At 44.3% G+C, this 72,089-nt stretch overlaps 1 protein-coding gene and 1 long non-coding RNA gene across 2 annotated transcripts; both read right to left on the bottom strand.

Annotated features, from left to right (window-relative positions):
* Nucleotides 1–15,513: 15,513 nt before the first annotated feature.
* Nucleotides 15,514–22,323, bottom strand: LOC134614671 (uncharacterized). The gene is made up of 2 exons (XR_010091262.1): nt 22,019–22,323; nt 15,514–15,705 (listed from the first exon to the last, which is right to left on the bottom strand). It is a non-coding gene; the product is annotated as an uncharacterized LOC134614671 (long non-coding RNA).
* Nucleotides 22,324–22,378: 55 nt separating this feature from the next.
* On the bottom strand, nt 22,379–52,280 carry CCNI (cyclin I). The gene is made up of 7 exons (XM_063458698.1): nt 51,957–52,280; nt 47,706–47,862; nt 29,112–29,246; nt 27,371–27,445; nt 25,165–25,305; nt 24,580–24,810; nt 22,379–24,009 (listed from the first exon to the last, which is right to left on the bottom strand). Exons 2-7 carry the CDS (start codon nt 47,817–47,819, stop codon nt 23,560–23,562), a joined length of 1,146 nt encoding a protein of 381 aa, XP_063314768.1. The 5' UTR covers nt 47,820–47,862; nt 51,957–52,280; the 3' UTR covers nt 22,379–23,559.
* Nucleotides 52,281–72,089: the final 19,809 nt, after the last annotated feature.

Here is a 72,089-nt window from a genome sequence, read left to right on the forward strand (position 1 = left end):
CTAGAGCATGGAAGGCGGCAACCCCCCCCCCCCCAAACCACTCACTAAAGCTACAAATACAGACTAACTGGGAGTATGAACTGATGGCTGCCCGACACATCAGGCAACCGGGGGTGACACGGGATGCGGGGCAGATATGGGAAACGTATTGGCAAACACTGGGAGAGGAGTGAGCAATTGACCCACGAGAATTCAGGCAGTAAACCATGTCTTAGTTAGGATACCAGAAAGTCCCACGGAATTAAAATCAAACTAGGGACAAGCTTGCAGCACTGTCACATAATACCACACCGTAGCATACTAAGGAGGAATAACCCACCGGAAAACCAGGGCAAGCCGCCCATGAACTACGAGTGTACCAGGTCCTACAAATAAAATAAACTGAGTTGCTCCCCACAATCCTCATCATCATCATCATCATAATACTCCTTATGGAGACCCCCACCTGAGGATAGGCACCACCTGAGTCAAACAACGACACCGAGTAAGGTAAAGCCCACACTGTAGTATGACCCACCAGATGATTCCACTACTAATTATAGGAATCCACTTGTACATAAGTTAACGTTTAACCGTTTCCCCCCCCCACGCAATGACCCACAAAGCTCACTGGATGCATCCCACAATAAACCAATGAAAGTATGATTGTGGCTAATGTACAGAGAAATGTTGTGCCAGCTCCAACAACAAAGTGCACCAAACAACATGGCAGAGAATTTGACACCAACCTCGCAATTACTCCCTGCAGAGAGCCAACAGTCTAAGCTAGCATTAAAAAATATGTAACAAGATAATGGGCCTGTGTAATATGATTAGACTATGCTATTATACAATGCTGCAATGTGTATTTAATGTGACGTCTTCAGTGAGATGTTTCCAATGTCTCTAATGTGTTACCTTTGCAAACCCTTCCCCCCACTCCCCCTTTTCCTTTCTGTAACCCTAACCCCGATCCCACCTATTTGAAAAAAAATAAAAATTGTCAAATTTAAAAAAAAAATTATCTTACCCCAGCACTGCCCTGCCACAAAATATCTTACCCCAGCACTGCCCTGCCACAAAATATCTTACCCCAGCACTGCCCTGCCACAAAATATCTTACCCCAGCACTGCCCTGCCACAAAATATCTTATCCCAGCACTGCCCTGCCACAAATTATCTTACCCCAGCACTGCCCTGCCACAAAATATCTTATCTCATTGACAGCCGCTAGAGGCGCTTCCGTGCTTCTCACTGTGATTTTCACAGTGAGAAGACGCTAGCGTCAATAGGAAAGCATTGAGAATGCTTTCCTATGGACTGACTGAATGGGTGTGCGGCTCTTGTCGCACATTCAGCCGATGACGTCGTAAGGAGAAGGAGAGTCCCCAGCCCTGAGGGAGTCCGGCGCTGAAAAAAAGGTAAATGTTTCTGTTTTGAAGTGTTTAACCCCTTCCTACCCCTAGAGCCCGGCAGGAGGGGGACCCTGAGGATGGGGGGGACCTAAAGACCCTATAGTACCAGGAAAACAAGTTTGTTTTCCTGGCACTATAGTGGTCCTTTAACCATGGGATTGATATCTTATATATCTTTATTTATATATTGATATTTATATTTATCTACTTATATATATTTATAATATTTGTCTTATAGTTGGTAATAGTTCTTTTGTCTTTGGTTTAATTTTCGTTTATTGATTATATGTTATGATTAGTATTTTGTATAAATACATTTAAATGGTATTTTCCCCTCCCGGCTTCCTTTAGTCCATTTTAGGGGCACCGGGAGGATTATCATTGTCTCCGGTTCTATGCTTTCAGTTTTTCTACCTACGGTTGTTTTACTGCGTTCTGCGTTTATTTAGTGTATTACCGTAAATAAATATACATGTAGACTTCAAATATATAAATATGCATATATATTTAAATTCTACGTGTGTATTTATGTAATATTTTTACATAATTAAGTAATTTTATTGATTGCAATTTGAGGGACCTGCCTGCAAACCCAGGTCGAAAGTCCAGAGAATTTAATTTGCTAGCACTGTATTTTACCCTGTAACGTTCTACGACACCCTAAAACCTGTTCATGGGGGGTACTGTTTTACTCTGGAGACTTTGCTGAATACAAATATTAGTGATTCAAAACAGTAAAACATATCACAGCGATGATATTGTCAGTGAAAGTGACTTTTTTTTTGCATTTTTCACACTTTTACTGATGATATAATTGTTGTGATACATTTTCCAGTTTTGAAACACTAATATTTGTGTTCAGCAAAGTCTCCTGAGTACAACAGTACCCCCCATGTATAGGTTTTATAGCGTTTTTGAAAGTTGCAGGGTCAAATATTTTTACATTGAAAACGGCCAGGTTGGTTACGTTGCCTTTGAGAGCGTATGGTAGCCCAGGAATGAGAATTACCCCCATGATGGCATACCATTTGCAAAAGAAGACAACCCAAGGTATTGCAAATGGGGTATATCCAGTCTTTTTTTTTTTTTTTTTGACAATCTTTATTTTTCAATTGAACAGCACTTCGTTACAGGACAGCATAGTTTTACCTTCTGAACCTCTAAGTCCTTAGATGCAAGGATTGTGCATTAACAACATATTATATAACAATATAAACTGTGCCACATTTATCGTTTCACTTTCTCCCTCAACTCGGCATGTTACTTGACCTTAACGCCTAATGTCAATATCTGATCTTGCTTTATCACCCATGTTACCGAAAGTTAAATTTTTTGCTAGAGTTCGAAAGGCTGTTATTCTCATTGCGCTTTGAGTGGTTTCCCCTAGCTGTTCGGTGACCAGGTAAGCATTAATGGCATGTATTCAGGGGTCAGTGGTGTCCCAGTGTCCGGTCCGGTAGGCCTAGGGGCGATTACCCGTTCCCCTGTGGGGTGCTATTTCTCTGGAGGCCCCTAGTGGACAACTCTTTGTTAGCTGTTGGGTTTTGTGGTCTCATATTGTGTCAACGCGGTCGAGAAATCTCGTCTGTCGCCCTCGTGTCCTCCCCCCCCTAGTTGCGTAATGTCACGTCCAGGTCATTTGTCGGTCGAGTGTCGGCCGAGCATGCAACGGGACTCATTGTGCCTCCTACAACTCTGTCTGAGCTCCGGGTGTGTGTCCTCTGTGATTCCCCTGTATGCCTTGTTGTCTTCTATTAGGGAGTCAACCCTTAGTTCGGGCCTATCTATGGCCCTAGGATTCCCTCATCTACGCAGGTGCAGCTGGCAGAGGCCGGGTTCCGCACCGAACGATTTAAGGTTAGTGTCTGGGCAGGGGGTGAATTGGTTGTGTCTTTGTACTAAGGCCTGCACTGGGATCGGACGAATGGGTAGGGGTTAAGCAAGGTGCTTTGACCAATAGATGTGCGTGGGGTGCGTCATTCCCCCCCTTGGTGCCCACCCAGGTCAAGGAGCCCACCTCCATGCGCCGCCCACGACCTTCTGCTTTTCAGCACGTCACTTGCCTCTTTCATCCCCTTCAGGCCCCGAGGGTGGGTTGGTCTCCCTGTGATCCGTTTATCTAGTGCCCAAGGTCTTGTCTCTAGTTCCCTCTTCTGAAGATGAAGTCAATCCACGGTGCCCATGTCTGGAGGCATCGTTCGGTGGTCCCCTTCAGGGTCGCTGTGAGTGTTTCCATCCCGTGGATCTCTTCCACCTTATCCATCCATTGTTGGAGGTCAGGGATCTGCGGAGTGCGCCATCTGGCCGGGATGAGTAATTTAGCTGCGTTTAGTAGGTGTTTCGTGAGTGACCTTTTATATCTTGAAATGGGCATCTCCGTATGGTGGAGGAGCATCTGAAGCGGTTGTAGTTGGAGGTCAGTGTCTAGGATTACTTTGATCTGCGTATGGATCTGGGTCCAGTACTGAGTTATTTTCCTACAGGACCACCAAATGTGTAGGTCCGACCCAACTGCTTCTCCACACCTCCAACATAGGTCAGTGGCGTCTTGGTGCATCCTGTGTAACCGCATAGGGGTTCTATACCAGTTAGTCAACAATTTGTAGTTGATCTCTTGATGTTTGGAACACATAGAGCTTTGGTGCGTGAGTATATGGATTTTCGTCCACTGTTGTTCCGTGAGCACGACTCCCGTGGCTTCCTCCCAGCGTGCAATATATCTCGCAGGTTCTGGGCGGGTCGCCGTTTGGAGTAGAGCGTATAGTGTGGAGACCCCCTTGCTCAGGTGCGTGCGTGCCCTGCAGAGTACTTCGAACTCCGTCAAGCTCCTGTGGAACAGGCGTCTTCCACTATGCGAGGTGTAGCATGTTTTTATTTGAAAATAGCGGAATCTTTCCAGACTCGTTGGAGGTCTATCTGGTATGAGGATATTGAACTCTTTGGACTGTTTCTTGTTTTTATTTGTTTTATTATCATTTATTGTTCCTGTACTCTGCTGCTCCAATTGGATCTGTGTCCGGTATTTCTACTTTGCCTTCCAGTTCCACTGAGAGTGGAGACATGCTTACCACTACTTTATGTCTGTAAGTGTAACCAATAAATTCCCTTTTGATATTTTTATACATACTTCACCATGTATGGCTCTTTTTTTTTCCATTTCTTTGAAGACACTTTTATGTTTGGATCTACTATCAAGTCCAATACTGCATATACCCCAGGGGGGTGAGAGGCCTGATTTACACTTCTGTTTGTGAGTGCATTACTTACTCCATATTCTACCAGTATATTTTTACTGTGTTACGCTATGATATACACTTTTTATCATTTCAGATTTTATTACATTCTTATATAGAATATTCAAATTTTGGATATATTCCTCATGTTGTATTTCAACTCTATGTCTATTTGAATGTGGTTTCCACCTTGTAGCTACTTGTTTTCTACTTTGGGTGTTAGTGAAGTTCACCTGGAACCATTTTCAATTCAGCAGACTTATTGCTTGTGGTTAGTGGGTATACTACTGTTTTGTCACTATCTGGTATGAGGTCTGGGAGTTGTTTGAGGGTGTCTGTCTCACACCATTGATGCATGTACGTGAAATCCGTAGCTCCAAACGTCCTGATTTCTTGTGGTTTGAGGCCCCCAGCCACATTGGGATTGTGGGTGATTGGGGTCAGCGGTCCTGGGGTCGTGGTGAGCGAGAGTCTGGTTCGTATGGAGTACCAGGTCTGCAGGGTCGCTCCTATAAGAGGGTGAGTCCGCGTCTGTTCGCTCCTCTCGTGTTCGTCCAGCCATACAGCCGCCAAGAGTGTTCCCTCTGCCAGAGGGCAAACAGAAGGGGGGAGAGCGGGCATCCCTGCCTCGTCCCGTTCCGAATCGATACAGGGGCGGATAAGGCGCCATTGACTCGCACCCTTGCGGTTGGGGTCGTGTATAAGGATAGAATCCAGGTCATCAGATGCGGCCCAAATCCCATGGCCCGTAATGTGGCCTCCATGTACCTCCAGTCCACTCGATCAAAGGCCTTCTCCGCGTCAGTGGAAAGGAGTACAAGTTTGTGCGCGGAGTGTCCGGCCGCAAGCATGATGTTTAATGCCCTTATGGTGTTGTCCCTGGTCTCTCGGCCCGGGATGAAGCCGACTTGGTCAGGGTCCACTAGTTCTGGAAGCGCATTACTGATGCGGGTGGCCAGTATCTTAGTGAAGAGCTTTAGGTCTGCGTTTAGAAGGGAGATCGGCCTATAACTGGAGCAGCTAGCTGGATCTTTGCCGTCCTTCGGGATGATAGCTATCGTCGCTGTTAGGGAGTCTCGTGGGAGCGTCCCTCCTTCTAGTAGTGAGTTAATGCCTGTCAGGAATTTGGGCATTAGCACATCCCCGAATTCCTTTAGGTACCTGACCGGCAGTCCGTCCGGGCCTGGGGCTTTATTGAGCTTCGATCCTTTCAGCGCTGCCTGTAGTTCCTCGAGTGAGATGGGTGTTTCCAGTTCCTCCGCTGCTTCCAGGTTCAGCGTCTTGGAGACATGTTCCCGTAGGTACTCGGGGAGGTCAGAGCAATGTGAACAGGGGGAGCTTGGACTTGGTTGTGGGTTGTAGGTGTAGACCCGTGGGTGGTTCTACTTAGACTTGACACCTGTGGCAGGATGTCGTGCGGAGTCCCGTCCAGGGGCTAGTCCGCACTCTCTCTACCAATGTAAGGAGGGTGTCCGTCAGTGGGTGCCTGACCCAGACTGCACCTGCGCAGGAGCTATTGTGTGCTGTGGATATTTGGTTGTCTGTTGTAAAGTAGGTGTAAGATGTGTCCTCAGTGAGAGGAAGTCTACCGTTTTCGTGTGGGATGTGTGGTTGAGCATCTCGCCCCCCCGACCGAGAAACGGTTATGGCGTAGGAGGCAAAAGGTGTCCGGCAGCTAAGCATCGTTATGGGTTGTCAGTGTTCCTATGAGGTGCATCAGCGGAGTGGGGGGCTGGGAGTCTTTAGTGTGGGTTCTATGGTCATTCCTGTGAACCTCCCTGAGTCACCCTGGTTGGGGATCCTCTATTCCCCTGGGGTAGTCAGCATGGGCTGGGTGAGCGTGGGTCCAAGTTCAAGGGCGTAGGGGTGCAGTGCAGCTGCTGGGGTCAGGGTCTTCTTTGCGGGGTGACCCCTGGGTGGGAGCGGTCACCTAGTGCGTAATGTGTTTATGAAGTTTGGGTCCTACTGTATCAGCTATCTAATGGTTATGCTGCCCATTGTGTCCTTAGCCGCCCCTCCCCACTTTTAGTTGCCGTGTCTATTTCTCTGCGGTCGGCAGGGCTCCCCCAGGTGTCTCTCCCCCCTCGTGGGCCCCCTGATTCCCTGCTTGGCGGATAGCCCGCATGAATGCCTATGGGCCACTTATTCCCGGAGGTGACCGCAACCCCCCACCCCGTTCGTGATTACCCCCCAACCCCCCCCACCCCCCAGCGCCCCCCTGCCACCACTTCCCCCCCCAGCAGAACCCAGCAGTCCCAGACAGGGCAGAACAGACAATGCAAACATAGTAGTCTTCAGCCTCTGTTGTCGGCCTGCCGCTCGTGACCCCCGTTCCCCGCAGGGGGGGGGGGACCCCCTAGACAGCTGTGCTGAGCATCAACCTCCATCTGGCCGATGTCTCCACCCTCCCGAGACCCCATATCCCTCCCCAACGTGGTACATTTTCCCAGGGCTGGATTAAGAGCCCAGTGGGCCTGGTGCTGACAATTATGATGGGCCTAATTACGGAATCTTATCGACCAAAAACACTAAACCAGTCATACCTCCCAAGCGTCATGTATCTGATGGAGATGGTGCTGGAGGGAAAATCATAGGATGCAGCTATAAGAAAACACATACTCTATGCTAATCTCTCTCTAATTTATGCTTTCATCTTTCAAGTAAATCCATAACCACTAACAGCAGTGTCCAGTGAAGCAGGAATTCAAAGGGTGGGGTAAAAGGGTGTGCCACTGGTGCGAATCATGTGACCAGACCTGCCAAAAGGGGGTGAACATGCCCAAAAAGGGGGCATGTTTATCCAAAGAATTGGAAGGTCAGCCTGGCATGAATGCATGTCAGGCTGCCTACCAATCCTGCAGGCTGTCCAACTAACGGCATACTCAGGCAGCACCCTGAGCTTGACATAAATGCGTCTAATGATGCACTCACTCCATGCTTTCTAAGGACTTTACCCTAGCTCTCGCTGGTCCACTTGTCTCCTTACCTTCTTACTAGCAGGCAGAAGTTCCTGGTATATAGTCTGAGACAGAGAAAAGGTGTATGTAGTGAGTATAGAAGAAAGGGAACATGCCACAGTGTTAGAGAGACCAACGTCTGCATTACCTAAACTAATTTTATTGTCAGCCAGTCCACACAAGTTTGTTCCCATACATCCCTCTTAAGCTTCCAAACTTAAAGGGACACTATAGTCACCAGAACAACTACAGCTTATTGTATTTGTTCTGGTAAGTAGAATCATTCCATTCAGGCTTTTTGCAGTAAACACTGTCTTTTCAGAGAAAATAACTCCTTTGGCCGCTCCTTAAATGGCTGCTAGAGGTTCTTCCTGGGGCAGTACTGCCTAGTGTGCAGCACTGCCATTCAGTGTCTCTACCCTCTGCATGCAGACACTGAACTTTCCTCATAGAGATGCATTGATTCAATTTATCTTTATGAGGAGATGCTGATTGGCCAGGGCTATGTTGGACGTGTGCTGGCTCTGCCCCTGATCTGCCTAGTTGACAGTCCCAGCCAATCCTATGGGGAAGTATTGTAATTTGCTCAGACCACCACTTCTGATGATGTCAGCAGACAGTCAGTTCAGAGGCAGAGCCAGGAGCTGCAGACTTGAATACAAGTAAGATTTTACTATATTTAGGGAGGCAAGAAGGGGCCAGGGTGATGGTTTTAACATAATAGGGTCATAAATACATGATTGTGGTCCTGACCCTATAGTGCTCCTTTAAGAACGAGTATGTGAAGAGTAGTTAAGGTTGCCACCTTTCTTGGAAAAAAATACCAGCCTTAATCATTTGTATAATTAATTAGTTAAGCGTGACATCACATGATGTAAATCACAAGGAGTGACATCAGAGAAAATTCTGTAAAATCACCAACAAACTACTCAGTTTGATTCTGCTGTATAGATGGATTGCTCCCAGTGTCTCCCTGTCTCACAGTGTCTCAGTCTCGCAAGTCACCCAGTGTCTCAGTGTCCCTATGTATCACAGTGTCAGTGTCCCCATGTCGCCCAGTCCCCTAGTCTCCCACTGTCTCAGTTTCCCCATTTCTCCCAGTGTCTCAATGTGTCCCCATGTCACAAGGATACTGGGGACACTGAGAGACATGGGGACACTGAGACATTTAGGGAAACTGGGAGAAATGGGGACACTGAGACACTAGGGACACAGACACTGGGAGACATGGGGACACTGAAACATTTGAGGACACTAGGGACACAGAGACATGGGAACACAGTCTCTGTGTCCCTAGCCAGTAGGGTAGGGGACACTGGCTGGGAGACAGACACTTGGGGACACTGGGAGACATGGGGAAAGTTGTGGACATAGACATGGGGACACTGGGACATATAGGGACACTGGAAGACATGGGGACACTAGGCACACAGAGAGACATGGGACACATACACTGGGAGACTTGGGCACACTAGGGACACTGGCTGGGGGACATGGGGACACTGGGAGACAATGTCTCAGTGTCTCCCAATGTCCCTATGTCTCACAGCATCCCCATGTGTCTCAGCATTCCCATGTGTCTCAGCATCCCCATGTTTTCCAGTGTCTCAGTGTTCCCAGATCTCCCTGTGTCTGTGTCCCCATGTGTCTCAGTTTTCCCTAGTGTCTCAGTTTCCCCTAGTGTCTGTGTCCTCTAGTGTCTGAGTGTCCCCATGTGTCCCTGCTGCCTCCCCCCCCCCCATCCCTCACTTACCTGAGCTGTAGAGCTGCTGTCTGGACTCTGTGCTGTGTTGCTGCTCCCCCACAGATCAGTAAGTAGTAGAGAGAGGCAGGGATATGCTGTAACTTCCTATCCCTGCCTCTCTCCACAGACAGTGACCCCTACTGGCTGGTGCTGGTATTACAGAGTAATCTCCATTTATTCTGAGAAAAATACCTGCATTTGTACTATAGCCGGTATTACTGCAATACCAGCACGGCCAGGCAGCCTCAAATACCGGCTGTGCCAGTAAAATACCAGTCAGGTGGCAAACCTAAGAGTAGTGTGTGTAAAAAAAAAAAAAAAAAATTTTTTTTTTTTAAATGGGCCTATTCCATGGGCCTGGGCCTGGGCCTGGAGCTGCAGCTCCATCAGCCCCTATGTTAATCCGGCCCTGCATTTTCCCCACCCTATGAGATGTCCAGTCTTTTTTAGTAACCACTTAGTCACAAACACTGGCCAAAATTAGCGTTCAATTTAGTTTTTTACTTTTTTCACACACAAACAAATATGAACGCTAACTTTGGCCAGTGTTTGCGACTAAGTGGCTACTTAAAAAGTCTGTACATAGCCCATATTGAATACCCTGTGTTGTCTACTATAAAAAAAAATATGTACATGTGGGGTGTTATTCAGAGATTTATGACAGATAATAATGTTACAATGTCACTATTGATACATTTTAAAAATGTATGTTTTGAAACCGCAATATCCTACTTGTACTTATAGCCCTATAACATGCAAAAAGCATGTAAACACTGGGTATTTTTAAACTCAGGACAACATTTTGAATCTATTTAGCAGTTTTTTTCATTCGCTTTTGTAGATGAGTAAAAGATTTTTCACATAAAAGTCAAAAAACATTTTTCATCATATTTTTTCATTTTTTTAAATTAAATTACATGAGATTATATAAATAATGGTATGTAAAGAAAGCCCCTTTTGTCCTGAAAAAAACAATATATAAATTGTATGGGAACAGTAAATGAGAGAGCGGAAAATTACAGCTAAACACAAACACCACAAAAGTGTAAAAAGAGGCCTGGTCGCAAATGTACAACATCGCAAAAACAGTCCGGTCCTTAAGGGGTTAAAGAGTTGGCAATTTGCATAACAATCGAGTTTAGTCCAGACCTAGCCAGGATACAAAGTCAGATGGGGACAAATAGAAACATTACTTTATTTCACTCTTCTACATTTTCTACATTGACTGCCAGGCGCAAAGGACAGAGCTCATAACAATAAATGACAGAGAGCTGAGATGGGGGCACCAAGTCGCTAATAAAGAAGTGTGGTTTTCTGCATTTAATTTGTTAACTATAGGGATAAGTCAATTAACATAATATAAAACATGCTGAGTAAGGGAGTTAGGGATTTAGCAGCCGGGGTTCTTCAGAGACCTGTAGAACTCTTCCCATGGACGTTCCTGCTTAGTGCTTTCACACCCGATAGAGGGCCTCCCAAACAAATCACTATCAGGTTTCTGATCAGGTCACATAAGAGAGACTTATACCAGGGTTAACTATAGGTTCTTTATTGGTAATCTTTGACATGGTTTTTCTGGGAACAATAAGTACAGCAGGACTTAAAGGGAAGTGGAAAAAATACAGAGGAATGAGAGTAAAAAGAGAATATTAAATAGAGGGTTAGGAAATGTGCCCAAAACAAGATACTTAGGAAATAACGCCTGCAAAGGAAAATATAGGACAAAGAGAGAAGCAGAACCTATAAGCGAGATTATATGCCCCAGACAGGTTATTAGGTAGAAGGAAAACCTATAAGTGAGATTATAGGTAATTAAAGTGAAGGAAAACCTATAAATGAAAATATAGGTTACAGCAGGGCTCGAGTCCTGCAGGAACGCTTGGAAACGGCGTTCCTGTACTTTTTCCAAAGCAGGAATGCTGTTCCCGCTAGTAGTCCTGCAGGACCTGCCCTGCTACCTGCACACAGGGGCCCAGCACACTCTGTGTTCCCTCTCCTGCTGCTCTGTGTCTCACATTCGCGAGTCCCGCGGCCGTCAGAACGTTGCCGCGAGTTACTATGGCAACGCTCCAAACAGCACGCAGGCGAGTCTCGCGAGAGTTAGACAGAGCTGGAGAGGGAACACAGAGTATGCTGGGCACCCGTGGGCAGCGGCTGGCTCCCTCCACCATACCACCAGACCACCAGGGACTCCGATTTCCCTCCTCCCTGACAAGGTAAGAAGCAGGGAGGAGGGAATAAAATTAAAAATATACACACACAAAATGAAAAAAAACAATTATTTCCCCCCTAACACACACACATCATCCAGCACACACACACACATCATCCAGACACACACATCATCATCATTAAGCACACACACTACATTCATTATACACACACTGCACTCACTACAAAACCTACATACACTATGAACAATCTGCACTTACTACCAACACACTACATACATTATACACACTCTGCACTTACTACAAACACACTACATTCAGTATACACAGTCTGCACTCACTACACACACACTACATTCACTATACTTACTCTGCACTCACTACACACACTGCATTCATTATACACACTCTGCACTTACTACAAACACACTACATTCACTATACACACTCTGCACTCACTTCACCCACACTTCATTCACTATACTTAGTCTGCACTCACTACAAACACTGTATTCATTATACACACTCTGCACTCACTACAAATACTACATACACTATACACAAGCTGCACTTACTACAAACACACTACATTCATTATACACACTCTGCACTTACTACAAACACACTACATTCACTATACACACTCTGCACTCACTACACACACTGCATTCATTATACACACGCTGCACTCATTACAAACACTACATACACTATACACAATCTGCACTTACTACAAACACAATACATTCATTATACACAGTCTGCACCCACTACAAACACTACATACACTATACACAATCTGCACTTACTACAAACACAATACATTGACTATACATACTCTGTACTCACTACACACACTACATTCATTATACAAACACTGCACCTACTACAAATACACTACATTTATCATACACACTACATTCATTATACACACTCTGCATTCACTACAAACACACCATATTCATTATACACACTCTGAACATACTACAAACACACTACATTCTTTATACACACTCTGCATTCACTACAAACACACTACATTCTTTATACACACTTTGCATTCACAACAAACACACTACATTCATTATCCATACGCTGCATTCACTACACACACACTACATTCATTATACACACCCTGCATTATGTGCATAGGAGTGTACATTTTTTGGGGGGGAGGAGTGAATCTTGGGTGAGTTCCCACACTTTTTTCCACAGGACTTGACCCCTGGGTTACAAGTAAACAAAATATAACTAGACAGAACTAAACAGAATATAGAGGTTTAAGAAATACAGGTTATTCAGACGTTTAGGGGATCAGCCTCTTTGGTTTTGGATGAAGTACTGCAGATTTCAGAATGTTATAACAGGGTCGTTCTGGATAGTTGCAAATACCTGGAATGTATTATCCAGTTTGGTTGCGTAGATTTCGATAGGTGTAAAGTGGGTTTGAAATAAAGCAAGAAGGTATTAAAGGTATTCAGAAAATAGCAGGTTTTCTCTGTAGGAGCAAGGATCAGAAGATCAGTCAGGTTGAACATCAAGTTCAGTCATTCATTCAATGTAAACATCTTGAGATGGTCTTCGTTAACAATGTTACTAATATCTCTGTCTTGATACACGAGAATTAAAAATAAAGAATAAAAAAAACATGCGGAGTAGTGACAGTTCTCCTGAAAGCTCTGTTGCTCTGTCTCTTGCCCCACCTACATTTTTCAGTCAGTCTGAGCCGTACTGTGCAACAGGCCTAGAAAACCACACAATGAATCCTGCAGCCTTTTCCCATCCATTAGGATGACCAAACTACCTACTAATGCAGTCAAGTGTAGACAACCGTCTGCAGTCTTCATTATCTTTCAATGCAGGTCACACACTTATTCAAATAGATAAATGTGGTATCTGAATACTAGTAGTGTTGGAGCTATAATGCCCAATATAAAGAGAAACATTTCTAGACGCAGTACAGAAATAGTCTTGATTTTACAAAATAGTACTAGTAATGTAGTATGTAGTGCTATGTGTTTTCATGTACTGTTAACAATTGAATGCAGTGGTTTACTAGTGTGTTGTGTTTGCTTTTGAATGTAGGGGTGTGTCTGTATGTATTGTTGATGTTTGAATGCAGGGGTATATTTGTGTTTAGTGTTGGCATTTAAATTCCAAGATGTATGCACATTACACATAAACTGCCAAACACACTGTGATACACATACACACATGCAGATACAGACGCATATCCAGAGAGACACACACACACACACACTGAAACACATACAGATACTCACATACACATGTACAAACATACAGATTCACAGACACACATGCAGATACACACAATGATACAGACACAATGACACAAATGCAGATACACAGGGGCACACACAGGTACACATATAGCTACACAGACACACAGATTCAGAAACAGACTGTTATGCTTTTCCATTTTCTGCAGGTTCAACTCTTTATTTAGTCACTAAATTAAATATTTCAACAAACTTTAGCTGAAACATAATAGATTTTGTGTCTCTTTAGTAAAGTTGTCTCTTTATTGTCTCTTTAGTAAATTTGAAGCAGTAGATATAGACAGAGTCTTTACAGAGGAGATGAGTGACCTTAATCAATGTGTAGTATCACAGGAGAAAAAGATATACACAATTTCATAGTAATACTGCCAAAAAGTTTTTTGTAGCATTTAGAGAAAAATATCAAAAGAAAGCCAGTTAATTCCTCTAGGGGAATATTCACTAAAGTCAGCTTTCAGAGGAGACGGTTTCTTTGGATAATTTATTTCACCTTGAAGCAAAAGTAATCTTTTAGCAGTAGAATAGTCTCGAGTTCCAAGGTCAGGAGTAGGGAGGATCGGCAGAAACAAAGTCACAAACGGAGGTTCAGTACACAAAGAATTCAGGTAAGTGGGAGCTCAAACGGCAGTATTGAATCACTTAAACAATTTGAGTGAGCAATTCAACACTGCCTTGAGTCTGATTAAATAAGCTGGTATCTGATGTCGGAAGCGGGGCGATCGGTGAAACCCCGAAGTGGAACAAGGAGATCACCGATTCTGGTATGACAGACACACAGATAGATACAAAGACAGAGACAGATACACAATGGTAGATAGACAGACACAAATACATTTGCAAAATTAAAAAAAAAAAAAAATTGCCGCCCTCCTGTTTTGGCCTGTTTAAATATTTTGGGTCCATTTTGGTTGCTGGCCACCTTAGGATCCCACAGGAGGTGGCCTGAACAGCACCTGCCGAAATACAGTGTCTGGAAGAAGGGATGAGCATGGGCGGCAAGGGAGCGTTGATCCTCCTGCTCTTCCTCACTGCTCTGCACTTACACACCCTCTATGAAGATGCATTGTCAGGAGCTGGTATATTACATCACTAAACAGCGCATGAGGAAGGACAAGAAGGCTAAAGCTACCCCACACTAGAGCCCATGGAGAGGACCCACGCCAGCTCTCCAAAAGATAAGGAAGCTGGGTGGGCCTCAAATTATTATTTTTAAAAGACAATGAATAACAACATTTATTTCTGAGTGTGTGTGAGAGAATGTGTATGGGTGAGCAGGTGAAATAATAGAGTGTGAGAAGGAATCTAAACCACCTGCAGATAACAGCAGTGCATCTTGCAGCATTAAGATCCCCTGAAGCGGTCAATCACATTCACCTCGCTCAGTCTGTTGGATGCAGTCTGAAATTGTGAACAGGAGAGTGATCAGCTGACACTCCTGGAGCTCTAGTGGCGATTATAAGCAGTGCATGGGAGATCCCAGGTAAAAAGTCAAACCATTCCAAAACAGTTTACAATAAGGGTCACCAAGGCACTCTTGACACAATAACGCTACAGAGCACTGTCGTGGTTATGGTGCTTGGAGTGTCTCTTAAATCAACAAAGCCGGTCTTAAAGCACAGTATATACACACACGTTTCCAATAAATACCAGATCAGGGAGGGGATGAAAATACTAAATTGTGAATTGTAAATAAAGGAAAAGCAGATTGTAGTGAAAGGAGGACAGACATGATAAATACATTTTATTTATCAGGATGCTTACAATTTAATTACTTATTTTCTTCCACTCCCAGTATAACGGTATTCTCTTTTAATCATTCTCTCCCTGCCCATTCAGGAATTCTAAAGCTATCGGAAACCATCCTGTGGAAAGATGGTATATTTTCCAGCAACCAGGTGTTAGTGCACTCTAACGTCCATAATGTAGCCCATGGATCAGCGCAGCTAAGAGGAATAGGCCTTGACAGAGCCAGGAGGTAGGCATAGCAAGCACAGGAAGTTAGTGACAGCTAGCATGCTGGGTAGGGCGGAGCCATAAGGGGAATATTTACACAAGCCGTTATATGAAGTGGCCATTTTAACTGAACCTAAGCTTACCTGTCAGTTGTGAAAGCTGCCTGCCCTGGAGGGAGAAGGCAGCAGCATGGAGGCAGCATGGAAGAACAGAGCAGTATTCAGGCAGAAGGCAGCATAGAAGAACATTTTTAATCAGAGCTTCACTTACCTGTTAATTGTGACAGGTCTGGGAAGTTCTTCTTTTTTCTTTTTCTGCAGGTCCATGGCGTCCCTGGAAGAGATCCTGGCTGGAGTGAGGGCAGCAGTGAAGGACCGTGGGCTGGCCTGGCTGCATGAGCAACTGGGGGCTGCAGTTCCCCCTCCGGCACCAGCAGAGCGCAGGACGGCGCGAAGAGCACGGGCGCCCCAGCGTTGAGCCCGGGCATGGCGCCTGCACCACGGCGTCGGAGGAGGCTGTCGGCGCCCAGCCAGGAGGCAGGAGGGTCGGAGGTTGCTGGAGGACGGCCGGCGTCGTATGTTCGACGCGGCGCCGTTCGGGCGAGGACGGCCGCAAAGCGCGGGCCTGCAGCGGCAAGCGCCCCACTTAAGATGGCGGCTGGCGGCAAGATACCGCGGGAGGAAGGCTCCAGCACGGCAGGAATGGCGGCCGGGATGGCGGAAGAGCACATGGAAAGAGGCAGTTCGCTGAGGCGTCCCGGTGAGTCTATACTTGTCACTGTGGGGCAGGGGACTGGTGGGACAGGTGACAACTCCGCACAGGCGGCCCCCCAGCCGCTCAGGGGTGGCCCGGTCTGCAGGATCAATTCGGAGACGGCCTGGGAGGTGGCCAGGACGGGAGCGGCAGGGGTACCCTCAGGTTGCCAGGGGGGGCAGGGTGCCCCAGAGCCAGGCGCAGCGGCTAACGTTGGGCCAGGCCCAGCGGACAGGGGAGAGGCACGGGGTGCTGCACTGGACAGGGATGACAGGAGCTGCTGCAGCGGGAGGATGGGCCCCTCAGGCTGCTCTCACGGGGGGCACCGCAGCAGGGACACGGATAGGAGGGATTACAGAAGGGAGCGGCGCAGCGTTAGCGCCAGGCCCAGCAGCGGAAGGAGGTCAGCGGGTCGGCAGTGGAGTAGGGACAGGAGCCCGTCACACAGCAGGCGCAGTGGTTCCAAGACCAGCTGCAGGGGGAGGAGAAGGAGGTCCAGTTCCACGGACAGTCGGGGGAGGAGCCGGCGCAGCGCAGTGCTGCAGTGCGCAGGGACGGCAGAGGCCGCCAGGAGCAAGGAAGTTAGGCCGGTGCGGAGGTGCAAAGCTTGGAACAGTGAAAAGGAGCGTAGGGAGGAAGGACGGGTAGGGTCCCAGCGGTACAGTCTACCCAGGTTGTCTTCTCCTTACAGGTCACGGAGCAATACCCCTACGGTCCTGAGGAGGGATCAGGCGAATAGGAGTCGGCGTCATCTGGACACTCCGGGGCCTGAAAAGGTGGACGGAAGGGCGGCATCCCCGGGGCCTGGCATGGCCGGGGTCTCCAGTGGTCGAGGAGTGTTACTCCTACGAGCTTGAGGCGGGACCAGCGCGGACAGGAGTCGGCGTCCACCAGATACTCCAGAGCCTGGCAAGGTGGACAGAAGGACAGCACAGACGGGGGTTCGGGCGGTGAGTCAATAAACACACCACACTTTTTAAATTGCAAAAATCATTTTAGAGTCATGATCAAGGAAAAAAGGGGCCGTCCCCACGGTGCGGAAGGGTGGGGTCACCGAAGGGCGGTCGGGAGGCAGAAGTTAGGGCGGTGGTGATGGCGTGCCGGGAAGGGGAATAGGGTGTACCGGTACCGGGGACATTCGACGGGGCAGGAGAACAGTTAGATGTGTGGCAATATTCCAGGCGCGGCGTGACGAAATGGGCATGTGTCCATCGCGGGGACATTGGGGGGGGTCACTTGAAGGCGGAGGATACGTTTTGATTAAGGGATTTAAAAAAAAAAAAATAATAATAATAATAATTTTCCTGTCTTCCGCTCGAGGAGTTCCTTGATTTTAAAAGGGGATGATAAGGAGGCCGGAAAAGAAGAGGAGGGGAAAGGCGGAAGTATCGCAAGATACTGAAGACTTTGGGAATTGGCTTAGGGCTTTTGTATCCTAGTAGGCGTAATCGGGGTAAGGTCCCCGTTTCCTAATGATGGTGCAGGAAATTTGCTCTTTTCGGGGGCTGCCGTCGCGCCCCCAGGAGCAGGCAAGTTCAGTCTGATAAAAAACTTATCGCACCCGAAAGGGGCATCGGTAAATGAGGACATCGACACGGACCTGTTCTGTATCTTTGGCATCATTTGGCCTTGCCGTCGAGTTGGTTCGGGGGATCGGGACGTGTTCGATTATTAACGACCCTTCCATCTTTTGGGTTGCATGTTTGCAGGTGCCTATTGGTAACCTCTGCTTGCCAAGGGGCTGTTCCATTTCATGTTCCTACTTCGGGAAGTTGGTTCCGTCTGGGAGTGGGTGGTGAAAGAGGAATCAGGAAGGGGTTCCTTAGTACATTATCTGTAAGATAGCTTGCTGTGTGGGCTCGGCTGGGCCGGGCCTTTGTGGACATACCTTACGGTCGCGGGAATCCTACCGCGCGTCTTAGCTTAGGCTGGAAATTGTTTCGGTGGTAGGAGAGTGTCAATTGCCTGGGGATCAGTTGACTGCACTTCGGGAATTAGGGTGAAGGTTCACAGGCCCGAGAAGGTCACGCTGAGAAATCGCTGTTGTTCATAAGGCAGTTTCAGGTTAGTCACGAGGAATGGGTCTGTAGCGGTTTCATGGCGAAGGCTACTTGTGGTGCCATTGCGGGTGGTATCGAGTTGTTCACGGATGCCTCTGGGAACATAGATTCCGGAGCATACCTGGAAGGCAGGTGGTGTGCGGAGCGGTGGCAGGAGGCATGAAAGGTAAGTCCTCTAATTCGAAGTTGGCATCTTTTGAGTTATTTCCATTGGGAGTGGCCGTGGCTCTAAAAGGTGAAGGATTAAGGGACGAAAAGTCGTAATTCACAGACAATACGGCGGGGTTCATGCGGTTTACCATCCAGCCGGGTCCTCGGTACAGGAGGTACGCCAATGGCGGCGATTCGTATTATGGTGCAGGCATGCCACGTGCCTGGTTGGCGGAAGGTAGGGGCTGGTTACTTGGCTCGCGCACAAGGGGACAAGCTGCGAATGGCGGCCCCAAGGGGCGCGGGAGGAGGGACAGGCCGGTTTGGTGGAAGTGTGGCAGCTTGAGACGCCATGCATGGAGGATTGATACGGAATCCTATGGCACCGGCCACGGGGACCGCCTATGTGGCGGCATTGGGATATATGGGACGAGGCGGTTGGTTTCACTGGGGGTCCCAGTCAAAGGAGGGGCGAATGGATACCTTGCTGTGGTTCCTAAGCCACTTGTTCTTTTAGCTCCATCGGCAAGGGACAAGAGCATGGCGGCATTGGCGTTAGGGTTCAAACTGACTGGGAGGAAGTGACGGAATGTTGACACGTCCGTCAGGCATCGCGGGTCTTACGAAGAGGTATGAAATATGTCGGTGCCGGGCGGCTGGTTTCCTTGGGTAATGCAACGCCCGGTGGTGTGTTACTCTACTTTTGAGGTGAGTATGTTTGCGGTGGCCTTCTCGGGGGCTTGGAGCCATTCGGATTGGGGAGCTGGTGAGTGCCTTTCAGGCGGGTGTTGGGGGGGTTCTACACTCGGTTGTTGAACCTCAGTCGGTTAAGGTAATGATTCGGTGGGGTTGTACAAGAACGGATGTGTATGGTAAAGGAGGTTTGGTAAAGCTATATTCCTTGCCGAGGTCAGGGGTACGCCCGGCGCCAAGCGCATCATGTTACTTGGAGCTTCGCCCGGACATCCCGGGTGGCTTACTGGTAAAAGGGGACGGATCGGCACAGTCACGATTCAATTCATGCAGGGGTTTGTTCGGAGGGGCTTGACAATGTTGGGTTTGGATCCCGGGCACTTTGGGGCCCAAGCTTCCCGGATAATGGCGGCGACAGAGGCGTCCCGTCTGGTTTTAAGTGAGGACCTGGGGAAACGTTTAGGCAAGTGGGAGTCAGTACGGTTTAAGTCCTGCTTGCGGCCGGTCTATTTGGTTTAATGGCTATGGACGTTTGTGTTTGGGGCTATGCTGCTTTCGTTTCAGGTTTGGTGACATGGTTGGTGGGCCACTCTTACATCTAAGGGGCGCAGAAGGGAGCCGCGGTTCGGGTCAAGCGCAACTGGGCTTTCCTTTGGAATTGGTGGAGCTGGAGTGGTTTTGGTTTTCGGGGGTTTTGGTGGCAAGGCAATGGTGGAGGAAATTTTCCGGAAGGTAACTAGGGGTACTGTCTAGGACATTCTGGTAACCCGCAAGGGCGGGAAGGATATCGGCATGGTCCCGGAAAAGGAATTGAACAGGTGGAGGCAGAGGGAGGTGGACTGGCTATGGGAGCTGGCCACAGGTGTGGTGGTGGTGCGGTCCGAGATGGTTCCTCGGTTACATTGGAGACATACTAGGTACCCGGTCTCGGTGGCGAGGACGAATGAAAAAAAAAAAAAAAATTGATGGCGGTATTTATCAGATGTGGGGGCGGTGTAACAGTGAGACACAACGGACTGGGAGGCAAGCTCCCTGGGTACTCCAGGGGGGATGGGGTAAGTTTTTCGGATGTAAGGTGTGATCTGTTTAAATTGGGCCTTCAGGAAGGCATTCAACAGGCCTTATTCCGGTGTGGTGGGGGTCGCTCAGGAGCTTTAGGTGTCAAGTCCTGAGCTGTGGCGGGGAATGGCCTGGTTAAATCGGAGGGTAGATGGAGGAGAAAGTGGGCATCCTGAGGTTTAGTGTGGATTGGGCAGTGTTGCACGTGGTTGGTAGGTTCGAGCCCGTCGGTGGCTCCGAACCTGGGGGTGTGGTGGTGTCTTGGTACACCCTACACTGGAACTGATGGGTAGTGGTGTCTTGGTACACCCCTACAATGGATATGGTGGGTAGCGGTGTCTTGGTACACCCCTACAATGGATATGGTGGGTAGCGGTGTCTTGGTACACCCCTACAATCGATATGGTGGGTAGCGGTGTCTCGGTACACCCCTACAATTTAACCTGGTGGAAATGTGGTCATATTGGACGGCCAAATTCTGTATTAACATGTTTTTTAGATTGTTATCCATTGTTATTACTGTGGGGTCATTGCTAGGGGTATGTTATGTATATGGGGGGATGTTAACTTTAATAAGATTTGTTGGCAATGACCCCATTTGTTATTCCTTAATTATTTTATTAATAATTTAATAAAGCTGTGGACTAATTATTTCCAACAGTATAACCTGTGTCCGTGTTTTAATGGGGGTTGGGGTAAGGTTAGCGCATATGCCGGCAAATCCGACTGTGCGCCGGTCATGTAGCCCATGGATCAGCGCAGCTAAGAGGAATAGGCCTTGACAGAGCCAGGAGGTAGGCATAGCAACCACAGGAAGTTAGTGACAGCTAGCATGCTGGGTAGGGCGGAGCCATAAGGGGAATATTTACACAAGCCATTATATGAAGTGGCCATTTTAACTGAACCTAAGCTTACCTGTCAGTTGTCCCTCCCACCCTCCCTGTATTTGGTTAGATTAGTTGATTTCCCGTTTTTTCACAGCGGCGGGGAATGGCCTAGTTAAATCGGAGGGTAGATGGAGGAGAAAGTGGGCATCCTGAGGTTTAGTGTGGATTGGGCAGTGTTGCACGTGGTTGGTAGGTTCGAACCCGTCGGTGGCTCCGAACCTGGGGGTGTGGTGGTGTCTTGGTACACCCTACACTGGAACTGATGGGTAGCGGTGTCTTGGTACACCCCTACAATGGATATGGTGGGTAGCGGTGTCTTGGTACACCCCTACAATGGATATGGTGGGTAGCGGTGTCTTGGTACACCCCTACAATTTAACCTGGTGGAAATGTGGTCATATTGGACGGCCAGTTTCTGTATTAACATGTTTTTTAGATTGTTATCCATTGTTATTATTGTGGGGTCATTGCTAGGGGTATGTTATGTATATGGGGGGATGTTAACTTTAATAAGATTTGTTGGCAATGACCCCATTTGTTATTCCTTAATTATTTTATTAATAATTTAATAAAGCTGTGGACTAATTATTTCCAACAGTATAACCTGTGTCCGTGTTTTAATGGGGGTTGGGGTAAGGTTAGCGCATATGCCGGCAAATCCGACTGTGCGCCTGTCAAGTTTTACCGGACAAAGGGCCAAGGACTGTTAGCAGCTGGAGGTTCTGTGAATTTGAAAATAAAGTCAACTCTGCTAAATGTTATTCATGACAATGGAGCACTGTGGATAATCAAATCAAGTTGCAAATTTTATAACATAATAGCTGAATTCTTAACACTTTCAATTCGTTATCATTTCTCCACAATTGCTCCACAAATGTGTCAGTTTGTAAGCAGCGTTCACTGAATGATTTGCATGCACTATTTATACAAGTCGTGTCAGTGCACTGCTCAGTTTTTATCACATATACCCTTTACAAAAAAAAATAAAAAAATCTGAAGACAATAACTCAGACAGAGATAATGATTTGGAGTGGCCAGGAGGACTTTATTTTGAAGCAGATATTTTAATTGCCATGCCCTCCGCAGACTGTGCAGAGACCTCAAGAGAGAGTCATCATGAGAAAGGGCAGGTGTACAGAAAGAAATAAACACACATGCTCAGACATATTAGAATTACTGCTAAATCAGATCTGATCTTATCGTGGTCTCTAGAACCCAGATTCTAACCTAGACATTCTTAAAACCAGCAATGGTTCTATAAGGATGCATTTATATAACTGCAAAAAGCAATTCCCCCAATCTAATATGATGTGAGTAATTCCAAAATTATTTGGTCAGTGCTGAACTGCAATTGAAAGAAACTCATATGTTAATTTACATGTATGTATGTATGTTTATCAACCTACTTGTCACTGAAATCTTACCATGACGTTACTACTGCGATATCCTATATTTTTATATTGTACAGGAAAGCACTGAAAGGCTTCATATCACTAATTAATGAATAATTTCACAACCAATACGTATTTCTGTACAGTAGTTATTATTGCAATGATTGGAGTATTAAAAGAGGGCAAACAAATCTTTGCAGTATTCTGCATTAAGCCCCCGGATTTGAAATTAAACGGGTACTATATATGTGACTGAGAACTAGATAAGACAAAACTATATAGATTTATACTGGAGTCGTGACTTCACAATGAGCTAGCTTAACTTGCCCTAGTGATGTCACTTATCTTTTGATAATTTAAAAAGGAATTAAAACATTTTTAGTGTAGGGTCAGTGTGCACAGAGAAGCACAAGCACACAGAACAGAAAACAATTAAAAAAAAAAAAAAAAAAGACAAGAAGGATCAGATAATAGCGAAGGACAAGCTCAGAGGACCTGGTAGAACAGGCTTGCACGAGAATATGTCATAGAAGATACACTAGCTTACAGAAATGGAACTGACGACACTAAAAAGTTTAAACAATTTTGCTACTTTTTTTGTTCCTGTTTTCAGACTTTTGGATTTTTTAATTTTTTTTAAATAGGTTTTTTTTGTTTTCATGTATTTTTTTTCTTTTAATGACAATAATATTGAGCTAGGATTAGCAGCATGAGAAAATCAGGCAAGACATGCTGGTCTCTGTCCCAAATCTGGCAAGGCATGGCATTAACAGCTCTCAAGGGGAATCTTATCTGGCACATGGTACTTTTGATGTTACATGACAGGCACTGCCTGTAATTGTGGGCATGGAGATATGCTGCCTTCTTTTCTGGACTTGCCACTGCCGCAAGTCACAATCTCCATGCCCCCAATCTCCGCAGCACCATCTTCATTGTAGAGCCTTTTGATCCCGTCATAGAAGTCGTCTACTTCCATCTGCTCCACCTTTCGCTTGGCAGAAGCCTGCTTACAAGTGGCAGGAGCTGCAAGTCGCCGGTGGAGGACAGCTGCTCCATTGGTCAGACCTCCTGGTGTACGCTTGCTTTGAATTCCTGGCCCTGACACAGGGGAGGGGTGCATTTGAAACGCTCCTCTGTTGCAGGTTACCAAGGTACGCTTGAGGGGATGGTAGACGTATAACGCATTGGGAGGCAAGGGAGCCTGCAAAGGAGAAAGGTGCAGTGCTGCTACTTCCCGACAGTGGAACAGCTCGGAGCTATCCATCTGAAAATTTAGAGCAAAGAGATGAACATCCATGAGCAAAAATTCCAACAACAGGAGCTATAAAGCCACCAATTACAGGAAATCAGGTCCCAGACACACATTTTTATAATCATCAATTTTGTTTAACTATATAATATTATATATATATTGAGAGCACAACAGATATCAGGGTTCTCACATTCAATTCACGACCTTTTGCAAGAATAAAGATTTCACAGAAGATGTTTATTTTCTCAAACCTTGAGTTAGGTTTACATGCAGACTAAGAAAATTGAATAATGGTAAGTCAACCTAGTTTAAGAGGTTCATTCATAATCCATCGATATGAAGCTGATCTATGTAATGTGTGGTAGTGAAAAATTACATTGGCATAATTAGTGAGAAGGTTAATCAATGCAATCTAATAGCATCATTCCCAAGTGTTTTGGATCACTCTCCATTCTGCACAAAAATAATACATGAAAATGAAACGCATCAAGACTCTGACGTTTAGACCAGTTTGCTAGCATTTGGTATCTGTGTTTTTTTTTCTACTAGACACAGGAGGCTAGGATCTGAGAAGTTACTCACCTGTGCAGTCTGGAGCAGCTTGATGGTAAGAGCAAGCCAATCAGGAAGCAGTATTTCCATGTCCAGGCTGAGTAGTGCTAGTGCCAGCATGGAACCTTTAAACTGCAAGAGCTGGTAAGATGCCATGCATCGGAGAAGCTGGTTGGTAAGCAGTGCTATGTGCTGTGATTTGTTCACTTCAGGCATCTGATCCAGCAGCTGAGGACTAGCAGCTAATGCCATGGCATGGAACTAAAAGTAAATTCAAATATTACAATGTTACAAAGTGGCATTTCAAAAACGAATTTCCATTGCACTATTCTACCATTGTAAACCGGTCAGAAGATGCAACACAATGTGCTGTAAATAAGTTCATAATTTGAAGTATCAAAATCCCCACAAATTAAAATAAATGTTTTTATGGTATAACATATTGGAATGTAGACAATCTTTAGGGAATTTTTTTTTCAGCTGAGGAACTATAAAATATAAAGAATAATAAAGAGACAAAACAGCAGCTTTTATTTTTTTTATTTCGAGGTTTACAACCACCTAGACTCGTTTTTGTTAAAACATCTTCCCAATTAAATAAGTATTAGAACTTACAATATGAAGGAAATCCAACGGTGTGGCCATGTGAAGGTCCCAGTTCAGTTTGTCCAGAATTATCCTCTCCATCCTAAAGACCTCAGCCGAAGAGCAGCCACAAGAGCTTTCCTTGATCAAGACCTTGAGGAGAGGAATCCGCTGAAGAGAAAAGACCAGTTTAGAATTCTGCGGTACATCGCTATCTACAATTTACACTATAGGATCTATAAGACGAATTAAACAGGGCCTTCATCACCTCTACTACAGTTTGTGGGATATATTGAAATTGAATACAATATAGGTACATATTAGGTATGCAGGTGTTTTGGTTACCATGCAACTTATATTATATATATTTTCCCCTTAAAGGAGCACTATTGTGCCAGGAAAACAACACTGTTTTTTCTGGCACTATAGTGCCCTGAGGGTGGAGGCACCTGGCTCTGGGGGGAGGAAGGGGTTAAGCTTACCTCTTTCTCCAGCGCCGGGCAGGGAGCTCTCCTCCTCCTCCTCCTTGGCTGAATGCGCATGCGCGGCAAGAGCCACACGCGCATTCAGCCAGTCTCATAGGAAAGCATTTACAATGCTTTCTTATGGATGCTGGCGTCTCACTGTGATTTTCACAGTGAGAAGCACGCAAGCGCCTCTAGCGGCTGTCAGTGAGACAGCCACTAGAGGCTGGATTAACCCAAATACACTCTGAAACTGCTATGTTTATAGTAAAAAGGATTAACCCTAGCTGGACCAGGCACCCGGACCACTTCATTAAGCTGAAGTGGTCTGGGTGTCTATAGTGGTCCTTTATATAATAGAGTAGGGTTTACACCTCCCCCCCCCCCTTGCTTTACAAATGTCAAGACATCACATCCTTATTCTTCAATTTACAGTCTGGTATAAACCGGAACTTGTCATATGCGACAAATCATCATTTATGTAAAACAATATGATAACAAAAACAAGGCTTGCTACTTTTTCTTTCACACACCCTCCATATGCAGCAGAGTGGAGGTATCCAAAGTTACTTAGAAATGTGCCCCCTTTGAATCCTTTGTAAACATAATCTAAAAACGAACATTTTCTAGCCGTGTACAGGTATATATTCATTCTAAAAGCTCAATTTACCATTTCATTAAAGCTCTTGTCTATGCATAATAAGAACTAAGATTTAGTTCATTCCTTAACACCTTAAGGACAGATGACGGATATATTCCGTCATGATTCCCTTTTATTCCAGAAGTTGTGTCATTAAGGGGTTAACGTTTTATTTAAAGGAACAGTAGAGTGTCAGGATTATAAACGTGTATTTCTGACACTATAGTTCTAATAGCACTATTTAAGCCCCCCGTCCCCCTGTCAGCAAGGCAGAAGGTATGTTTACTCACTTCTCTACAGTGGTGCAGGGGTTTCCTTGCCTGAGATCTAACTTGATTATCTCAGGAAATCCAATGCGTTCCCATAGGAAAGCATTAGGAAGCCATCACACATGCGCAATGAAACACAGTGCCAATCAACATCTCCTCACAAAGACACATTGAATCAATGCATCTCTGAGGAACATTCATCCGTCGCTCTGAGAGACTGCAACTAGAGAGGTTGTTAGACAGTAATGTAAACGTAACGGAACGTTTTTTCTCTGAAAAGGCAGTTTTTACATTAAAATGCCTGCAGAGGCAGGCAGTAAACTCCAGAACAACTACATTAAACTATAGTTGTTCTGGTGACTATTATGTCCCTTAATGAAAGGCAGGGCGTGGTGTACAGTTTTTAGCAATTAAAAGGTCAGCTAATCCACAGAGATAAAACAGGTTGCTAGCACTCAGTGGCCAGTTGTTGAAGGCAGAGTCTTACGGTGTTCATGACAACCTTGTTTAGATGAAGTTCTCAGATTCAAAAACAAAAACCATGTCCATTATTTGAGCTTAATGGAGGGATTTAATGCAGGAAACCAGTTGCCAACTGAAGATAACAATTCTTGATGGGTTTTTTCTTGTGTTTTTCTTTTTAAATAACCCAGGTAAACTAAGGAATTGTCTAAATTGATGGACACTTACCGTTTTCAAACCACTCGGTAAAACATGGTATAATTAAACCAATTAACATTAATTAGGCTACAAATAGACACATGAGTGAACATTAGACAGGCAAATGACAACCATTACACTTTATTGGGAAGAGGCAGTCAGCCCTCTAGAGGTAAAAAAGAATGTGATATTAGGAGGCTTACCTCATCTTCCTCAGAGGTTTTGGCTGCAAGGAAGAAGCAGCTGATGGCAATGCACCTCAAGTACTTTGGACGGGCCTAGAACGTCAATAACACAATGCAAGAGTTACAAAGTAGTATTACACCTTACTGCCATTCACAAGCTTGAAAGCAACACCTTCTAAGCATCTGCACCCACCATTTTATATTATATATCTATCTAATATGTTTTATGACAAATTCTGCAAATTACAGAAGACAACATGTAAAATGAATGGGTTACTTTGTCATTGTACACAGATTTACACTAACCGCTAGCTCATCCTACCTACCTTTATGGATAACACCTACAATTTATCCGAGATAATAGCGCTCAAGATGCCCCACCTGAGGGATTTTCGAAAAGCAAAATTCGCCATCAGACATTTGTGACTGTATATTTAATAATGGATGGGGGCTGTGCATTTTTTAACGGTTTTTAAGAACCTTATTTTAGAATGGTTATTTCCCAGAAATCTAAACACAAATGTCACATAAATAGTTCAATGGAATAAGGAACAAGCATAGCGGAATCAGACAAGCATAATATAAACATGTATGGAACAGCTAATATTTTTCAATGAAACTGAATTTTCTGGATAGTTTAAATCTAAACACAGTTGGATTATTTGCTACAACAGAAATGCTTCCTGTGAGCATTCGGATCAACCAATGCTTTATGCTTTGTATATACTCTCCAAAAATAAGCATGTCTGGGCATCACTGCCCCCTTGGCTTCCGTCCTGCACAAAATCAAACTGATTGTCTAACAGAATCTAAGGATTCACTTCAGCAAACATTCTATTTAGTCAGTAATATCAGCAATATAACTATGTTCCTGAAACCGTTAAAAACGTGAAGAGAGAGTGATTACAGGGTGAGCAAGTTGCTTTAACAGTGTGCATCTAGAGAGCACACTCCAAACGATCAATTTACAGTTTCCCAAATACAAGTCTAAAGTACCCACTTCCTGTGCTAGGGCCACATTTAGTTCCTGTTGGTTGTATGTGTAAACTATTGCTGATAAGAGCATGACACTTTATGCAAAGTGCCTCCATTCCATTCTACTAGGGATAGGGTTCAAACGAGTACCCATTATGGTTTCTGACAACAACTCACATTGGATAGTAAAGAACTTTGGCATATTCTACTCCACTACTAGCTGGAGGGCCAGAGTTGGAAACTCCTAATTTAGAACCTACATTCATATGGAAAAGGGGATAACTTTATACAGTTATGGGTAGAATAAGCAGCCAATTCTCTTGTTTAAAAAAAAAAAAAAAAAAAAAAAAGGGAAAGAAATTATATATATATATATATATATTTATATTTTAGGCTGTAGGAATTTAGCATAGTAACATCATTGTAAGCATTTACACATAAATGCTGGGCACATACTATACAACGGATTACATGTCCCATCATGCTGACTGGCTGAGCAATATGAGCAACTGTCCAGAAGCACTTGTGGTTTAAATGCCCAACTGCAATAAATTAAACAGCAAATAAATAAAAAAAAAAAGCCAAGTCATCACTACAGCGGAGTTGGATTTTTTTACCAAATCAGCAATTTTTGCCAAAATTTTGCAATTCAGAGTTTAGAGTAAAGAGTTCTGCATGTATAATGCCCCATTTGAGGACGCATATATTCTTACTATATCTCTGCAATGGTCCATAAAGAAAAAGCTTTCATTTAAAAACAGATTTAATACAGGCATGGATTCACCTTTACAGAAGCCAAAAAACGGTCCAAAATACTGATGGCCAGAGCAAGGGTTTCTGGGTAAACGAGGAACTGGTGCCTTAGTTTGGTCAGCCACTGGATCACTTCATCCCGCTGTTCTGGAGAAATAGCTATATCCTGTGAAAAAAACAAAACAAACAAAAAATAATGATTACAAACCGCTTTCCGATGCAAGATATCTCCAGCTAAATATGCCAGAGCTTCCTGTCCCAGCAGAGTGCTAACTTCATTACAATTAACACATTCAGACAACACTGAAACACACATCATGGTTCAGCATCGGATACATGCTCTTATCTTTCGCTATAGAAAACATGCTGGGAACAAAATGTATCAAATTTCTAACTAGAATAGGATTACTCTAACCCTAGTTTGTCTTTCATTCCCCCCCCCTTTCTTTACAGTGCTCTACTAGGCACTAGTTAACAGATTCCCCCACATTTCTGAGTAAAACACTGAAAAAGATATTAAATTTACCTGCAATCCTTCACCAGACGAGGTTCTTCCACACCTGTCCAATGTATGGCCGTGTCACTTCCTTCCGCTCTGTGATCCAATCAAATACTTCTCACAAAGAAGCATTGGATTAGACTATTTTGCCAGCTCAGAGGACGAGTGGTCTCTGAGCCAACAAAGGGAGGGAGGGACGGAGCAAGGGGGGGGGGGGGGGAAGGGGTGAGCTAAAAAAAAATAAAAAATTGCACTAATGAATAAATGTAGGAAGACAGGGAGGAATATAGAGAGGTGTGGAGGCCTAAAACAAGGCAGGGGAGGAAGAAGGGAGGTGACAAATGCTTCCAATTGCAGCCACTGCCTGCAAAGGTAGATGCTCACTATGTCTGTCCCCAGCATGCAGTGCACGCTAATGACAAATTCATTTTTACATTTAAAATTCACATTTCGCAGTCTGGAGGTCTTGGCTGCTAAAGTCACATGTGCTGGGGAGGAATGACTTTCGGCACTGAAAGTGCAGATTACTCTGGATGTGCACATACAGATTCATACCACTAGGACCACTTGAATTCACTGAAGTGGTTATGGTGATTAGAGTACCCTTTAAGAAAACATGAGGTTACGTATGGTATTAGGAGTACAAGGTAAATTTTTTCATGTAAAAACAAATATAAGTAAGCAAAGCCTAAAATCTGCCATATTTCCTTTTTTAACACTTGTCAGAAAGCCCTGTAACATTGTGGAAACATCATTTTAATGCATTTGTACAGTACACAGTTTAGACACCTTTAGAGCTTTGGAAACCTGATGTACGAAGTTCAAATCACACTATATCATGCTACACAACAAAGTATATGTGTGAGGTTCAGATTTGTGACCTGCAATAATTAACAAGAAGACATAACTGCAATTTTCCTAGATACATTGGATAACAAATATTACCACAAAATATATTTTATTATAAAATGTGGGTCACAATAGTTCCTAAGATTACTTATGACAGAAATGTTATAGTGGTTGTTTCTGGCTTATCACTAGTGGGTATGCCATCTAATAAAATGAAAAAAAAAAAACTCCGATTATCTGTAGGACAGGGTGAAAAATAAGTTCTATGTGACGAATTACACGAATAGTGGTTTAGAATCTCGCCAAATTCTCCTACTCTGTCCCGATTTCTGCCGTAAAAACCAAACAGAAAGAGGAAGCCAGGTGCATGTGGTTAAACAGGTCTTAAAACACAAGAGACAAGTAAAATTATTCATATAATGCACTACGGATATGGACTGAAAAATAAACCAAAGTGCCTGTCCCTTGTTTATTATACATGTTAACACAGAAATGAAGATATTCTAGGTCAATATAAAAACAAGAATCCAAAAAGTTAAGATAAATATTTAAGTTAATGGACAATTACTCTGCTTGTGTATACACACACACACACAATATAACGGACACCAATCTATACAGGCCCTAAGACGGTGAACAGGATACATTTATGAAAAGGACAATAGTAAAACGGTCAAATAAAACCAACTTGTAACAAGTAAATACTAGAACAGAGTATTCTTTATGAAGCATTGTTAATGTGTTGTAGACTATTGGTGGAAAAGGTCATTGGTACGTGAATCTTATCTGTTCCCTGTCTTTGTATTTAATGAATGTCCTTCGGTTTCGCAATGTTTGTCCTCCAGTTTATTAGTTGGAGTATTGTTTACGATTCTCGTACAGGCTATGCCGGTTCAACCTCTATATCATCTAACTGCTGCATGATTAAGACACTCTCTGACAGTTACTTTGGAGCAAAGTTCAACGTTATAAAGTTTGGTATCACATAGAATTGCTGTTATAACAAGCTTTTCATTTACCACAAATGATATACATACCAAATAGAATTAAAACACAAAAAATAAAATGCATGATTAGGTGCAGGTAGGCACATAATTCTCAGGTAGTCCTACTCTATTATCCACTCCCCAAAGAAAATCTATTTGCCCTTTGCTATGGAAGATGCATGACAAAGTACAGTATTTTTCTTAAAGGGACACTATAGGCACCCAGACTACTTAAGTCGTCTGGGTGCAGTGTCCCAGGTCCCATAACCCTGCAAAGGTAATTATCTGAGTTTTTAATAAACTGCAATAATTATCTGCTAGGGTTAACTCCACCTCTAGTGGCTGTCTAGAGGCAGTGTCGTGAGCAGACTTTTGGTCACCTGACGCTGAAGGTCCTCACGCTATACAGAAGGACATCCAGTGTCATGTAAAACCCCATAGGAAATCATTGTACATGCTTTCCAATAGGGAAGTACTAATGAGAGAGTGGCCATCACCAAACATGCGCATTATGTCTCCCCCGCTGGCTGACGGTGGGGGAGGAGCAGAGACGGAGACTGATCCAGTGTCAAGGGACGTCGGTGCTGGAATCGGGTATGTGACACAAGGGGTTTTAAACCAATTCTGCACCGCAAGGGGGTGCCAGATAGGGGGGCACTATATACAACTTTGTATTTCTGGCACTATAGTTTCCCTTAAATATAAAGGGGGCAGGCATGAAAGCTATACAAAGATAAAAATTAAAAAAAAGATATAAAAGACCAGAATTTCACAATTAGGTCAAAAGCATTACAAGTTCGAGATTCTAGAGTACAGAGCCAAAACATCAAAACTTGTTTTATTGTTCAAGTATTTATGGACTGCCCAGTATACCTACTATGCATTATTTTCTATAGGATATTGCAAAATATAGTTCTGCATAATATCCTTTCACTTTACTTAAGGAAAATCAACTGGGCATAGAGGCATTCGGCCTGTTGTGAGGCCTGTTGGAGGGGGTGAAGGAATCTCGTAAAATTTAGAAACCCCAGGGGAATAAGCTTTCAACAACCTTTTCATTGGCTCAACTGTAACACATTACTTGAGTATCAGAGGCATTAAAATGGCCGATCGTAAGCTTTTTGTCAACTAGATACTGATAAACACGGAATAAAAACAGGAAGATTAAACGTAGCGTTGCTGTGATAAAGACTAGTGAATGCTAGGAAAAAAAAGTTGAAAAAGATTAAATTCAGAGCTTCCTACCCTGAGAACGGCTGCAGAGGGGTTTAAATTTCAGAACAAAAAGCTTTACACAAAAAAAAAAAAAGAAAAGGGATTTATTTTTATCAGCACATCACATTTTGCTAAAACTTATATTCGGACATATCATTTAATTTGTATAAAAAAAACATTACTTCAGAATGCAATAAGTTCTAAGTGTTACAAATCGTACAGTCAGAGAGAGATCCCACCAAGCTGGCAGAGTGTTTACCAAACTACAAGTGGGGAATTTGGCCATTTAAAAAGAAATAGTCACCTCTCAGTATTTTTAAAGGGACACTATAGACACCCAGAACATTTGACCTCATTGAAGTGATCTGGGTGCAATGCCCCTGTGCCCTTAACCCTGCAATGTGAGCAGGTCAAAAATTGACAGTTCTGTCTGCTGACTAGGCAGATCAGCATGGATACACACCTGACAATGATGCAGGCCTATCCACTAAGAGAAGACAACGCAGAAAGTATTGTGGCAGAGTCCTGAGCGGATCTAATAATATGTTCATTAATGGATAACTGACAAAGGCCTTGATTTAATATTTTTTTGCTAAACTTTTAAAATTAAATTTTTTTCTTACAAAATATCAAAATATCCCAGTCATATTGGAAACAAGTAGAAGAGTTGATACAGGGGCCACAGGGTGCATCTTAGAATATAAGGTTGAAACCTTTTTACCAGGGCCAGATTAAGAGCCCAGTGGGCCTGGTGCTGACAATTATGATGGGCCTATTTACAGAATCTTATCGACCTAAAACGGTCATACCACCCAAGCGTCATGTATCTGATGGAGATGGTGTTGGAGGGAAACATAGGATGCAGCTATAAGAAAACACATACTCTATGCTAATCTCTCTCTAATTTATGCTTTCATCTTTCAAGTAAATCCATACCCCCTAACAGCAGTGTCCAGTGAAGCAGGAAGTCAATGGGCGGGGTAAAAGGATGGGTCACTGGTGAATCACGTCACCATACCTGCCAAAAGGGGAGGATATGCCCAAAAAGGGGGCATGTCCGTCCAAAGAATTTGAAGGACAGCCTGGCATGTATGCAGGCTGCCCGCCAATCCTGCAGGCTGTCCAACTAAGGGCATACTATGCAGGCAGCACTCTGAGCTTGACATAAATGCGTCCAATGATGCGCTCACTCCATGCTTTCTAAGGACTGTCCCCTAGCACTCGCTGGTCCACTTGTCTCATTATCTTCTTACTAGCAGGCAGAAGTTCCTGGTATACAGTCTGAGATAGAGAAAGGGTGTATGTAGTGAGTGTAGAAGAAAGGAGGGGACATACCACAGTGTTAGAGAGACCAACGTCTGCATTACCTAAACTAATTTTATTGTCAGCCAGTCCACACAAGTTTTGTTCCCATACATCCCTCTTAAGCTTCCAAACTTAAAGGGACACTATAGTCACTATAGTCACCAGAACAACTACAGCTTATTGTATTTGTTCTGGTAAGTATAATCAGTCTATTCAGGCCTTTTGCAGTAAACACTGTCTTTTCAGAGAAAATAACTCCACTGGCCACTCCTTAGATGGCTGCTAGAGGTGCTTCCTGGTGCAGTACTGCCTAGTGTGCAGCACTGCCATTCAGTGTCTCCACCCTCTGCATGCAGACACTGAACTTTCCTCATAGAGATGCATTAATTCAATTTATCTTTATGAGGAGATGCTGATTGGCCAGGGCTATGTTGGACTTGTGCTGGCTCTGCCCCTGATCTGCCTAGTTGACAGTCTCAGCCAATCCTATGGGGAAGTATTGTAATTTGCTCAGACCACCACTTCTGATGATGTCAGCAGACAGTCAGTTCAGAGGCAGAGCCAGCAGCTGCAGACTTGAATACAAGTTATATTTTACTATACTTAGGGAGGCAAGAACTGAAACATTTGGGGACACTAAGACACTAGGGACACAGAGACATGGGAACACAGACACTGGGAGACTAGGGGACACTGGCTGGGAGCCAGACACTTGGGGACACTGGGAGACATGGGGACAGTTGTGGACATATACATGGGGAGACTGGGACATATAGGGACACTGGGAGACATGGGGACACTAGGCACACTGAGACACTAGAAACACAGACACTGGGAGACATGGGGACACTGCAACATTTGGGGACACTAAGACATTAGGGACACAGAGACATGGGAACACAGACACTGGGAGACTAGGGGACACTGGCTGGGAGACAGACACTTGGGACACTGGGAGACATGGGGACAGTTGTGGACATATACATGGGGACACAGAGACATGGGGACACTGAAACATTTGGGGACACTAAGACACTAGGGACACAGAGACATGGGGACACAGACACTGGGAGACTAGGGGACACTGGCTGGGAGACAGACACTTGGGACACTGGGAGACATGGGGACAGTTGTGGACATATACATGGGGACACTGGGACATATAGGGACACTAGGCACACTGAGACACTAGAAACAGACACTGGGAGACATGGGGACACTGCAACATTTGGGGACACTAAGACACTAGGGACACAGACACTGGGAGACTAGGGGACACTGGCTGGGAGACAGACACTTGGGGAAGCAGAGACATGGGGACACTGAAACATTTGGGGACACTAAGACACTAGGGACACAGAGACATGGGGACACAGACACTGGGAGACTAGGGGACACTGACTGGGAGACAGACACTTGGGGACACTGGGAGACATGGGGACAGTTGTGGACATAGACATGGGGACACTGGGACATATAGGGACACATGGGGACTCTAGGCACACTGAGAGACATGGGACACAGACACTGGGAGACTTGGGGAGACAGACACTAGGGACACTGGCTGGGGGACATGGGGACACTGGGAGAAATGGGGACATAGTGTCTGTGTCCCAATGTCTCAGTGTCTCCCAATGTCCCTATGTCTCACAGCGTCCCCATGTGTCTCAGCATCCCCATGTGTCTCAGCATCCCCATGTGTCTCAGCATCCCCATGTGTCTCAGTGTCCCCATGTTTTCCAGTGTCCCCAAGTGTCAGTGTTCCCAGGTCTCCCAGTGTCTGTTTCCCCATATCCCGTAGTGTCTGTGTCCCCTAGTGTCTGTGTCCCCTAGTGTCTGAGTGTCCCCGTATGTCTCTCAGTGTCCCCATATGTCTCTCAGTGTCCCCATATGTCTCTCAGTGTCCCCATATGTCTCTCTGTGTCCCCATATGTCTCTGTGTCCCCATATGTCTCTGTGTCCCCATATGTCTCTCAGTGTCCCCATATGTCTCTCAGTGTCCCCATATGTGTCTCAGTGTCCCCAAGTGTCTCTCAGTGTCCCCAAGTGTCTCTCAGTGTCCCCAAGTGTCTCTCAGTGTCCCCAAGTGTCTCAGTGTCCCCAAGTGTCCCTACTATCTTTCCCCCCCCCATCCCTCACTTACTATAGAGCTGTTGTCTGGACTCTGTGCTGTGTTGCTGCTCCCTCATGGATCAGTGAGTAGTAGAGAGGCGCAGGGATATTCTGTAACTTCCTATACCTGCCTCTCTCCACACACAGTGACCCCTACTGGCCGGTGCTGGTATTGCAGAGTAATCTCCATTTATTCTGAGAAAAATACCTGCATTTGTATTGCTGGTATTACTGAAATACCGGCACGGCCAGACAGCCTCAAATACCGGCTGTGCCAGTAAAATACCAGTCAGGTGGCAAACCTAAGAGTAGTGTGTAAAAAAACATTTTTTTAAATGGGCCTATTCCATGGGCGTGGGTCTGGAGCTGCAGCTCCATCAGCCCCTATGTTAATCCGGCCCTGCTTTTTACTCAAACTTTTACCTCCTAACATGCCACGGTGTATATCTAAACTAACATTCAACATCCTCTCCTCGGCCTCCACGTTATTAGCACGTCAGTGGAAAACCCCAACGATTCCCTCCATAGCGGAAGTAACCACATGTTGTTTCCACAACACTGGACTATGAGACAATAGTGTGGCACCAACTGAAAGTGGGTACAGGGAGCACCACAGCAAAATAACTTTGGACAGCTTATGTAGAGGGACGGGCCCCTAGATAATTCCCTACAGTAGCCAAAAGAGACAGATCGAAGACGATTGAGCAGGTTGAGACATCCCAGTGAAGACATACTAGTTACATTGTTAGACCCAGTTACTCCCCCCACCCCACACGGTAGATAGCCACAAAAGGAAGGGTTATGATCCATCTACATGGGAGCGCAACGAGGAATATCACATGGTGGGAAAGAGGGAACAATAACTCCCCAATAAAACATAGTACTGTATGACCTCCGGGACAAAGGCCTAAAGAGGTGGCAATAAACTAGGGACAGGACAGGAGCAAAGGGGTTGAGGGGAAGGGCACAAATGCGAGCGACCCTAATTCCTTCATAGGACACCCCGCCTTGTGCCCCAACACCAGGCACCTGCGTTCCGCCCACACTCTGATTCAACAACATTACACCGAGGTTGATCACCTAACGTTACAGAAAGGCGATTGCACATGTGATGTTTAAACTATGCTATACAACGCTATGTACAGATGTGATATACACTGGCTTATCTGCAATTTCACCTATCCCCTTTTCCTTTCTGTACCCCCAATAAAATAAAAATTGTCAAATTGGAAAAAAATATATATACGTATATATATCAGAATATCAAGAAATATATCATATATAAAATGTATCCTTATTTAAAAAGTAGCAAAATTATTAAAATATTTTTCAAAAAATAGTCAACTATGAAATAGTTTAAAAAGCTTATCCAATATTATTACAAAATCAAGGCCAAAGTGAGTTATGAGAAATAAGAAAATAAAACAAATTAAATAATTTTAAAAAATTAAATAAATAAATAAATAAATAAAACTATCAGGGAAGAAGTAACCTAGAACCTTATAAATATTCAAACTAGGACACAAGGATACACAAAAAGATAGACAATGTAAAATAACTCCTGCATTTAAAGAATTACTTAAAGGAACACTTAAGTATCAGGAATACAAACATGTATTGAAAAAGCAAGTGTCCAGCTGACCTGTTAGAGGAGTAAAAGATGAGTTTACTCATCTTCATTCCAACACCACGCAGGTCTCATTGTGGCTGCCCTGCCTCCTTGGCTGAGATCAACAGACTTGATGATTTCAGACCATTCAATGCTTTTCCATATGAATGTATTGGGAGGCTATTGCACATGCGAGGCAAAACACCACGCTGTGCCAGTCAGCATCTCAGTATAGAGATGCATTGAATCAATGCATCTATGGGGAACGTTCAGCGTTTCCACGCTTTGCATGGAGGCACTGAACGTTCGTGCTGCACACTATGAAGCACCTCTAGTAACCATCTGAGTGACTGTCACTAGAGGTGTTCCTAGGCAGGAAACACTGCCATTTCTCTGAAAAGGCAGTGTTTACATTAAAAAGCCTGCTGCAACACATTATACATACCAGAAAAACTACATTAAGCTGTCGTTGTTCTAGTGACTATAGTGTCATTTTAATAGGGTTTAGTGTTCTAATCCGGTAAATGACAATCTTAATTGATACCTCCTTCACATTGTCCATTAATTACAGAAAAGTCACCAAATTAAATACATTTATTATTTTATGCAAAAATATAACAGTTTCCATTTTTTAATCACAACGTGACAGGTAGGAAACAAGATTAGGCATGCTTTTCTTGCCGCTTTCTTATAACAAACATGTTATATCATTCTTTGTCTGACAGTTAAACTATTGTTCATTTTACAATTCTGGAATTACAAAGTCTACTTTTCAATTGTGTTGTACTGGCATGTACTGCAGAAGCCAATTAAAAGGAATCCAGGAATTCAAAATTCACTACAGCACAAAGCATGCCTCTAGGACAAATCTATTATATACATACATAAAGGCAAGAAATCTTAATATTCTATACCAATATACATACCTGCAAACTTCTTAAAGAAGTTGACTAAGAGACACTTTAAAATTTTAACTTGTTCACCTCTTTCCATCCAACAAGTATATAAATGCTAACTGCAAAGCATTGCAAAATTACATTAGCCAATGGAGAGGAGAGTCACCTTTTTTGCTATGGTTTACCTATTTCCATCCGCATCTCTGCAGAGGGACTATAAATAGCAGCTCTATTACTCCTTCTACATTCTAAAGCAACATTTGTAAGTCAAAGCTTTCGGCTGTATTCTAGCAGCTCTGACAGGATCATTCACTAAATTGAGAATTTAAAGGGAATCTCAAGTTGGAGAATGTTTCCAGTTCGGCCATTTTGATCTCCAAGTTAGCTACGGTATGTTTTCAGTTTGGCTGCAGCCTGAAACATAGAAACATGGTGTAACTTGATATAATGTCTGTGAGCGTTATGTCAAAGTATAGACATTATCATAATATGTTGTTGGTATTTTTACGACGAGAATGGCATTTTGTCATGTTTATAGTTTTCTGACAAAATTGTATTTCTGCTTCAATGCCAATATTTCGCACACACTCACTAAATGTTAATCTCTAAAGCAGTTTATATACATAATATGTAAACTTACACTTAGCAATTTGTTTGCCAAGTATTCCAGAACAACAATCTATACATAAAACTGCTGTTTTACCCTTTATTTACATGGTACCCAAGTCTTCCATGTTTTAAAGGAATGTTATTTACTTTTTAACCCCTTTAGAACGGAGGCAATTGTACAAGTTCTGACCAAAACAAAGCCTAGCATTTAAGTTACAGGTTTGTTCAACCATAAATTTACTGCTTTTATATTAATTTCACCAACACTTATTATAGATCATTTTGTTCAGGAGAAAAGGGGCTTTCATTTAATTTTCTAATATGTTTATAGAATTTTTTTTTTATATATGAATAAAATAACAACATAAATAAAAAAAAAAAACAAGTGGAAGAACTTAAATATTATTTAAGGCAGGGCTGTCTAACCTGTGGCCCCCAGATTTCTGCACAACTCTAAATGTAATAACATTGTTAGCTTTTACTGCAAAAAAATAAAAAACACAATTATTTATTTGTTTAATGCAATGTCCCACAAGTACAACAGCATCCCCACCTACAGATTTTATAGGGATTTTTTTAAGTTACACGGTCAAATATGGGGCTTGAATATTGCATTTTCTCTAGAGTGTGGGTTGTCAGGCAAGTCCCTTAGTATAGAAATATTCAAATCACATAATTATGTCAAAATAATACATACATAAAGATGGGCATAGAATTATATCAATTTCATTCCAAGTATATTTTGATAATATTTACTTTTTCCTCATTCCAAATCTGTATTTTTTTGAAGTGCAGAGTTAATTACATAAAACATTACTGATGTATGACATGACATATTTTACACGTGAAAGATAAGAAGTCAATGTATACTGTACTTTATTTTTTTAAAGAATCAAAACAAACAACACAACACAGGAGGAATCTATAAGCAAGAATACGTGACTGAATGAATTACTTTCAGGAATAGATATGCTGGCCTATGTGGCAAGTTTTAAACCACTGGAACCAAGTACTTCTGAATGGCGCCGCACCACAAGAACAATAGAACCAATAGGGTGTCAACGGTGGTACTGGGTACGGGTAAAAGTCCCCATCATCTGATACCCAATGCAGGAAGGCTGATGAATCCCGCTGTAGTGTAGAGTAAAAGTGGCGTCAAAGCAAGGAGTTCCGCCAGTTCATGGCAGGTCAGGACTGTCTTCCAACCCCAGGCCTGTGTGAGGGCTAGCATCGCTAGTCCACGGACTTGGGAGCCCCTTGGGATCAAGTCCTTCCCCTTATTGGGGTGGGCTGAGAGTCGAGATGTTAGGCGCCTTTTAGAGCGGGCAGGCGATCCTCCGTTTGAGTGGTAGATGACTGGAGGCTACGCCTCGGTGGGCGGACTGTAGAGTGTTGTGGCACTTTTGTGGTGGGAATGCCTGGAGGGTTCTCCCTCTGTTCAGGCAGCTCTCCCCCCTTGGTTACCTTAGTTTTCCCAGGTTGGGTAGCTTGTGCATGAGTTTGTAGCTTTAGCCAGAAGTCCTGGAATATCACGTGCAGCCTCTGCAGGATAGATTCCAAGGGGTCATAGTGAGGCAGAGGTATGTTCCACTTGGGAATATGACAGCTGCCATCTTTGATTCTCATGAGCAATTTGCCCCCTATGCAGGCAATAGGGACTGCTTGTGCCATGCCTCTGGCAGTCCAGTGGGGACTGGGATATCCCAGCGACGACAGCAGCCACCTCTGCCCAGCTTCAACACCAGCAGGCCGCAACGGTGCTCCCAGGTGAGTAGGAGTAAGTTTGAGGGCTTGTTTTATTCCCCGGTGCACTCGCAAGCTGGGTAGTACACGGTGGTGCTTGTGGAGGCTCAGTGATCGGGGGTAAGCCGCAAAACCCTGCAAGTAGTGTGGGAGCCTCTGCAGCATGCAGTCCAATTGCAGGCATTCTGTCAATCTCGCAGATCCGCGTCATGTGTGGTGTCATCGCTATCACATGAAGCGGATGGGCAGGATTGGCTGCAGAAAGATTGTCTTGGTTGCTGTGAGGGTAAGTACCCGGGCCATAGGGTTGGCCGATCATTAAGGCTCGCTATGCAGCACTACGGTGTTAAATCTCTCTTTTTGTAGGACAGCATAGCACGCCCTTCGTCGGTAAAGGGTTAAATAGAAATAATTAGTTTTAACTACTGGAACAAGAGTACACACTTGTGCCAACCATGATTAACATAATGCTGGCAGGTATCTCTGCTCCCACTGTCATCTGATGACTAAGTAAGACTGAGATAACTATGCAAATATTGACCATTATTAGTTTATATAGAAAGCCAAGCGGTAGCTTCGGGTGGCATCACTAATGCTTACTGTTATTCATTAAAGCTCAACGGATTTTAATACACTGTGGCTAACAGGTTTGATTGTGAACCAATTTACATGTAGACAAGTGAAGACTGAAATATAATAAAACATAACTGAGGATTGTCAACATTTATATTGCCTTTGTATAGACATGTATCTCTCAGCAGATTCAAAAAAAAAAAAAAAAAAAATGATTTGAAAAAAAAAAGAAATGCCAACGATTTAAAATATCCATACAACATTTTTAAAAATCAATGCAGAACATGAATAGAATATCTAAACAAAAAAATGAAAAATAATTAAATAAAGAAAAAATCAAATAAAACAACTGAAGCAGTTAGATGAACTGAAATTGAACACTTAAAATACCAAAAAACAGGAAGTTGTAAATATATTATTATTTCTATAGCGCCAGCAATTTCTATAGCGCTGTATGATAAAGAATACTTAAAAAACTGCTGCATTGGTCAACTGAAAGGAAAGTACCTACTTTACCAAGGGAGAGGCAAGAGGATTCTTAATCAGTGAGCATACCTGAAAGGCTTTCAGAGGTTTTTTTTTTTTTTTTTTTTACTTCCTAACTAAATTTCTAAGTATGTTCAAACTTCCAATTGTTGGTAGATCTTTAAACAATGCAGGAACTACATTAAAAAAAAAAGCGCCACTCTTACAGCATGTTGGACTCTTAGTAGAAAGGTACTATGGTATGAACAAGGAGTTCAAATTTCTTAAAGCAGTATTGTCACTGTCTGGGCACTTTGCAGAATTTTACCGTGACATAGCCGCTGGGGGGGTCTGGTGGCCACGGAAAGTGAGTTCTGTTTACCTTAACCGGTCCCTTGATAGGTGTAGAAGCCTAATAAAAAATAACCAAATTCTGTATTCGGCACATATTTATAAAGAGCCAACAAATTCCAGAGCGCAATACAATAGGTGGACTAACAAATGGCTGCAACAAGACCAGTTGGACTTACAGGAACAGGCGCTGATGACCCTGCTCAAACGAGTTTCCATTTTAAAAAGGAATGGAAAAAATATCAAGAATTTATAAGTATACAAGATGATTATATATAACGGATTGAGTTTGCAGTGAAAAGGATTTAAAAACCCTATTAGCAATGCATTTTCCACAACATAGCTTTCTACCAAATATTTTGTCTATTATAATCTGTGTTCAGAAGGTGTCAAATAGATGCACAAGTGGAAGTGTCTATGGCTGTCAGCTTCCCTTACACTGTACATACATATTAGTTTCTACAACATTGAAAGCATCACTGGTAAATTGCGGTACCGTTCTCCGGCCTAGAAGTCTCTCCTCTGTTTCTGGCTGTAATTGATGTAACATTTGTCAGCTGAGATAGTGTGGCGAAAGTGACCTCGCCACTGGTTTTTGGAGAGGCCTGTTTGCCAGCCTTTTACCCCAGGACTATGGCCCCTGGGGGTATTGCCCTTTGTAAACGTTATTTGGGCATATTGGATTGTAACACACTTTTTCTGCCCCTTTAATTCCATGATAAAATGTGCCTCTTGCCCTCCCCCTTTTTCCGGTCTATTGTTTCTCCAGCAGGGCGTTGTCCCAGGGACAATGCCAGACCAGTTTAAACTGGCTGCTTTGTCCCTCCTCAATCTCTCATCAGCCCTTGCTAAACCGTAACCCCGTGGTGATTTTATTCTGTTCGTGGGATCTGAGCGCTGTTCAGATATATTGAGTGCTCATATCCAAGCTATCTGGGGATAGGTTGAATGTGGGGGTTCTGTTCAGTATAATAGGAATTATGTATTTTACTGTTGTTGTAAATTGAGATATACCTGGAGATAATTAAGTTACCACACCCACTTAAGCCAATTACCTCCAGGAGAAGATAGACCGACTGCACAGCCTAAATCTGTGGAACTGTTTTGGGCAGGAAAGCCATGCTTGCAGTCGGTCAAATAGGACTTCCACCCATCTTTTGAACCACTGGACCAAATTGTATGATTTTTTTTTATATGTTTGTATACGGATTGTGCTGGTTCGGAATATGTAACTTTTATGGAAATTGCATGTATGGCTTGGAAGTTTTGAATATTGTGTAACACTGTATATTTTCCTGAGGGTTTGTGTGTATTAGCTGAGAGTGTCTGACTGTACTGTACGTTGTTGATTGGCTCTTCCGCAAGGTCCATGTGGGTGGTAACCTTGTGGAGAAATGTGTATAAAAGAAGCGATAAAGCTCAGTCTGTTCGTGCTTACACTCCAGAACTGTGTGTCATCCTGTTATTGGAGGGAAAGAAGATTTGCTCCTGTGTCTGCTGCTCCAGCTTGCAGGAGATTTAAGGGAAGAAGGCTTGCTTCTCTGTCTGCTGTTCCAGCTTACAGGAGATTCACCAGGGAAAGTCCTGTCTGATTGACAGCTAGGGGATGTGACAAAGTTAATTCATAAAAGTGCTAATTTGTATTGAAATTGTCACTTTTTGCAAAATGGAAAAAAAAATGTCAAAAAAAGGACTTCACGGAGGACGCCATCTCTCAGAGCTCCGGAGAAAAAACATTCTAATCGGCTAAAAATGCAAAGCATCCTGCGAGATACACGGCCCCTGACAAGCGAGGCAGCTCCAGCGTAACCTGCTGAACACACAGATGCCCTTCTTTTCCACCCCGGGCAGAAAACCCCGAAAACGAGGCACCAAGGCCTACCTCGAGTGCGGACAACCGGCAGAGCTCGCCTGGGGATACGATCCGCGATACACGCCGGACTGCCACGGACAAACAGAGGCAAGTGAAATGGGGCGAAGGTCGCAAAAGCAACCTCCTCTCAACCCGAAAATGCAGCGAGATATCAGCCTCATGCTGCAATCCTCCTCTTCCCCAATGACTCCGGCGCCCCGCGAGCCATCACCTGCCTCCTCAACGGAGGGAGCCCACGCGGACATTACCCCCTCCAATGCCCATCCTCCGGAGGCAACATTAAGGGCAGGGGACCACACTGATATGCTCCCCTCCAACACTCACTCCCCGATAGCACTACCGACGACAGGGGGCCACTCACCTGCCTCTAAAAATGACATACAGGAAATGCTCACCGGCCTGCAAAATAACCTGAAACGAATGTGGGAGGCTGATCTAGCAGCACTCACCACGGAAGTACACTCAGTGACAGCCCGCACACAGGCAACTGAAACAGGCCTGACAGACCTGAAACAGGACTTTCACACCCTGAGGGAAACAGTGCTGAATCTACAATCAACACAAGCCTCAATGGCCAGGCAACTAAATATACTGGACGACAGAGGCAGGAGAAAAAATGTAAAAATAAGGGGAGTCCCAGAGAACATACAACTAGAAGAGCTGCCCCATTTCGTCAGGCGCCTTGTGGCGACAGTCCTACCTCACAAGGGGGCCAAGCAGTTTGTCTTTGATGGCGTATACAGAATAGCAAAATCGCCCCGTGCTCCCACGTCAGCGCCACGAGACCTCATCCTACGCTGTTGTACCATGACTGATAAAATGGGACTAATGGCGGCATTTCGGGGACGGACCCCCTACAAGTTCGAGAACTGTCAACTCTCCCTATTTCAGGACTTAAGCAGAGAAACACTCATATGGCGTAAAGCGATGAGACCAATCACAACCTCCCTCCAGGAAGCAGGCATTAACTACAGGTGGGCGACGCCAAAGACCCTGTGGATAACTAAAGAAGGGACACATTATAAAATATCAGACCCCACTGAGGGACCGGCACTGCTAACGACTCTGGGACTACAGACCCAAGGCTTGACCACCACCCCCAGCCTCGGACAGAGGACAGCGAGAAGCGGAGGGGCATCAGACCCCAGGGGACCACGCGACGATACGACCTGAATCAACATCAACTCCTACCTACCCCGGCCGGGGACAATGGGACATTTCTAGTTCAACAGTTGGCCCTAACGCCCAAGACGAACTGTCCTATCACCAACCGCCACGCGGTTAAACACACTCCGGGACTCTTTTACTATAACACCTCTTCCCTCCCCCCCCCCAACCCCAGGGTCACAGGGGAACTGCTTGCAACAGAGCCCACACAAGACCTAAATGGATCGGCACATACAAACGACACATACATGCAGGGACTCTGCTGGACGGCACAGGCGGACCACCACTACATGGCCCAACATTGACATCTATAGACTCGCACTAGCTGACACTACTCATGAACGGACGTGTACTGTGCAACTAGACCACTCACTATTAGACCTAGCCTAGCGAGGCACCACACAGCGTAACACCTACACAATTAAGCCATGGACATACGCAATTAGCCTAGCCACTCATAGGGTATATTCCCTCAGTGTCCCTCCAGATAGAAGTCGAAGTCTTTAGAAGTTAATAGACCCAACATCCACTACCAACCAACACTAACAGGTTACGCTAGTGGTGCTACTGACTGTAGAGCGACATACCCACTTTTATTACCATACGATCACATGCCGATACAACCCGACAGTCCTGCTATAACTAAAAATGTGTTTAATGTACCTTGCTAAAGTTTTTTTTTCTTTCTCGTAACTTGACTACAGTGTTACTAACTTAACATAGCCTCTACGGCACAAGTTTGTGAAACTCGTACATTTTGTACTGAAAATAAAGATTTACAAAAAAAAAAAAAAGGACTTCACAAATAAAGCACTTCAGCAAGCTAAAGTGCTTTAGGCATTTGAGTGTTCCTTTAAAAAAAATTTTTTCTTTGAAATAAGAATGCATTACCAAGATTGATCCTCTCATGTAGCAGTAATTGATATCTGACACAAAACAATAAAAAAAAAAATGGTTTTCTAAACGGAGCCCGACCTGTCTCTTGTAACCCCATTATCCTAATTGCTTTCTAAAAGGTATCAAATGATTTGGTGAACGGAGGATATAAAAACGTGCCAATTTGCTGGCTTAAACTTTATTCTGCTTATTGAATGGTAAGTCATTCAACCTATCCATCTGCCAATACCAATAGGAGGTCAGACTTTAAAAACCACGAAAGATTCCATGAATCCTTCTGCACATATGCTGTTTTTCTACACCGGAATTGATGAAAATCACTTGTACATGCACAGTATCAAATGCCAATTCGTTCATACCAAATGGTGTATCTGGCATAATATGTTTGACAATGCAAATACTTGTAGATGTACTGTACTTACAGAGTGTTTCATTGATTTATATTTGGATTTAGTGTTCACGTGCAGTGCTCCTAATTTGAACAAGTGGGAGATGTGATTGGCAGAATCATTTCAGCCACATCCTGGTTGCTGTGGAAGTGCAACTGTGTGTGAAAGTATTATGTATATAAATAAATATTTTTAGCAATTACAGTCTGTCTAAATACCTATTCATATCTATTACTGCATTAAACTGTGGTGAGATTCACTCTGGATTGTCTCTTTAACTGTGATAGTCACACAGGAGACATTCAAGGTACTATTCCAAAGTGGCATTTTTCCAAATGTGACGTTTCCAAATGTAAGAGAATTTAATTAAGAAATCTGGAGGAGACTACGGCACCAAGGACATAATTATCTATTATTGCTCTCCGTTTTGAAGCGCAAGGGGCTAACTATGCCTCTCAAAGAAGCCTTGTTAATGAGACATTGAAGTCTTTGGTCTGCTGCTCCTGATTAATTTACGCCACTACACTGACCACATTATATTACCTGTAAAAGACTGAAATCACTTGGGGTGTAGAACTGACAAGGGAACTACATTCATTTAAGGAAAAGAAAAACAGATCAGGGAAACTCTCCAACAGTTATTTTGTAGATTGGCAAATATTGCGTGATAAATGCAATTTCCTTGACATTTTTTTTTTACAATTAATGCTTTAGTGAATAAAACTTTTTTTAAATTATAAAATATTCTTAAATAAATCGTATATTCTTATATAAAATGTGTTGAACTATGGAGATAGCAAAACGCAGTATCTTGAACTTCAATGAAAGTTTAATAAGGTGCGACACAGGCAGGAAGTCGCCACCAACGTAGGTAAGACTTTTGTCTCTAAGTATAAGAATAATAGGCGTACAGGTCAAAAACAGGATCTCACAGAGATTAGAATAAATAGTTTTGTACAACAAAAATGCAGCACATCATAAAAACCTGTAAAATAAAATTACCGTTTAGCTATGGTGTATACATCTTGTAATCCACAGCTATAAATTGTGAACATTATAAAAATGCAAGATGTGCAAGGGAAATTACCTGATTGGGCGAGGTCTTGTGAACATACACCTTCCACATCTGGGCTTCCCTAGAGACTGCCCTTTCTAAAAGAAAGGACAGTCTCTGGCTCTCCAGGGGCCCTGGGTATTTCATGGTACCCCTTGGATATGCCTGCCACCCAACAGGATACAGCTACCTGCAAACAAAACATACAAAAAGTACTTAATTAACTTTACATATGTTCTTAAGTAACTTATTATTAATAATAATAATAATAATAATAATGTCATCTATTTGGGCAAGAACAAACTTTTGGGCTTATTACGAAATCAATGTAAACCATGAGATTAGCAACACTCTTCCATGTGACCCCTAATTATATCAGCACTTGACCTAGACTGCAGTAACAACACAGATATTCATTCACAAGGTCATACAAGGAGACGTGTGCATTATCTTAAACTGCTTCTCAAAAGGCACTCCAAGTACCATAACTTGCATTATTCGAAAGTTTATAGGGCAGAGAGCACCCTGTACCAAATTTAGCCACAAACAGGTAGTTTTACCTTCACCTATTCTTGTGTTAATTTACTACTTTACTTTGTGCTTTTTAAAATAATTAAAGTTTGAAGATTTTAACAGAATGCCTGACTCACAGGAGAGTGCCTCATTACTGTGCTTTAAAGGTGTAATCTCTGGATTTACAGCACATAATAAGTCATAATGTCTTCGCATTTAAAAAATTTTTTGCACTAAACAGTGATGAGTGGTGAACGTAAAACCAAATTCCAATATTTAAGCTAATTTCCCCAAGCTGTTACTATTGCTTGTGGGAGCATATTTAAAAAACAAAAAAATATTTTGCAGTTCAGTTTCAATTCACTGCAACCCTTTGTTATAAAGCTTGTTGCGACTTATTAATGAATGTGTGCGGTCATTACCATGCCTGTTAGCGAGTAAAGGCGGTCTCCCGAATGAAAAATTTAACAAGTAGTGACACAGAGTTACCAGCTGCAATTACTGAAAGAGGGTCTCTAACAACTTCTATTATTTTCTATGGGAGCCACTAACCACTACTTAGCAATTAGTTTACAATCTTGTTGCTATTCATTTCCAGCTGCCGTTAAGTCAGAAAATTTAACATCACCGTTCGACCTGATGTAAAGATGTAAACCACAGCTAAATCTCAATACATCATATTGAAACAAAAAGTCTTGCTTCAACCCTGTCGCTAAGTTGCTCCGGCTAGCTTGTACTCGTTAGTGACCATACAGGGTTAAAGGAATGCTATTGGGCCAGGTATACAAACGTGTATTCTTGATTCCCATCCGTTCCCCCTTAAAAAAAAATTACAAAAAATAACCTTACCTCCCCCCCATCTTGCTGGCACTGGCTCTGCCCATAATCCACCTCCTTGGCAGGGATCATCAGAATTGAATATCTCAGCCAATCCAATGCTTTCCCACAGGAAAGCATTGGGAGGCTATAGCACAAGTGCAGCAAAAAACTGCGCTGGCCAATCAGAATCTCCTCATAGAGATGCATTGAATCAAAGTTCAGCACCTCCATGCAGAGTGTGAAGACTTAATGTCAGTGCTGCACGCTGGGCAGCACTGACCCAGGAAGCACTTCTATTGGCCATCTGACTGCACCTAGGAAGTAATGTAAACACTGTCTGTCCTCTGGAATGAAAATGCCTGCAGGGACAGGCTATAGACACCAGAACAACTACATTAAAAAGGGATACTGTAGTGCCAAGAAGACAAAGCTGTATTCCAGGCACTATCGCTCTTTCTTCCTTGTCTTGTAGACAGCCACTAGAGGCTGACTTTGTGACCCCATGTCTCCCAGCCAGTGTCCCTAGTGTCTCAGTGTTCCCTAGTCTCCCAGTGACCCCTAGTCTCCCAGTGTCTGTGTCCCCATGTCTCTCAGTGTCACTAGTGTCTTAGTGTCCCCATGTCTCCCAGTGTCCCCAAATGTCTGTGTCCCCATGTCTCCCAGTGTCCCCAAATGTCTGTGTCCCCATGTCTCCCAGTGTCCACATGTCTCCCAGCCAGTGTCTCAGTGTAACCGTTTCTCCCAGTGTCCGTATGTCTCCCAGCCAGTGTCTCAGTGTCCCCATGTCTCCCAGTGTCCCCAAATGTCTCAGTGTCCCAAAATGTCTCAGTGTCCCCATGTCTATGTCCAAAAGTGCCCCCATGTCTCCCAGTGTCCCCAAGTGTCTCCATGCCTTTGTCTCCATGCCTTCCAGCCAGTGTCCCTAGTGTATCAGTGTCCCCATGTCTCCCAGTCTGTGTTCCCGTGTCTGTGTCCCTAGTGTCCTATTGTCCCCAAATGTCTCAGTGTCCCCATTTCTCCCAGTGTCCCCATTGACTTCCTGCTTTACTGGACACTGCTGTTAGGGGTATGGATTTACTTTAAAGATGAAAATATAAATTATAGAGAGATTAGCATAGAGCAGTGGTTCCCAACCCAGTCTTCGTGGAACCCCTACCAGTCCAGGATTCAGGGATAAGGGATTACCCAGTTGTATCCAAGGTGTTTTTAGAAAGAAAAAAAAAACATCTTGGACACAACAGAGTGATCCCTAAATCCTGGACTGGTAGGGGTTCCACGAGGACTGGTTTGGGAAGCACTGGCATAGAGTATGTGTTTTCTTATAGCTGCATCCTTTGAGTTTCCCTCCAACACCACCTCCTTCAGATACATGACGCTTTAGAGGTATGACTGTTTACTGTTTTTGGTCGATAAGATTCTGTAATTAGGCCCCATCATAATTGTCAGCACCAGGCCCACTGGGCTCTTAATCTGGCCCACAGTGTCTCTAAGTTGTAGTTGTTTTGGTGACTATAGTGTCCCTTTAAGAACACATGCCAGGTGTGTGTCTGTGCTTTACCAGAAAGCAGTTAAGGTGTGCATAATCGTCATGTGTAACTAATTACAAATATTAGTGATTATGATACCATGGGTAACCTGGCACTGTTCCCCGGTGATAGGGCAAACAGGGTTAACGACAACTCCTTAGTAAGATCATCAAAAATCAAAAGGTTTTCACATTTGGTGTCATCACGCACAGCTGTGCATGTGCCGTACGTCCGCAATACTTCTTTATGGATTGGACCAAGATCATTGGTCATGATGATCTCAGAAGAGGAGGAGCAGCTACTGCGAGGAGATGGTCCCTGAGATGGATTACAGGTAAATTTAATAGATATACTGTATATAGATTTTTTCGAATCCACAGCATAGGAACATTCTAACATTAAAAATAAATATACTTCTTTTCCCCTTATAGTGCATATCTTTGTTTATTATATAAAGCAAGCCAATGCCATGATCCGTGTATCCTTCTAGCAAGCCCTAAAAGATTTGGGAGAAGCAATCTAGTATGAAATCTACTAAGAACATATTAATAGTTTGCATATTGATACTATGTGTGAAGCTTTGCGGTGTAGAAAAACAAAACTAAACCAAAAAATAATAAGTCAGTGTTTACACTTGATCAAACCATTTCAACCCATGCCAGCTGGATAGTAACATTGTACCATGGCAACAGATCAAAAAATGTAGGGTATGGGGGTTTATTATTGGCTTTTAATTGTAGCAAATTAATTTTTCCATTAACTACATCTCACCATTTAGTGAATGAACCTCACAGTGTTTACCACGAACACTTGTGCATATATTAACACTGCACTGCAACAACTCCATGTAATGTTTACCATGGTGCAACACCACAAACCATCCACAGATACATAGAATAAACTACATTTTATCTCTGCAGATCACAGCATAAATCAGTTAAACAGAATGCCCATAATATAGACTGATTATGAAAAGAATACAACTGAGGCATGTTTAAGGGGGAGGTATCAGGGGGGGGGGGGGGGTGATGTGTGGAAGATGGTATTTCATTGAATCAATGCAGTTTACAATACGATGACATCATTGTATGTTTGCTCAGCTAGGGTACAGTGCTACACAAAGCAAGCACCACTGAACTCGTCATTCACTGAGCCCAAGAGCTTACTCTCTGCACCTTACAACCCCCTCTCCAACTGACAGCAGAACATTACTGCGTGAAATTTGTTAAGACAGGGTTTGCCACGAAGATTCTCAGACTATGAACAATAGAGTTTACAATCATACATTCGAGCAATAGAATACAGTCACAGGATAGTGATCGTTTGCTTTATAACCGAAATTCTACATTAACAGCCAAATTAATAGTTATATAACAAATATCAAGCATTAATAAAAAAATATATATTAATTCAGACTAAAGCTCACCTCCCCTGCAAAGCTGTAGGTTTTATTGTTGCATTTGGAAATCATCCGGTCCATTAAAAAAAAATGAAATAAAAAAATAATATATTTTTATAAAATAAAGTCCTCCATGTATTTAGATTTGTCCTCCTGGCTTCTGTGAGCAGGAGGGGGTCATGGTTGCTCCTTCTCCTAGATGGGTTTTTCCCTTGTTGTTCTGTAATAGGGATTGTTTGGGAGGGGGGGAGGAAAGGGTTGATGGGGTGAAAAAGCAGAAGAATGAGAAAAAAAAAGACAGAAGGAGGAAGGGAGGACTACTTTATTTCCTAAGGGGGTGGGGAAGGAAAGAAGGACCGGTAGAAGGAGGAAGGATATATATCTCAGCAACACAAAGTGACAAGAAGGGGCAGTACTTACATCAGTATGCAAAAAGGGAGGAGGGTGTACTGAGACACTGGTTTCTGTTTTAAAAAAGAAAATAAAAGTAATATACGAATGAGGTTTAACTCTTGGAACATATGGGGTTAATAGCAATAATAGGAACTGACAGACCGGTTTTAACTCTTTGAGAGATTAGGTGTTAATAGCAATATTAAATTAATCTACAACCAAGTTTTAACCCCTTAAGGACACATGACATGTGTGACGTCATGATTCCCTTTGATTCCAGAAGTTTGGTCCTTAAGGGGTTAAACCCTGGGAGTGCTGGGGTTAATAACAGAAACATTAAGTTGGAATTGTTAATTACAGAAAAATCTTCAGGGTTTTTTTTTAGAGTGGGAAAGATCAGATGAAAAGAATAATCTGCACATATAGGTCTGTACATGAAAGGAGACAGGCTGATCTCCTAGAAGTACAAGAGGGTCTTATTATGTGTACTTGTATTTGCTATGTAAACAATAGCATCTGGTTAGTACTTGACAAAACTGACCATAGAGAGGCGAAACGTGTTATGGCCAAACCCAGTGACTAAATCTCCATTTAGTTATCTTGCTTATCTGTTTCATGCCGTTTTTTGTTGTTGTTGTTTGGTTTTTTTTTTTTGCTAAATCTTTTCCTTGTTTTGTCAATACTGTATTACATTTTTATGTATAGTTTTGTTTTAATACAACCATTCTCCATTTCTATATAACTTGCATGTATGTAAACATATTATATCGTGTGCAGACATCCCAACATGCAAAACCTAATTTCTGTGAGGTGGCTACCCCCTTCCACTAGAATTTTTTTAAAGAAAACACTTTTAAACAAATATACAAACCAGAATAAAGAAGGGTAAACTCTGAGAAGTATGTAATGAACCTGTATAAACTTACTGTGAACCTGGTTTAGATTGGGCATGATTGGGCCTGTCTCTCAGCTAGGGGAGTTTCTGCAGCCTCCAACCCGATTACCAACCCAGCTCAGTTTCTGACCAGTCCACTAATGAAAGAAATAGTCCATCATTTTGAAACAGCAGGAGAGAAACCAAATATCGTAGCCTGCTCTGTATGATCTAACTGATTAGATTCCTTCTCTTCTCCCCCTGTTAGGATGTTGCAAAGTGAAGTGATTTTCCAACTGCACACTATAAATCTGTATGGCATGCCCAATGCACTCTTCCAGCATTCCTAGGGATAGGACACTGATTGGTTAGCTCATTGCCCCCCTTGGAGTAGGTGTGAAAAGCATAAGAAAAGAGAAGCAGGTAAACTAGGAAAAATCATATTTGGCTGCTTTTTTCAGCTTTCATAGTGAGGCAACTGTCTCATTCAAAGCTAAAGATATGAATGATAGTTGTCTCAAATTGATGCATGTCCCTTTAAGTTAATATGAGTATATCTGTTCAATAATATATATATATAATTGATTAAAATCCTGTTGATATCGGGGGCAAGAATAATCGTTTTATAATAACCTGTGATTAGCGTTATAGGGAAATGTTATAATTCATTTAAAAAAAAATCACCATCACAAATCATGCCAAGAATGCTCCATATCTGTAAAAGTTTGTGTTAATAGTTTAAAGGACAATCCATGCACCATAACTACTGCCTTTGCAGCTTAATGTAGTGGTTATGGTTCTAGTGTGCCATCTATGGAGTACCTCTGATTTTTAGAAAAACTTTTCATGCAGTTTTCCTGCCACTCACCTCTTCACTTTGTGACTTCAGAACACAGACATTTTGCTTCCTCATTCCCCATCCATGTTCCTGAATATTGTGACCATGGAATCAGTCATTTAAAATCGATGTAAAATTTTGGATCGGCTGAATTGTTCCAAGACAACAAGGACACCTTGGGGTTTTGTCATGCTGCTTGAAAACTATATAACAGTAAAACTCCATATACACATTCTAAGCATCATAACCACTATACTGGGCTATATTGGTTATTATGCTGGGAGTGACTATTCAAAGACATATGCATTCGGAAGAACCATAAATTAAAACACCTAAATATGTAACTCTTAAAAGCGTATAAATTACCAAATAAATTTCATTGCAGCTTCAAAATGGACATGAAACAATCATTGACATGCTTGCTACATGAGAATGTTGTGACTTATTACAATGACTTACAAAAACCTCACTGGTAACATATTTGACTAAATTAATAAATACTGATGATTAAGTGGAGCTTATTGCAACTATTAGCAAGTATTACAGCAATCTTTTATAGGCTCTGTGAGTAAACAGGTAGATCAATATGATTTCAAGAGGAGTGTATGACTACATGGCAATAGGTGAAACCAAATGACCAGAATGGATTAAAGGGACACTCCAATGCCCAGATCCCAAATAAATTATTTGGGTATATCTACTAAACAGTTATTTTAAAAAATGCATTTTTATTTTATTTAAGAAGTGGAGTATCCCTTTAACCCCTTAAGGACCAAACTTTTGGAATAAAAGGGAATCATGACATGTCACACATGTCATGTGTCCTTAAGGGGTTAAAGTAAAGTAATGGATGTGGAATCTACGACTAAAGAAACTATTTAGCATTTGTTTAGGGCTACAGGGTTTTAAAGAGGATAGGTGTATCGAGCATATAGTTAAGGACCTTCTCCAGTTGCTGTAGACTGTGACACCCATGATTCTCAGCCAAGTGCAGTCCAAGTTCCCCTTAACCATAAGTCTCAAAAGGATTAACACACCCTACCCAAAGGCATTCCTAACCTTACATTCCGCCAAACCTACTGTGTGGGGTACGCTATTTTATTGTTATTAGTATTCTTTTTAGTACAGCATGTCCCTAGCACAATAAAATATTCTGAGGGGGCGGAGCTTGACCGCGATCGCGAACAGCCGCCATTTCACGGAGCTCCGTGTGTCCCAGCCGCAAAAAACCCGACAAAAGGGGACAGATCATCTCTCCCTACCTGCTACAGGCTGTCACCAAACAGGGCAGACGACCGGGAGAGGACCTATGCCGTTTTTTCAGCCGGCGAGGGTCAGGAGACAGAAACGAAGCCTTGAGGCCTACAAGCCCACTCTGAACCCGACCTGGTCGGATCTGCTGGACTGCTGGCGGCCTCCAGGGGCACCGGAGGCTGACTTCTTCCAAGACACCCCTCAATCACACCCAGCACAGATGGGTAAGCGGACCCAGAAGCCCCCCATGGAGCCACAATCAGGTTCCAGGGATATAGGGGCCCTGTTACAGAGAAACCAGGCAGCAAAAATGGCGGATCACAGATCACCTCAAACTCCAACAGAGTCTGCACAACCAGACCCCCAGCCAGAACAGGTACCTAGTACTGCAGAGAGCGCAGAGGGGTCGGCACCAGTCACTCAGCGGGACTTCCGTAATCTGGTCCAAGAGCTTAAGACGCTTCTGGCGACAGACGTGGCAAGTATCAAAGCAGACATTCAGGCAGTGGACACCAGGGTGAAGGCCTCAGAAGAGGACATAGCATCACTTAGACAGGGGCTCTCAGACCTCCAAGCTACAGTTCTAACCATGCAAACACACCAACAGGCCCTCTCACTCCATTACACCGCTCTTGATGACAGGTCACGGCGCAACCACCTGAAAATCAGAGGGATCCCGGACACAATCATGCCGGACAAACTGCCCCACTATGTGAGGCGCCTAGTGTCCGCCATACTGCCCCAGGCCCAAGCCAAGAAATTTTTAATAGACGGGATATACCGCCTACCGGCTGCTGGCGGACCCACCTCTACAGTGGCGAGAGACGTGATAGTCCGATGCTCCACTTCACATGACAAAGGAATCCTGATGACAGCGATGCAGGGCAAGACGCCACTACCCTTCGAGGGGCACAATCTCTCATTCTACCAGGACCTCACCAGGTCCACATTGCAATGGCGACGATCCCTGCAACCGGTCACAAGCCACCTAAGAGCAACCGGAGTGGAATACCACTGGAGATCCCCTAGGTTCCTAGTGGTCAACCATAAAGGGACTGTGCATAAACTCTCATCGCTGGCTGAGGCATCTACTTTTTACAAAGCCCTGGGAATCCAGAACCCGCAGACTCAACCTGAGCGACACCTCAGAGCTAGAGCAGAAGTGCCCTCAACGACACCCGACCCGGCAACTAGAAACTTGAACTCTCAAGGGAACATACCTACCCCATAAGGCACAAGCACCGAAAGTTCACCCCAGTTAACCCCAGTTATTCCTTTTGCATAGCAGACATGGCGACATAACACACACCAGACGGACACAGTTACGTGACAACATAACACAATGCAGTGCTTAAATGGTGCAGACACCACTCATAAACCGCAGACCGAACGCAACACCCCCCCCCCCGACACCCCCTTGGTTAGGGGCACATGTAGAAGACAGCCCGCCATCACCACCCCGAATGGGGTACACACCTTCATACACACGCTAGCGACTGATCTCCCTAAGCTAACTATACCCACTTGACAGAATACCAATGCACTCAGACTGGCTACGGGGACGCGTACGACAACCCAGTCCCACACATATGCCTGTAATGTATGATTACGTACTCCCCAACCTTTTTCTCTTCTGTATCCCAAAATGCATTGATATGAAAAAATTTCAATAAAAAGAGATTGACAAAAAAAATAAAATATTCTGAATTATAAATGGTGTATAAAGATAAACTTGATTTAATTGCATGAAACATGCGATTTGCAAACAGTCTTCTGAATTTTCCAACAGAGAGGCTTTTTCACACCATTACAGAAGGACTGTGGCAAACTGCAAAACAACAGTTTCAATGTGCTTACAGTATAGTAAGCATATACAGTTGCAAGAAAAAGTATGTGAACCCTTTGGAATGATATGGATTTCTGCACAAATTGGTCATAAAATGTGATCTGATCATCACCTAAGTCACAACAATAGACAATCACAGTCTGCTTAAACTAATAACACACAAAGAATGAAATGTTGCCAGGTTTTTATTGAACACACCATGTAAACATTCACAGTGCAGGTGGAAAAAGTATGTGAACCCCTAGACTAATGACATCTCCAAGAGCTAATTGGAGTGAGATGTCAGCCAACTGGAGACCAATCAATGAGATGAGATTGGAGGTGTTGGTTACAGCTGCCCTGCCCTATAAAAAACACACACCAGTTTTGGGTTTGCTTTTCACAAGAAGCATTGCCTGATGTGAATGATGCCTCGCACAAAAGAGCTCTCAGAAGACCTACGATTAAGAATTGTTGACTTACATAAAGCTGGAAAGGGTTATAAAAGTATCTCCAAAAGCCTTGCTGTTCATCAGTCCACAGTAAGACAAATTGTCTATAAAAGGAGAAAGTTCAGCACTGCTTCTACTCTCCCTAGGCGTGGCCGTCGTGTAAAGATGACTGCAAGAGAACAGCGCAGAATGCTCAATGAGGTGAAGAAGAATCCTAGAGTGTCAGCTAAAGACTTACAAAAGTCACTGGCAAATGCTAACATCCCTGTCTACAATACGTAAAACACTAAACAAGAATGGATTTCATGGGAGGATACCACAGAGGAAGCCACTGCTGTCCAAACAAAACATTGTTGCACGTTTACAGTTTGCACAAGAGCACCTGGATGTTCCACAGCAGTACTGGCAAAATATTCTGTGAACAGATGAAACCAAAGTTGAGTTGTTTGGAAGAAACACACAACATTATGTGTGGCGAAAAAGAGGCACAGCACACCAACATCAAAACCTCATCCCAACTGTGAAGTATGGTGGTGGGGGCATTATGATTTGGGGCTGCTTTGCTGCGTCAGGGCCTGGACGGATTGCTATCATCAAAGGAAAAATTAATTCCCAAGTTTATCAAGACATTTTGCAGGAGAACTTAAGGCCATCTGTCTACCAGCTGAATCTCAACAGAAGATGGGTGTTGCAACAGGACAATGACCCAAAGCATAGAAGTAAATCAACAACAGAATGGCTTAAACAGAAGAAAATACGCCTTCTGAAGTGGCCCAGTCAGAATCCTGACCTCAACCCGATTGAGATGCTGTGGCGTGACCTCAAGAAAGTGATTCACACCAGACATCCCAAGAATATTGCTGAACTGGAACAGTTCTGTAAAGAGGAATGGTCAAGAATTACTCCTGACCGTTGTGCACGTCTGATCTGCAACAACAGGAAACGTTTGGTTGAAGTTATTGCTGCCAAAGGAGGTTCAACCAGTTATTAAATCCACGGGTTCACATACTTTTTCCACCTGCACTGCGAATGTTTACATGGTGTGTTCAATAAAAACATGGCAACATTTCATTCTTTGTGTGTTATTGGTTTAAGCAGACTGTGATTGTCTATTGTTGTGACTTAGATGATGATCAGATCAAATTTTATGACCAATTTGTGCAGAAATCCATATCATTCCAAAGGGTTCACATACTTTTTCTTGCAACTTTACTTCACTACAGGGGGTAAGGGAGAGAAATTGCCCCTTTTTGGTTATAGCTTGCCCCTTGCGTGCCCCCACACTTCTATGGCTGGCGGGGAGTTCATAGATTTCCTCCACCCAGAGGCGTAACTAGAAAACACAGTTCCCCAGTGCAAAAATTGCCCTGCGGCCCCGCCATGCATCTTTCCCCCCCTCACCCCCCAACCCTCCATGTATATAATATAACACATACAGATACAAACACTGACACACAGACACACATTGACACACATGCAGAAACACATACACACATACAGACAGATACACATCTAGACACACATACAGATACACAGACACAATGACTAATATTCAGATACACAAAATGACACTCATACAGATACAAACAGTAACACACATACAGATACATAGATACACATACAGACACACATGCAGACACAGATACACATACAGACATACAGACCACACGCAGATATGCATATGCAGACAAACAGATACACATACAGACAAACAGATACTCATACAAACAGACAGAACACACATGCGGATACACAGACACACATACAGACAGATACACTTATAGACACACATGCAGATACACAGACACACTTAATGACAAACATACAGATACACAGAATGACACTCACACAGATACAAACAGTGACACACATACAGAAAAATAGGGGCACACACTGACACACATGTTGATACACATGCAAACAGATACACATACAGAAATACAGATATCCATACAGACAAACAGATACACATACAGACATACAGATATCCATACAGACAAGCACATACATATACAGACACACATGCAAACAAACAAATACACATATAGACACACATGCAGACACGCACACACACATACAAACACACATGCACGGTCACAGCTGCGACCCCTGCGACAGCAGTAGGTCCGCCATTGCCCTCACCAGTCAGGCCACCCAGATGCCGAGAGAGAGAACTTGCTTGCACATTACCACGGCAACGCTTTGATACATTCCTCGGCAGTGGCATGATCAGCATTCTCCCATTCCTATATATAGCCTATATCGCCCCACAACTGCCCTATCACAATTCCTACACCTTCATTACTGCCCCTGTCTCCTTATGACAGACCTTTACCCCCCATCACTGCTCCTATCACGCCATTACTGCCCTATCACAGTTCCTACACCTTCATTACTGCCCCTATCTCCTTATGACAGACCTTTACCCCCCCCATCGCTGCTCTTATCACGCCATTACTGTCCTTTTCCCCTATTACAGCATAATCCCTCCCAACACAGCCCCTATCCCCGTATCACAACCTCTATCCACCCACATTACAGTCCTTATCCCCTCTTCACCCACTTCAACTCCTACCATCTTCTACTCACTACTGCCCCTATTAACCCCTGCACTTACCTCATCCTCCATGCCCACTATACCCACTACAGCTCCTATCCTCCTTGTACCCATTACACTCCCTTAACCCAACTGCACCCCCTGCACACACTAAAGCCCCTATAACCCCTGCACCTATTACAGCCCCTATGCTCCCTATACCCAATACAACCCTTCCTCCCTACACCCACTACAGCCCTCTCCCCCATGGCACCCACTTAAGCTCCTATTACCTCTTGCACAACCCACTGCAGCCCCAATTACCCTGTGCACACACGACAGCTTCTTTCACCAGCACCATCAAGGCCCCTATGCCCCCAATACCCACTACAGCCCTACTTACAATACCCACTACATCCCTACTTATGTCCCTCGCTATATATTGTTCTTACAGTTGCCACTGGCACGAGGGAAGAATTAAAGGGCATTTCAGTCCATAAACTTCACTAGTATAGCATGGGCACTCTTATTGGCTATCCTGCCAGGCAACATGACAACTATGCATGCATTCCAGTTGCCTCAATGGCCCTTACCTCTCCAATTCTAAGACATAGCAGGGCAATTTGGAAGTGTCTATATTCCCAAATTATTTGCAAACAGAAAATAGACTAAAGGCAAACAAATATGGAACAAATTAAAATAAACATTTCAGATTCATTAATTTCCATAAGGATAGCAAATTAGAGACTTATCTGATAAGCAACTGAAACAGCAAAATTAAGCAAAAGGGCTTTTCTTAATTTTGCTCTGTCAGCTATTTAGTAGATTGCTCCCTCATTTTCTTTGTTTATGCCATGCATTCTATATACAAGTCTATATGCATACATTATTTACATTCTGTATACATGCAGCGCATACATCCTATATACATACAGCATATGCATTCTGTATACATGCAGCTTATACAATATATATACATATATATGTATATATTGCATACATTCTATATATGTAGTATATACACTCCATACATATGCAACACATACATTCTATGTACATACAGCATATGCATTCTGTAAACATGCAGCTTATACAATATATATACATGCAGGACATACATTCTATATACCAATATATAACATACATTCTTTTCATGTAGCACAGACATTCCATACACATGTAGCGTATACATTCTATATACATGTATGTGGTTTCCATAAGGAAAATGGTACCAAATGAGGGAGGGACTTGTATTTAGTAGATAGCTCTATATTATGGTATCCTTAAAGGACCACTCTAGGCACCCAGACCACTTCAGCTTAATGAAGTGGTCTGGGTGCCAGGTCCAGCTAGGGTTAACCCATTTTTTCATAAACATAGCAGTTTCAGAGAAACTGATATGTTTATGAATGGGTTAAGCCTTCCCCCTATGTCCTCTAGCGGCTGTCTCATTGACAGCCGCTAGAGGCGCTTGCGTGATTCTCACTGTGATTTTCACAGTGAGAGCACGCCAGCGTCCATAGGAAAGCATTATGAATGCTTTCCTATGTGACTGGCTGAATGCGCGCGCAGCTCTTGCCGCGCGTGCGCATTCAGCCGACGGGGAGGAGAAGAGGCGGATCGGAGGAGGAGAGCAGGAGGTGAGGTCTCCGCCCAGCGCTGGAAAAAGGTAAGATTTAACCCCTTTCCCCTTTCCAGAGTCGGGCGGGAGGGGGTCCCTGAGGGTGGGGGCACCCTCAGGGCACTCTAGTGCCAGGAAAACGAGTATGTTTTCCTGGCACTAGAGTGGTCCTTTAAATATGACAATCCTACATATAGAATTTTGAACAAAAATCTGAAAATGATTGCATAGAAACAAAACGGATATTTTGCCCGTGCACATCTCTAGTAGCTTTTCCATGGTCTCCTATGGCTCCAGGGGGAATATGGAAATTCAGGCTGTGATTAAATAGAAATTGTTCTTGGCGACAACTTATTCTGCAGCGCTGTACAATATTATAAAGGGGGGGATTTAATAATACATGAGACAAGTACAAAATGTTACAGAATAGGTAAATGAGAACCCTGCTCAAACAAGTTTACAATCTAGAGGAGGTGGGGTATAAAAAACACAATAGGAAGGGCATCTAAAGGGGGATAGCAACTAAGAAACAAGGTGGATAAGTAGCAGAACTGGAAGGTGAAAGAAGAGTGTGACCCTTTAGAAGATAGGAAGAGACAGGTTTGTGAAATAGAAGTTACTGTGTCTAAATAAACAAGATCTAGAATTATGAAGTGAATTGGCAGATTCATCAGATTCACAGGATCATTTATAAACAAGTATCTTACAGTACAGGTGAACTTTTAATTTCTGATAGTAATAGTTTCCATGACAACTTGTGTTAGATATATTTGGTGGAGTTGAAATACAAAATCTTAGCCAAATATGTATAATTTTAAAGCTTACATTTGCCCCTGCCTCTGAGAACTAAACATACAAAACAAACCATAAAGGATTCTCTGTATGAGAGTTGAAATACAATAACATGATGGCTGTCTACTTCCTAATATGAAAGTATTTTGTGTGATTTGTTTTAACCCCTTGGGTTTCGTATCTTATCTTCACTCTAACTGGTTAAAGCAGAATATGATAAAACATCACTGTTGTTCTGTAACATAGATGGGAGGCGTGGCCTTTGCATGGCTGCCTGTCATTGGTTGAAGAGACACACCTCCCTCACCAGCTGACAGTACAATAGACTGCTATGATAACCCAGTGTTTGTAAGCCTGCGCCTGTCTCAGAGGTCTGGCTAGGGGAGTGTCAATATGTCTGTAACTGTCAGTTCCCTCCCCACAACCCAGTGAAGGAGTCGTCAGGGATAGTCACTGCACTGTGTGATTTCTGATCCTTGCGCTGTGAAATGAAAAGAAGTCCCAAAACAGGGCAGTTTACCAGCAGCTTACATATAACATCTTTTTTTGTTTGTTTTAACAGACAGCAAGAAAAAAACGCTTTATGAACATAGGCAGGACATGTTATTTTTTTTTTATGGAATTTAGCTTCCATATTTTTTTTTTTTTTTTTTTTTTTTTTTTTTATAAATGTAAAGATGAAATAAAAAAAAAAAATTCAAAAAATACTTGACACTTTTGTTATGGGCACAAATCCTAAATATAAATGCAATATGTAATCTATTGCAATTCCTGAAGAGTGGACATTATTAAAAAAAATAATATTTATATTTATATAGTAGCCTGCCAAACATAATATAAACATAATAGTTATGTTTTAGACAGTGAGAATGAGTACAGTATTTTTTGGTGCTGATCTATTAAACACACACAACCATGTGCAGAACATTAGGGCAGTAATATATATAGGTCTCAGCGGAGGAACTATCGCACGCTTGAGGGGCCCATCTAGTGGCCCATGCACTCAGGGTATTGCTGAACAGGGGCACTTTTGGGCGTCTAACCACTTTAACAGCTCGACTGGGCACCTTTCACATATAATTTTTAATATTACATGTATACAGGGCCAGATTAAGAGCCCAGTGGGCCTGGTGCTGACCATTATGACGGGCCTAATTACAGAGTCTTATCGACCAAAAACACGAAAAAAGTCATACCTACCAATCGTCATGTATCTGGCGGAAGTGGTGCTGAAGGGAAACTCATAGGATGCAGCTATGAGAAAAAAACACTCTATGCTTATCTCTAATTTATGCTTTCATCTTTCAAGTAAATCCATACCCCTAACAGTAGTGTCCAGTAAAGCAGGCAGTCAATGGGTGGGGTAAAAGGGTGGGCCACTGACGCAAATTATGTAATCAGAACTGCCGAAAGAGGCGAACATGCCTTAAAAAGGGGGCAAGTCTGCCTAAAGAATTGGAAGGCCAACCTGGCATGAATGCATGTCAGGCTGCCTGCCAATCGTGCAAGCTGGCCAGCTAGGGGCATACTATGCAGACAGCAGCCTGATCGTGGCATAAATGCATCTAATGATGAGTTCACTCCACACATTCTAAGGACTGTCCCCAGCACTCGCTGGTCCATTCCTCTCCTAACCTTCTTACGAGCAGGCAGAAGCTCCTGGTATACAATATGGGACAGAGAAAAGCTGTGAGTGTAGAGGAATGGGAACATCCCATAGTGTTAGAGAGACTGAAGCAGCAAGATCATTTGCATTGTGCACAAAGTCAGCTTTACCTTAACCCCTTAAGGACACATGACATGTGTGACATGTCATGATTCCCTTTTATTCCAGAAGTTTGGTCCTTAAGGGGTTAAAGGGACACTATAGTCAGGGGCGGACTGAGAACCCTCAGGGCCCCCGGGCAAAATAAATCAAGGGCCCCCTTACAGGCCCCACCCATACTCCGCAGCAAGCGCCACCCATGTCCCGCCTCCATGCACCGCCTCCAGCCACACCCTACACAATCTTTAGACACAAGGAACAAAAGTGCAATAATCCCTTCAAGACCCCAGTAGACCCCGTGGGCTGGCTGGCTGGCCTGTGGGCTGGCTGGCTACTGGGGCACTTGTAGATTATTTAAAGAAATAATCCATGCACAATAACCAATACTGCTCTGTGTAGTCGTTATGGTGCCAGGAGGGCCGGGCCCCCCTCCCAGAGTAAGTAGTCAAACCGTTTAAGAACAGTTTGACAACTTACCTGGGGTCTGCTGGGATATGAGGCTGTAGTAGGGTATAGGAGCAGTGGTGCAATGTGTAAGGGGTGCAGTGTGTGTGAGAGGTTCAGTGTGTGTGAGGGGGTGTAGTGTGGGAATGTATAGCGTGTGTGGGGCAATATGTGTATGAGGGGGCTGTGCATGTGTATGGCAATGTTAGTATGGGGGGCTGTGTGTGTATGGGTGGGCAGTGTATGTGTGTGTGTGTGAGGCAATGTGTGTAAATGTGTATGGTGTGTGTGGGGGCAGTGTGTGTGTATGGGGGCAGTGTGTGAATGTGTATGGTGTGTGCGGGCAGTGTGTTTATGCGGCTAGAATTCACTCTCACCACTGCGACCACCAGGAATCCCTGTTGGTCACAGTGTTGAGAGTGAACTCTAGCCCGTAGCTCCAGGGCTAGAGTTTACTCTCGCAAGAGCTGTAACGTTGCCGTGGTAACCGCGGCAACGATCTGTGCTCGCGTAAGAAGGACCCAGAGGAGCTGCAGGCTGAGCTCCCAGGTCCTCTCTTCCTCCCTCCCCTGCCGGCTGCCCGCACAGTGCCTGCGGACAAGGGAGTGGGCAATTGCCCTACTCTTACTCCCCCCTCCCCCTCTTCTTACCCCCCTCCCCCTCTTCTTACCCCCTTCTTACTCCCACCCTCTTCTTACTCCCCCCTCACTCTCTTCTTACCCCTTCTTACTCCCCCCTCCCCCTCTTCTTACTCCCCCTTCTTACTCTCCCCCTCTTCTTGCTCCCCCCTCCCCCTCTTCTTACTCCTCCCTCTTCTTACCCCCTCCCCCTCTTCTTACCCCCCTCTTCTTACTCCCCCCTACCCCCTCTTCTTACTCCCCCTCCCGCTCTTCTTACCCCCCTCCTCTTACTCCCCCCTTCCTCTTTTTAATCCCCCCTCCCCCTCTTCTTACTCCACCCTCCCCCTCTTCTTACCCCCCTCTCTCTTCTTACCCCCCTCCCTTTCTCTTCTTACCCCCTCTCTCTTTTTACCCCCCTCCCTAACTCTTTTTACCACCCTCGCCCTCTCTCTTTTTACCCACACCTCTCTCTTTTTACCCCCCTCCCTCTCTCTTTTTACCCCTCCCTCTTTTTACCCCCCTCCCTCTCTCTTTTTACCCCCCCTCTCTCTTTTTACCCCCCCCTCCCTCTCTCTTTTTACAGTGTGTGTAAGAGGTTCAGTGTGTGTGAGGGGGTGTAGTGTGTGAATGTGTAGGGTGTGTGGGGCAATGTGTGTATGAGGGGGCTGTGTACGTGTGTGGCAATGTTAGTATGGGGGGCTGTGTGTGTATGGGTGGGCAGTGTATGTGTGTGTGTGTGAGGCAATGTGTGTAAATGTGTATGGTGTGTGGGGGCAGTGTGTTTATGGGGCTAGAGTTCACTCTCACCACTGCGACCACCAGGAATCCCTGGTGGTCACAGTGTTGAGAGTGAACTCTAGCCCGTAGCTCCAGGGCTAGAGTTTACTCTCGCAAGAGCCGTAACGTTGCCATGGTAACCGCGGCAACGATCTGTGCTCGCGCAAGAAGGACCCAGAGGAGCTGCAGGCTGAGCTCCCGGGTCCTCTCTTCCTCCCTCCCCTGCCGACTGCCCGCACGGTGCCTGCGGACAGGGGAGGGGGCAATTGCCCTCCTCTTACTCCCCCCTCCCCCTCTTCTTACCCCCTTCTTACTCCCACCCTCTTCTTACTCCCCCTCACTCTCTTCTTACCCCCTTCTTACTCCCCCCTCCCCTCTTCTTACTCCCCCTTCTTACTCTCCCCCTCTTCTTACTCCCCCTCCCCCTCTTCTTACTCCTCCCTCTTCTTACCCCCCTCCCCCCTCTTCTTACTCCCCCCTACCCCCTCTTCTTACTCCCCCCTCCCCTCTTCTAACCCCCCTCTTCTTACCCCCCTCCTCTTACTCCCACCTTCCTCTTTTTACTCCCCCTCCCCCTCTTCTTACTCCCCCCTCCCCCTCTTCTTAACCCCCTCTCTCTTCTTAACCCCCCCTTTCTCTTCTTACCCCCTCTCTCTTTTTACCCCCCTCCCTCTCTCTTTTTACCCCCACCTCTCTCTTTTTACCCCCCTCCCTCTCTCTTTTTACCCCCTCCCTCTCTCTTTTTACCCCCCTCCCTCTCTCTTGTTACCCCCCTCCCTCTCTCTTTTTACCCCCTCCCTCTTTTTACCCCCTCTCTGTTTTTACCCCCCTCCCTCTGTTTTTACCCCCTCTCTGTTTTTACCCCCCTCCCTCTCTGTTTTTACCCCCTCCCTCCCTCTCTTTACCCCCCTCCCTCTCTCTCTGTTTTTACCCCCTCCCTGTTTTTCCCCCTCTCTCTGTTTTTACCCCTCCTTGCTCTCTGTTTTTACCCCCTCTCTCCCTCCCTCTCTGTTTTTACCCCCCCTCCCTCTCTGTTTTTACCCCCCTCTCTCTGTTTTTACCCCCCCTCCCTCTCTGTTTTTACCCTCCCTCCTTCCCTCCCTGTTTTTACCCCCTCCCTGTTTTTAACCCCCCTCCCTCTCTGTTTTTACCCCCCTTTCTGTTTTTATCCCCCCTCCCTCTCTGTTTTTATCCCCCCCCTCCCTCTCTGTTTTTACCCCTCCCTCCCTCTCTGTTTTTACCCCTCCCTCCCTCCCTGTTTTTACCCCCCCTCCCTCTCTGTTTTTACCCCTCCCTCCCTCCCTCTCTGTTTTTACCCCCCCTCCCTCTCTCTCTGTTTTTACCCCCCGTCCCTCTCTGTTTTACCCCTCCCTCCCTCTCTGTTTTTACCCCTCCCTCTCTGTTTTTACCCCTCCCTCCCTCTCTGTTTTCACCCCTCCCTCCCTCCCTCCCTGTTTTTACCCCCCCTCTCTGTTTTTACCCCTCCCTCCCTCTCTGTTTTTACCCCCTCTCTGTTTTTACCCCTCCCTCCCTCTCTGTTTTTACCCTCCCTCCCTCTCTGTTTTTACCCCCCTCTTTGTTTTTACCCCTCCCTCCCTCCCTCTCTGTTTTTACCCCTCCCTCCCTCTTTGTTTTTACCCTCTCCCCTGTAGCGTGGCCAAGCTGCTCTCCGGTCCGCGGTGCCCGGCCGGAGTGATAGGAAGGTGCACACTGAGTGTGCACCTTCCTGTCAGTCCGGCCGGGTACAGGAAACAGAAACTCCTGTTCCGCGGGAGGGGAGGTGAGAAGCTGCAGCCGCCTGAGGCTCTTAAGAGAGCGCTCAGGCGGCTGCAGCATTTAAAGGGGCGACCGGCCCCCTCAAAGTGTGCCGCCGGGCCCCCTGATTGCAGGCCCCCCTCCCAGCCGGGCCCTCGGACCATGTCCGAAGCGCCCGACCGGTCAGTCGGCCCCTGACTATAGTCACCTGAACAACTACAGCTTAATGTAGTTGTTCAGGTATGATCTATAGCTCCCTGCAGGCAATCTAATGTAAACACTGTATTTTCAGAGAAAATACAGTGTTTACATTGATTGATAGGAATACCTCCAGTGGCCGTCACTCAGACGGCCACCAGAGGGACTTCCTATCATGTATGGCCCTAAAAAGGCCCTGTATACGTCAGACGTATTAAAATACGTCTGACGTGCAGGAGAGAGAAGGCACTGTGTGCGCACCTTCTCTCTCCAGCCTGTCAGCAGAGGAGGGGGGCGGGCAAAGACTGCGAGCTGAGCTGTCAGTCAGCTCAGCTCGCGGCCGCGCACACCGCGCGCATGCGCGGTAGTGCGCTCAGGACTTCAGAGGGCGGCATGAATGCCGCCCTCTGAAGTATGTGCGCATGTGTGGCGAAGCCGCGCATGCGCACAAGGGAGCAATGACGCTTCCAAATGGAAGCGTCTGATTGCTCCCTGCTCGCGCTCGCCTATTTCGTCATTTTGACGAAATAGGGGGCGCGGCTTCACGAGGCTCCCGGCGCTGGAACGAGGTGAGTAAAAGACTCTGCCTGGAGAGTCCCTTTAACTAATTTCATGGTCAGTCAGTCCACACAAGTTTTGTTCCCATACATCCCTCTAAAGTTTCCATACTTAAGCAAGAGTATGTGAAGCATAGTTAGTGTTGCCACCTTTCTTGGAAAAAAATAATGGCCTTACTAATTTGCATAATTAATTATGTATGCTTGTAAATCACAAGGAGTGAGCTGAGAGATAATTCTGTAAAATCACCAAAAAACTACTACTTACATTTTCTGCTGAATAAAAGATGGATTGTTCCCAGTGTCTCCCTGTCTCCCAGTGTCTTAGTGTCCCCTAGTCTTCCAGTGTCCTCATGTCTCCCAGTATCCTCTAGTGTCTGTGTCCCCTATGTATCACAGTGTTTCAGTGTCCTCTCATGTCCCCATGTCTCAGTGTCTTCTATGTATCACAGTGTCCCTATGTATCACAAAGTCTCAGTGCCCCATGTCTCCCAGTGTACCCTCGTGTCCCCATGTTGCCCAGTGTCACTTGGACACTAGGGGACACTTAAGAGACATGGGAACACTGTGAGACATTGGGACACTAGGGGACACTGGGAGACACTGAGACATAGGGACACTGGTAGACATGCGGACACTGAGACACTAGGGACACTGACTGGGAGATATGGAGACACAGAGACTTGGGGACACAGACACTAGGGACACAGTGTCTTAGTGTCCCCATGTCTCCCAATGTCCCCAAGTGCCTAGTGTCTCACAGCGTCCCCTAGTGTCTCAGTGTCCCCTAGTGTCTCAGTGTCCCCATGTCACCCAGTGTCCCCTAGTGTCTCCCAGTGTCCCCATGTCTCCCTGCAGCTTTTACCCCATCCCTCACTTCCCTGAGGCTGGGAGCTGCTGTCTGAACTCTCTGTGCCGTGTAGCTGCTCCCTCGCGGATCAGTGAGTATAGAGAGGCAGGGATATGCTGTAACTCCCTGCCTCTCTCCACACACAGTGACCCCTTCTGGCCAGCGCAGGTATTGCAGAGTAACCTCTGCTTATACATAGAAATATGCCGGCATTTGTATTGCCGGTTTTACTGCAATACTGGCACTGGCCAGGCAGCCTCAAATACCATAAAATACCAGCCAGGTGGCAACCCTAAGAGTAATGTGTAAAAGAAAAAAAAAAAAAAAAAGGTTTTGTTTTTTTTTCTAAATCAATGGGCCCAGCTCCATTGGGCTGCAGCTCCATCAGCCCCTATGTTAATCCGGCCCTGCATGTATATGTGCATGTATCTATATGCCTGTGTATGTGTGTATCTGTGTATGTGTGTGTGTGTGTATGTATATGTGTGTAAGTATTATGTGGATGTGTATGTGCGTACATTCCAGCAATCAAACACCAATACTGTGGTGGAATCTCGGTGAAAATAAATTTAGTAGGCCGAGATTACCACGTGGCATGTGTATGTGCGTATACTGGTGTATCGGTCGGTTGGTTGCACGTGGCAAAGATACAATCAGTAGTGTACGGAGCATGTGCAAGAATACAGGATGTAGTATTCCCCTCCTCCATTGTGCTGGGCAAGCCATGTGGTCAAACAGGAAGTTAGTTCTTGTTCGATTGATTGGGTAAGAGTATGTGTGGGTGGAGCTTATTATGGGAGGAGTTACATGCCTATATAAGGAGCCTACACTATTGTTCGGGACTCAGATCTTGTTGTATTTTGGTGACATTAGTCCCTCTGAGTCCCGGTCAGTGAATCGAATAAAGAATCTCTTCCTTCCTGAAGAAACCTGTGTCCATCTCTCGGTGCTTGGCTTCCGTCAGTTTCTCCGGTATCATTTGGTGCATTGGCCGGGAAGCTCATCGTTCAACGGTAGCTGAGAAGCAGAGGCGTGAGACGGTCTATCTTTGCCCACGTTCTCTACGGCTGCACCCCTGAACTTCTGCGTGGACCTCCCTTCGTCTCGGCGCCACTGGTCTGTTGTCCAGGAGATCATCGGCCTCTACGTAGTAAGTGCTGGGGTGTCCCCGTCGATGAGTGTGAACTCAGGTTCAGGAACGAGGAGGTAAGACGACCGCTGTTTTAGATGGTGGACCCACTAGGGGTATTGGATACCGATTGTGCGGTAGGCCCATAAGGGGTTATTTGGAATCTGCCCCCTTCAGTGGAGGGAAGGAGCGAAGGCGCACCGCTCAATTAAACACCCTGTAGTCAGCCCGTTTAATTTTGGTTTGGAGTCAGGCGGGGTTCTGGTGTAAATAGCCCTAGCCGGACACCGGTGTCTTGTCTAGACTAGCGTTCTAGGGTGTATATTTCGTTTGCTAGGTCGGAGGGACCGGGAGACTAAGCGGCGTCTGTGTAAATTCGGTCCGCTAGATCTCAACCTATCTTGGCTAAGTGGGAAGGCGTGTAAATTTGGAACCCACTAGATTTTTGATAGAGTAAATAGACTAAAAGGGTGCTGTTGTAAATTCCGCCCTCTAGTTCACTATATGTGGTGCTTGGGCAGTGTGGCTAACCGTATGTAGATAGTTTTAGGTAATCCATCAAGGTACTGGCCAATAGATTAGTTGGGAATTGTAAATGTGCTAAAGATTGTTGTAGTAGCGTGTATATCTTGCTAGACAGCGTGAGCTCTGCCGTCTAGCGAGAGTGTGAATAGTGTGTAACTGTATTATAGCGCACAGTACCATAACCATGTATAATTACTGATACTGTAAGTACTAATAATTGTCGTCTATGTTGTATGTTTAACATCATAACCACTACTAATTGAACTGTGACTTTAAATTGTACTCTAACCAATGCTAACCGTACTATAACTACTGTTTGTAAAGACGATGTTACTGGAGTATGTTATAGACGGGTAATTCAGATATAGGGAATTATAGCGTGGGTGACCGTATAGTTTTGCCAAAGAGCACAGTATTAGTTACTTAGTGACTGGTGTAACAGCTGTGTGTGTACGGGAATTCCCTGAGTGTTTTGTTGTGTGCGTTTCGCTTAGTAACTGTACCACGTGGTGCTGTTGCCGAGGGAACGGGTGTGACCGTTGGAAGAGTGTTTGTTTAGTTTCTGTTGGAGACAATGCTTCATTGTTAAGTATGGGCGCGTCAGATTCAACGGTTTTGGATCCCTTAGGATGTATGTTAAAGAACTTTAAAAAGGGATATACTGTATGTGATTTTGGGGTAAAGATGTCTCCAGCACGCCTGACTACTTTATGTAGAAGGGAATGGCCTACTTTGGTTGCCGCATGGCCACCACGTGGCAGTTTGGATCCTAATCTGGTACAGCGTGTACACGTGGCTGTATCAGGTAGGCCTGAACTTTACGGGCAGTTTCCATATATTGACTGTTGGAGGCAGGCCGTAAATGACTCGCCAAAATGGATCCGAGTATGCCACGAGGAACAATGTCGCCTCATGGTGGCCAGGACTCGCTTGTCCACTAAGGCCGTAATCATGC

Source organism: Pelobates fuscus, chromosome 6 (genome assembly GCF_036172605.1).
Source record: "Pelobates fuscus isolate aPelFus1 chromosome 6, aPelFus1.pri, whole genome shotgun sequence".
Taxonomy (NCBI): Eukaryota; Metazoa; Chordata; class Amphibia; order Anura; family Pelobatidae; genus Pelobates; species Pelobates fuscus.

Bases quoted from the DNA above. Each gene is read 5' to 3' on its own strand.
- CCNI (XM_063458698.1), bottom strand. From the start codon at position 47,819: ATGAAATACCCAGGGCCCCTGGAGAGCCAGAGACTGTCCTTTCTTTTA. The intron at 29,247-47,705 runs GTAATTTCCCTT...TTTTTTTCACAG, and splicing joins ACAAGACCTCGCCCAATCAG to GATATAGCTATTTCTCCAGA. The intron at 24,010-24,579 runs GTGAGTAACTTC...CTAAATTTTCAG, and splicing joins AGCTGCTCCAGACTGCACAG to ATGGATAGCTCCGAGCTGTT.